Consider the following 72,089-nt stretch of genomic DNA (forward strand, 5'->3'; position numbering starts at 1 on the left):
AATTTTGAAATAATTTAATTTGTTTAAGTGATTCACAATTTATCATTACATTGTCAATGTTTCACATAATTTTTAATCTTTTGTACTTATTATGCATTATACAGTGATTTTTATTGTATTTTATTAAGATAAAATGAATATGTCAAAAATATATATACATTAGCCTGTAGATCACGAGCTTAACACTAGTTAATAAATAAAGTAAAGGGTAAATTACAAACATACCCTCTGAGATTTACTTAAATTACAAATTACTCTCTACAGTTCTACAAATTACATTAGGGCCCCTAAGGTTTCTAATTTCATAGCAAATAGGTCCTTTTATTAATAAATCATCAACTTAATTAACAGTTTTTAATAATGTTAAAATTTTATTTCAATTAATAATTCAGATAATTTTATTATTATATAGGTTAATAATTAGAAATTTTACTTTTTCAATTAATTTTCCAAACCACAGGGGGTAATTCGTATTTTAAGCAAACCTCAAAAGGTGTATTTGTAATTTACCCTAAACTAAACAAAAAAAAAATTATTTTGAAAGGGTACAGCCTACATGGTGAAATTTGTCTATTGTGAGCTTATTTCGATAATTCGAACTGTTCATCTTGTAAGACCTTTCGAGTAGATCATCTATACCAAAAATCAAGTTAATCGGATATCAATATCCACACGATTGAATCACATTTTAAAAAAAATAAATAAAAATAAACTATCAATTCTTGAATGATGCATGCCATACATTTTTTTAATTTTTTTTTTGTTCCAATCATGTGCCAAATAATATTCGATTAACTTAATTTTTTGTATAAATTATCTACTCAACAGGCCTCGTAAGATAAATAATTCAAATTATTAAGATAGATCCACAACAGGCAAACTACAAGATACATTATAAAAAAAATATCATTTTGCCCCCCAAACTATTACATGTTTTTCAATTTGACCCCCATACTTCTATTTATTTCAATCTAGTACTTGAACTTTCAACAAATTGATCAATTTAACCCTGCCGTACATTCCATCTACAATTGGACAGAATGTGCTGACGTAACACCAAAGTTCATTTGGAATTTCATTTACCCCCCAAACTATACCTTAAAAATCAATTTGCTCCCCACATATAAAAAAATTAAATTTAAATATTTAATAAATAATTTTTTATCCCAATAATAAAAAAATTAAATTTTAAATAATATATACTTTGCAAAAAAATAATAAAAAATATAAAAATTTGCATTTTGAATTATTTTGAGACTATAAAGCATAGATAATTTGACAAACATGTCATACCCGTACTGGATACTTACAAATAGAATTTAATTATATGATTAGCCATGTTTTTTTTATTTAAAAAAAAAAAATGATACTCTGAGGTGTCATCACTGCATTGGTAGACTCAAGTCCCGGAATAACTAGTTGCCAGCCTGATTTAATCCAACTTAAAGGAATAACTAGTTATAGCGATCCTGGTTGTTCCTCTCTTTATTTATTGTATTCCGGACTCGGTTCCGTAGATGTGTTGTTGTCTCATTCTTATTTCCATCCTTTACTCTTTGTATTTGAGTCTTGGGTTGTGTTGGGCAGGCTTGAAATAGGTTGGTTGTGCTTTGAAACCAAAAGTTGATGCCCAGAATTTGGCCTTCACGCTCGAGCGGGGCTTTTGACGCTCGAGTGGGCCCTTTGTTATTGCTTCTCCGCTCGAGCGGGCATTTTGACGCTCGAGCGTAAATATCCATCTCCCAGTATTTTCTCTGCAGGTCATCGGACACTCGAGCGGGAGTTTTAATGCTCAAGCGGGGACCGTCTCTGCAAAACTTCTACAGGTGTGCAATCGATGCTCGAGCGACGCTTTTCATGCTCGAGCGTGAGTCTGTGTCTGACGCTCGAGCGGGGGTTTCTACGCTCGAGCAGGGCGACTTTTATATCAGTCCGAGTTTCACCTTTTTGGATCACTTTTTGATTTCCTTTGTCTCTCTTGCTTTTCGAAAACCACCATTGGAGACCACTTCACTCTAAAACCTTGACTTCTCTCTAGGATTTGATCTAGTTAGAGTGATTTCCTACCCTTGAGCCTTTACAAAAAGTGTAGAGCTTGGTGTGAGCTTCCTATCAATCCGAAAATCTTGTAATTTGGAGCACTTCGAGTTTTCATCATCTTCTTCCTTTGAGCTCCGAATTTAAGGTAGGGATTCCTACTCATTTTTATGAGCTTTAACCTAAATGTTGAGCTTGTTGTATAAATGGTTTGATTTGGGGAGTTAAGGTTTGTAATATGTTATTTTGGAAAGAGGGGTTTTGTTATTTGATTCAAACATATGTATTTTGGGTAAAAAATGGGAGGCTATTGATGTTATTGAAGTTGTTTTGGACCTTTGGGTCAATATTGAGAAAAGGGAAAAAATACCATGTTTGGGTATATTTGGGTCATTAGTGTAATTAATGACAACTATTATGGAAATATGAAATTGAGTTGGAAATAATGAAATTGGCTCATTATGAGATAGAATGGTGGAGTTGGATTCATTAATCGCTCACGTTGAAAATGTTGAGATTATATTTCTGTTGAGGCATTTATTATCTGTTTAGAAATAACTGCTTTGGGCTATCGGTGGAGGATAGTCTTGATTGTTGTAGACAATGCATGATGATTAGGCAAACTAAAACTAATCAATTGAATATATCATCGAATATGACGGTTGGAATAATACATCAAATTTATGCATTGATTGATTATGTATATGATATGTGTTTATATGCATTGTGTTGAGTGGGAGGAGATAGGGGATGTACTCCACGGTTTAGGGGAAGATAAGGGATGGACTCCTAAACTGGATATTATTTGGGAGGAGATAGGGGATGGACTCCACTGATACAGCAAATATGTGTATCCCTTGAATTATTGATACAACAAATCCGTGTATCATTTGTGAAATATGGAAGTGTTTTGTATGTTATTGATATAGCAAATAAGTGTGTCTATTGAGGCTTATGGAAGTGTTTTGATATGAGTTGTTATCTCATTTGAATTGTTAAAATGGAAGTATTATTGATATGAGATATAATCTCATTTAAAGTAATGGCCAGGTTCTGAGCCAGGGTTATGAATTGGGAAATTGGTTAAGAAATGGAAAATAGAATGAAACATGGACACATTTATCATGTAATTGAAATGGGTTATGAATTGACTTATGTGAGTTAGACATTTATTAAATGCTAATGTTTTAGTTATTGCTCATATTATGTTTAGCATATCTCTACTGGGCGCTGGCTCACCCTATATGGGACATCATTTTCAGGTACAGGTATTATGCCGCCTCCGAGATCTTAGCTTGGATGGCAGTGGGAGTTGAAGACTCCTTTTGTTTATTTTGTTGTATTACATTTATATCAAGCCAAGGGCTTATTTTGTGTAGAGTTAGTACTCTTCTTTTTTTAACCAAGTGTTGACTTGAAAAGTTGTAAGCCTAAAGGGCATTTACTTTTGTTGTCAACATGTAATACATTTTGTAATGAATACTCTGATGAAATGTAATTATGCTTTATTCTCTTTTGTCTAAGCATGTCAAGAATGTATGATAAATGGGTTTATTCTGAGGGAGTTACATGACTCACCACCTAACACCAGTGAAATTCAACCATATGCCACAAACAAGCTTAAAATTCGATCGAAAGATTTCCGCATAGCGTCACTAGAATTACTCAGCGTTAACCATGTCCTCTAGATTAATTTTAACATGAATAATTGGCTTCAAATCTTAAAAGTTAGCTGGAGTGGACCCCATGAAAAGGCCATGTTGAACCCTAATGGACTTGTGATACAGCGTTGAGTTTTGAAAGAGCATATTTGAGTTCATTAGTATAATACCAAAAAATTACAGTGAACATCAGGAATTTTTGTGTTAGTGAAGAGGCATTTTGTGAGGTGGAAGTGATTGGCTTTTATCATGGTTTGAGATCTAATTAATTACTTTTTTTATATTGATAAATTAAACTATTTCTTTTGGGATTTTAAAAATAAAGGAAAATTTACTCACAAATCTCATACTGGGGAATGTTGACCCATTTAGTTCTAAGAGTTTTCTTATGAACCAATTAGTCATTTTTGTTTTGAAAAATTGTATTCATTTAATTTGATACCATTTGAGTCTAAGTAGTTGTCTTTTTATGATTTATTTTTCTAATTTTCCGATTCATTTTTGGAATGAGAATGGAAATGTGAGGTGTAAAAGATTCTTTTTGAAGGAATTGGTGGCTGAAGTGTTGGTGTTGAACATGGAAATCTACATTTCTGTTAGTGTGATTTTTCAGTGTTATATTGGAGTGTTATATTAGAGTGTTACGTTTGAAAAAATACACGAAGGAGTTTTTATGTGTTACATTGATTAGAGTATTACATTTGGGGAAAAAAAATACACTAAAGAGTTTTTTTGAAATGTTACATTGCTATGTTTGAGAAAAAGTATACTACGAAGTTTTTTAGTGTGTTACATTAGAGTGTTATGTTTGAAAAAGTACACAAGTACATTGATTGGAATGTTATGTTTGAAAAAATACACTAAGAATTTTTTTTATAATGTTATGTTGTTGCGTTTGAGAAAAGTATACTAAAAAGTGTTTTTAATGTATTATATTGATTGGAGTGTTACGTTTGAGAAAAATATATTAAGGAGTTTTTACGTTTGGAAAAAGTACACTAAGAAGTTTTTTAATATGTTACATTGGAGTGTTATGTTTGGAAAAAGCATATTAAGAAGTTTCTGTGTGTTATATTGCTTGGAGTGTTACATTTGGAAAAGGTATGCCAATTTTTTTTTTAATGTGTTACATTGGAGTGTTAGATTGGAGTGTTATGTTTGGAAAAATTACACTAGAGAGTTTTTTTTTTTTTGAAGTATTATGTTTAATAATTTCAACATTATGAGAAAATTCACATTTTGGCTCTTTCACACTAGAATCGGACCTTTAGGTTTATAAGAAAAAAAAATGAGGATCAAACAGTCCATAAGATTACTATTTGGAATTTATTGGTATTTCACCCCAAAAGAAAAAACTAAAATAAGTTTTCCATGTTTTGCATAATTACATTGAGTTCCCATAAAGTTTTAATTTATATAATATTTAACCTTTTTTTCATTATAAATTTATTAGTCATATGACTGAAAAAAATTATATTGTTATCTCTTTTACACTTAAATGCATATTCCACTTTGTTTATTTTTGTGTCTACACACCGTTTACATTAATTTTGATTGGTAGATGCCACTTCAGGGCATGGGAGGATGAGCTTCCTGGACGCTTACAGGAGGTACCATCAGATAGCCATGTACCCCCCGATGAGAAGAAAACTGCATTTATCACCCTAAAAGGGTTGTATTACTACAGAGTAATGCCTTTCGGGTTGAAAAATGCAGGAGCAACTTACCAGAGATTAGTGACTAAGATGTTCAGACATTCGATAGGCAAAACAGTGAAGGTATACATTGATGACATGGCCGTGAAGACCAAAGAGCCTGAGGATCATTTGGCCGACCTGAAAACAATTTTTGATATCCTGAGGACATTTCGACTCTGACTCAATGCGTCGAAGTGCGCATTTGGAGTTGGGTCAGGAAAGTTTCTGGGATACTTGGTTACCATAAGGGGTATTGAGGTGAGCCCAGATCAGATCAAGGCCATCTTGGACTTGAAGAGCCCGACATCGGCAAAACAAGTGCTGATGTTGACTGGAAGAGCTGCAGCCCTAAATAGGTTCATAAGCAGAAGTTCTGACAAATGCAAACCTTTTTTTAGTTTAGTGAAGAAGGCCACAAATTTCTTGTGGACAGAAGAGTGCGAAGTTGCCTTGGCCGACTTGAAGAAATATCTAACTACAGCTCCAATACTCTCAAATCCAGTACCTGGAGAGGAACTGTTATTGTACTTTTCGGTCTCAGAGCATGCAATAAATGCAGTGGTAATCAGAGAAGAAAAGTGCGAACAGAGGGCAGTTTACTATGTGAGTAAAACCCTAGTAGGCACAAAGACCAAATACTTACCCTTGCAGAAACTGACGCTGGCCTTAGTAATAGCTTCTAGGAAGCTGAACCATTACTTTCAAGCCAACAAAATTGTGGTATTAACTGAGCATCCATTGAAGTCCCTGTTGCAGCAAGGAGATCTGACTAGCAGGATAGCCAGATGGGTAGTGGTGTTGGGCCAATATGACCCAGAACAACGATCAAAGGCCAGGTTTTGGCCGATTTCGTGGCCAAGTTCACACCAGGCGCCATCCCACATCGGGTTCCGTTGAGTCGTGGTTTAGGATGTCCAGGTGAACGAGAAGAAACCCGGCTGGGGATAGCAGAACAGAAGAAAGAAGAGAAACTTAAGCCCTGCGATATTTACATCGGCGACTCCTTCCGCCTGTTTGTTGATGGGAGTTCAAATCGTCAGGGAGCAGGGACAGGAGTAGTACTAGTATCGCCAGATGGGCAGATGCTGGAACAATCTATTCGTTTGGGGTTTAAGGCCTTAAACAACGAAGCATAATATGAAGCACTGATTACAGGATTGACGTTGGCAGCAGCAATGAAAGCCGATGAGGTGGTGGTCTTTTGTGACTCCCAGCTTATCGTCAACCAAGCAACAGGTGAATACGCAGCCTGATATGAAAGAATGATGGCCTATGTAAAGGAGGTTGTCAGACTAATAGCCTTATTCCAAGATTGCCGACTATAATAAGTTAGCCGAGATGACAACAACCATGTTGATGCCTTGGCTAACCTGGCTAGTGCAATAAAATCAAGAGAGATAAGGACAATAATGGTTGACTATTTGTCAGGCCCAAGTGTAGAACCACTAAACACAGAGTATGAGGCAATGAGTGTAGAGATGGTATCAAGTTGGATAGATGCGATAGTAATGTTCCTTAGAGATGGGAAGTTGCCAGATGATCACAAAGAAGCACACAAGACCAGACTGAAGTTGGCGAGGTTCAGTCTGACAGCAGAAAGACATCTCTACAGAAGGTCTTTTTCTGGTCCCCTTTTGAGATGTGTGCATCCTTCACAGGTTGAAGACTTCCTGTATGAAATACATGAAGGAGTATGTGAAAGCCACGTTGGGGGCAGGTCACTTGCTCATAGAACCATTACTCAGGGGTACTGGTGGCCCTATATGCAGAAAGATGCTGAAGCTTATGTCAGAAAGTGTGAGAAGTGTTAGAGATTTGCCCCTTTGATATATCAACCAGCGGCAGATTTAAACCCAGTGTCCAGTCCTTGGCCATTTGCCCAGTGGGGCATGGATCTTGTTAAACAACTACCTCAAACGACTGGACAGAGAAAATTCCTGCTGGTAGTAACAGATTACTTCACCGAGTGGGTAGAAGCAAAACCCCTTGCAAAAATTTGAGATATTGATGTAAAGAATCACCAGGTTTGGGGACCCAAGGGCAATAATAGTTGATAATGGTACACAGTTTGATAGTAAGCTAATTAAGAGCATCTGTGCAAAGCACAAAATCAAGAACTATTATTCCACTTCAAGTTTCCCCCAAGGCAATGGTCAGGCAGAAACATCCAACAAAACTATCTTGAATGACATCAAGAAGAGGCTGGAAGCAGCAAAGGGAAAATGGGTGGATGAGTTGCCCAATGTGCTCTGGGCATATCAGACTACGCCGAGAAGATCGACTGGGGAATCTCCATTTGCCATGGCCTATGGCACTGAAGTAGTTATCCCACTAGAAGTCGGCATCCCAGGGATCAAAACCCAGAGAGTAAAGAATGGGACTAATGAGGCATTCCTAGCCCGAGATCTGGACTTGTTGGAAAAAATAAGGGAGAAATAAGCAATTCGGCTGGGGGCATACCAACAACAACTTGCTAAGGCTTACAATAAGAAGATTAACCCAAGAGAGTTTCAAATTGGGGTCCTCGTCCTGAGAAAGGTCGTCGGCAACAAGAAGGATCCTAGAGAGGGCAAGCTTGGCCCAAATTGGGAGGGACCTTATAGAATCATATCGGTAGCTAGCAATGGTGCATATCGGCTTGAGGACAGTGATGGCAAAGAGTTGCCAAGACCCTGGAACACTTGCAATTTGAAGTTTTTCTATCATTAGATTTTTTTTTATGTTACAATTTTATTAGCCGAGGTATTAATAAAGTTTTAGTTTGGTGAATTTGAAAATTTGTGTGCTTGGACTAAACAGTCCTTTGGCAATGTTTCTGATTGAAACATGACGAATAACTTAGACTTATTATATGGTAGAGTTGAATTATACTTGCATATAATAGAGTTGAACTAAGTTGGCGATGTTTCTGATTGAAACATGACGAATAACTTAGACTTATTATATGGCAGAGTTGAATTATAATTGCATGTAATAGAGTTGAACTAAGTTGGCGATGTTTCTGATTGAAACATGATGAATAACTTAGACTTATTATATGGTAGAGTTAAATTATACTTACATATAATAGAGTTAAACTAAGTTGGCGATGTTTTTGATTGAAACATGACGAATAACTTAGACTTATTATATGGCAGAGTTAAATTATACTTACATATAATAGAGTTGAACTAAGTTGGCGATGTTTCTAATTGAAACATAACGAATAACTTAGACTCATTATATGGCAGAGGTAAAATTATACTTGCATATAATGGAGTTGAACTAAGTTGGATTAACCTAGATCTGCCATATCAAACTCAGATTGGAACTAAGCATATTTGAGTAAGATTAACAGAGGAACCAAGGTTGAGAACCTCGACTATTCTTTGTTTGAATCTAACTTCGGCACAAGATCATAGGCACAAGCTTAAATGTGAACATAAGTGAAACTTAAGTTCACATTAGGAGGCAGAGAACTGGAGAATAAGGTTCAGAGTACCTTGGACTTGTTGAAACTTTTTTAAATTTAAGCCGAGGTAAATTTTGAAAGGCATACCCGATATACGTTCTACAGAGGTGATCGTGTTGCCAAAGTTAGGAAATATAAAAAATAGAAGTCTTGACAAGTGAGGGTGAAGTGGCAAGTTTAAACCAACGCTGGTGAAAATATTTTTACAATGTTTTTAAGTGTTAAGCCAAGGTCGAGATAAACAATTATGAAGTTATGTCCAAGGTCTTATACTCTGAAGAGGTTATACAGATAAAGGTATATTTTGAAGACACGCAAAATTATTCTAAGTATGGAATGGTAAACATACATAGAAAAAAGAAGGCATACATTCAAACATTTGGAGGAAAATATAGAGACATGCATTCAAAAAAGAAAGTTGATCAGATACAAAAAAAGGCGCATCGGCCTGTAGAAGGATTACTTGTTCACAGTTACAAAAGGAGGCGTATCTGCCAAATATGGAACTGAAATATTGTTTAGGCAAAACAAAATACAAAGACAGAAAGAGAAAGAATACAAGGAAAAGCATAAATATTCTAAATGCTTAGATTGGCTTCATTGGCTGGTGGTGTTACACTCTTGTTGGCCTCTACTTTAGCATCAATCTCACGCAGTGTGTCATCTAGGCTCTTACTAGCAGTCTCGACCTTGGCTTCAGAAGTGGTTTTTTGGACCTCGTCCTCCTCATCTTGAATCAAGTCCAGGACTTGCTCATTCAAAGTTGGGGACTTGGCCATAGCAGAACCTTCAACATCAGCTTCCACTTCGGCCTCTTCGTCTTCTTCTTCTGCTTCGTCTTCTTCTTCTCCTTCTTTCCCCCCAGTCTTAGCCTCAGATTGGCTTGAAGCAAGGGGGAATGGCAAAGCAAGTCGGCCTTCATCTCTGAGAGGAAAGTCCTCGGGGACAACCAATTCCTTCAAAGCAGCCATCTAACTAAGGGTGTAACCCTTGTTGCATGCCTGTCTGACTTGTTTCTTGTACTCCTCGCGGACATCGAATGCCCTCTCGGTGTAGGCCTTCTCGTCCACTACTTTGATTTCGACGTCTTTTGCGGCCAAGGCACTTCAGAGGTCTGCTTGGGCTTCGGCAGTTTTTGTTTCGGCCTATTTTATTTTAGCTTAGAGGACCTTAGCAACAGCCTCTGCAGCACCAGCCTTTTCCTCGGCTTGGTCTTGGGCTTGTTTAGCTTCCTTGGCCTGATCTATCAGGACTTTCATTTTGGCCTCGGCGTTGTTTAAGGACTTAAGCAAGCCAGTAGCCTCCTTGGTCTTGTAGACCAACTCCTTCTTCGTGTCCTCAGCCTGCATCGCAAAGGAGTGATCGCCTAGAAAAAACGGAATGAACAAAGTAAGTAAACTTTTTTAGTATAGAAACAAAGAATGGAGAGTACCAAGTGTTAGGAATTTACTAGTACAGAGTGCTGCACCATTAAAGCAAAATTTTCATATTCGCTGACCTCGGCCATACAGTTGAGGTCATTAGGAAAGAGCAACACGGTGGAGAGGGCAATGCCGACCTTAATATCAAAAGCGCTATCGCTAGCTCTGACTGGCTTGTCCTCAATCATGACAGAGGGGGCCCAGGGGTCATCAGGTTTAAGAGAACCCGAGGTGGTTGCAGAGTCCGACCTCGACTTCTTTAACTTAGTGGATTCGAAGGGATCAGCCTTGGCGGGCCTCTTCTCGGCGGCGGAGGGGCTTTTCTCAACCTCGACCAACTTGGATATAGGCAAAAGTGTCCTCAAAGCCGATCTGAGTCACTGTTGCCTTGGCTTTGGCTTTCTTCTCCCTTTTTGGCTTCACCTTTGGTTGGGATTACGATGGTGAAGATTGGACTGTGACAACATTGAGAATGTTGGCTAGAAGGTCTTCGGCGACGGCCTTGGTGCGCCCCATCTCATCGGTGGTGACAACAACAATGCCTTTTGTGCCAAAGTGGATTGCTGGAAGAGCAGTAGGGGAGTTGGCCGAATCGAAAGCCGACGCCTCAGTACTTCGACGTTTTCGGCTACAAGTTCTGCCTGCGGGGGCGAGCAGTGGAGCTCAACGACGACGTTGACGCTGGGCTGGAGAAATTAGTTGGGGAGCAGATGTCGATGGCTGCTCTGCTAGGTCAGAGGTTGAGGCCTGATCAGGCCTTGGAGATGAAGTGGTAGAGGGAGTTATTATTGAAGGTGGAGACTTGCTTTTATTGGGGATGTCGGGCAGGGCGGATTTGTAGGTTGGAATGTAGTTAAGCAGTGGAGGGGCCTTGCACTGATTAATAGGCAAGCCCAGTAGCTTCTTGAAGTCTTTACTAGGGAAGAATGTCTTGCGAAAGTCTTTGGGTGGCTGAGGAAGAGCTGCAAGTGCAAAAAACCGATATTAGAACATAAAAGGAACAAAGTAATAAAGACTTGAAAACCAGTAAAGTAACACTTGGTTCTTACCATTACCCTCATTAAAGACTAATCGGCTCAAGGGGTAGAGGTGGAGGTCATCATCTGGTGAGAACTTCTAGTTACCCAAGACGATGAAATAATCGTCTCCAACACCTTTGTTGGAGTCTGGGAGGTTGGCAATAAGTTTGTACTCGGTCAACCTTGGCTTGGTGTAATAGATGTAGCCTTTTTCTGATTTAAGGCCACATACGGTATAGTAGTACTGGATGTTGGCTAGTGTTATCCTAGCGTTTTCTCGGCTAGCTAGGGAAATTATATTGTTAATGACTCTGTAGGAGTTAATGGCTAGCTGCATTGGGTTAAGTTTGTAATAGTGAAGGACTTGGCAAAAAAGGATATCGAGAGGGAATCTAAGTCCGCACTCGATGAAAGCAACTCCTGGGAAGGGCATGAGGTTGTTATTGGGCATAATGGAGTCCTCCTCCCCAGCCAACCTAAGTTGGACATCGGCATGAATGGAGAACTCCCTCCTAAAATACTCAAGCTTCTCTGGGATGTCCACCCTCCACCTAAACATACCCATGATGTCGGCAAGAGGGGTAAGGTGAGAGAATTCAACAGAAAGAGGTTTGAGTGGATTTTAAGAACCTCGGCTAAACCCAAAACAAAAACTAGGGCAAGGGTTTTTCAAGATCAATGGGAGTTTGTTTCAAGTTTCCTAAAAAAGTGATTTCTATACCAAGACCCAAGCCTAAATCTATGTAGAATCAGAAAATTGAAGGCAAGAATCTAGAAAATGCAACAAGGAAATAGAACAAAGAGTGTGATTCAGACTCACGAAAAAGACAAAAATTCACGAACATTGTACGAAGTGTGTGCAGATGTACAAAGCCAAGTACAGTGGCAAAATAAACAAGTGTGTGAGTGGTGTGTGTATATGTATACCCAGAAAGAGATTGGGCAGAAGCAAAATCATGAAACAAACATGCTCGATACGCGAATAATGGAATTCAACACATAAGCAAATATTCAAGAACAGGTTCGCAATGGCCACAATTGAATACAATAAAATTTTGAAATAAATTGAAGACTGAAAAAGGGAAATAACAGAGACTCATCGAAGAAGATGGCGCTAATATGAAACTCACCGAAGTCAGACGGCTCGAGTAGTCAAAGCCAGATGATGAAATGCTCGCGGTTGGAGCAAGTTACAGAAGCTTCAAAGTACGAAAATGGAGGATTTGAGAGAGAGGTTTTTTAGAAAGAGGAAGCTTGAGAGAAATCAGAAAACGCGAAGTGAAAAGACGAAGAGAGAGGGAAGTGTTTTTGTAAAAACATGAAAAGACGGCAAAATTACATTGAATACGTTTTGGATGACCTGTCTGTCAGGCGGCGCGCACAGAAGTGACGCAACTTGATGGCGTGTGTCAGGTACAGTTCAATAAGAAATAGACGCGTGGCAGAAACGGTTGAGAAATCGTGCGTGACATCTCATGCACAGATAGAACTCTTGGAGTTCTTAATTTAATGAAGCAAGAGCCTCGGGTAGAGGGACAATCCCGGTTAAAGAACATTAAAAACTTGGTTCTTGGTTTTTGGGCATTGGTAAAACAGACTACAAGTCTTATGGAGCCGACGTATTATGACCTCGATAATGAAGATAGCGTTAAGTCTTAGCCGACATGCTATATGGACAAACGATTTAGGTTCCATCACCTGAGGATGCCGAGGTAATAGAACCTAGAGGGCAGTTGTAGGGACATATTTTTGTCGATGACAACACGTGGCCAAGGTGGCACTGAAGTGCTAGCTGTGGTGCCACGTGTCTAGGTCATGGCACCGAGGTGATCTTTGCTAGGCCAAGGTTATCTGCGAAGATACCAAAATCTGAGATGAATGGATAAACTAAAAGATTCCTATAATGGGGGAGGACCTCAGCCTGGATAAACATAAAGCTCTTAGGGAGTTTATCTTTATCCAATGGAGAGTCTAGGATGAGCATTAAGTTAGAGTTCAAGAGAAGCTAGGCTTCTACAAAGATCAGGTTAATGTTGGCTATAAAAGTAGGGCACCCTCGTGGGTCTAAGGTACGCTTTTTGAATCCTGGTTAATGAGTTAAGCACTGTTTGCTATCTTTGAGAGATAATTGAGTACTAACTTGATCATCGGGTGGCCCCCGAGTTGCCCCCGGGTGGATGAACCACCGCCGAAGTCTTATCTTTCTGTGACAGGTTGTTTGGGCGTAATCTATTCTGCCGGTGTTCTCCAGCTGAGTACTTGTTTGGCAGTGTGATCAGAAATCAACACCCACAATTTGGTGCAGTCTGTGGGAAAGAAAGGAGGATAGATGGCCATCAAAAGGAAGCTATCTGCAATGAACATGCGCAAAGCTAATACATAAAAAAATAAAAGCAGGACAATTGGTCATCCTAAAAGAGTGAAGCTGACCTCAATAACTCAGGCCTGCATAGGATATTTAACATGACCTTTAAGCATTGAATCAACTATGTTATTCTACAATGTAGCCTCATTAGACAGAGACCTTTATTATGTACAAGTTTTTCAAAAACCAGGCAGCACTGCAACAATAATGTCCTACAAAACAAAGCTATAATAACAAAATTGCTACTCAAATGGACAATTTTATGGGATAATACATGAGCAATAATCTGAGTGGAGGAATGAGACCTATGTTAACAAAAATCTTCATATTCATCAAGTTACGGACACGTGGGTCATGGAAAACTAGAATTCCCTCCAAGATAATTACATCAAATGCATTTACCTGACAAAGAACGTTGAATTGTAATTCAACGAAGTTGAAGGAAAATTCATAAATCATCAAAACAACATTGTCAATATCAAAAACACAACATTCTCTCTCCCTCTCCCTCTTTGAGACACTCGGGGCAGATCAAATATTCTTGATGCAAACAATAATTACACTGTTCCTCTTGTAGATGATAGAGATGACTCCTATTTCAGACCAAGAGCTTCTCCTAACATGGAAACAATTTTCAAACTCAGGCCTTTGAAAGTGATCTGAAGTTTTGGCTGTTGATAACATGCATTTTTCTTTAAGTGGTGTGATATTGAATAGGCATTAACCAAATTCTGACATTGAAAGAGTTTGTTTTATTTCTCTTTTACTGTCATGAAATAGCTTTCACTTGGAGACAACGAGATTAGATTCAAAAGTGGACTCAACGTGCTCCACTCACATAAAGACAAGAATTACCAATTTAATCTTTTTCTGTAAAATAAATAATGACGCAAGCATTAACAGTTTCTTCGTCTCCCAAAATGCAATGAAATGCAAAATCAGCATCAGAAGTTGTCCATAAATAGGTGAAACCTGTGGCTAGTTGCTTTGCTTAGGATGCCCACATAGTGGCCATGCTAGCTGACTGCAATGAAATGCAAAATCAGTCTCAGAAGTTGGCCATGCTAGTTGTCCACTGTAAATTGAGGTATGCCATCTATTCTTAGGCTAGGACTTGTTTCCTTTTTTAATAGGTAAGGAAAAACTATGAGTCTGTAAGTTGTCAGTAAAATAAATAAAAAAAGCAATCCCAATTATGGGTGGAAAAAGATTAATTTACTAGCAAACAGGTGTGTGGAGCCAACTAACATTGTTGATGCAAGGCATGGGCATGGCCATGTCTGGTCAAATCTTAGTTAAAGCAGAATACAAATGGATAGAAACAAAGAGGAGAAGCCTGGAGCCTAACCAATAATTTTTTCACAACTTATTTCTACTTCATTCAGCCTAAGGAGTTTGTTATTTAAAGAAAACTCTGTATTTCGCAAGCCCTCTCGTGGGCATTGAAAGTATCTGCCGCAAATGTTGAGAACTGTGAGAAAATTTGATCCACTCCTCTCCTAAGGACATTTATAAGCTAAATTTAGAAATAGATTCTTGCCCACACCCCTTAACAAACGTAATTAATAATACCCAGCCCAACCCAACCCAGCCCAGCCTAACGCCCTCTTTTCCCACATCAGAATTGTTAAGAAGCTTGGTGTTTCACCTGTGAAGTTAATGTGGTAAGATAATATTAATGCAGGTGAAATTTATTCGAGAAAGGTCAAAACAATTATTGAATTTGCAATGACTTAATAAGTCTTCATGGCTCAGAGACATTCTATGGACCTTGACCATAGCATGTAATAAGAAAGGACATGCATAGCTAAAATTAGGATATTAAAATGAATGATTAGCAATAACATAAAACATAGAAGTTGATTCATTCTTGACAAGTTCAAGGTCACAGCAATTCTTAACAAAATTATATAAAGGAGCTGAGAAGCTTTTATCAAGTGTGATACATACCGACTACCACATTAATAGTACATACAAAATGCTTCATAGAATATTACCTGCCTGCGATGGTTTTTAAAATCATATATTGGGACCTGGACAGATTCGCCACTTTTGAGTTTCTCAATGCACTCTACAAGCTGTTCGGAGTCAAAAACATCTACACACAAGCAAACATATATTTGAGATTTTCACAAAAGCTCCTGTGCATTCTACTAAATTCTAGTTGTACCATATAGTCAGCAAAGCAGAGAAAAAAACACCAACAAAGTTTACGTACAAATTAAAAACCTATAGCAATACTTAATTATAAATTTTATTACCAGGATGATCAAAGTTATATTCATGTAGTCGTTGTGCTTCTTCAGTTGTCAAGCTACAATAAAATGAATCCTACATATAAGCCACACCAAACATATATCAGAAAATTTGAAAGAGAAATTTGCTTTCATAAAAGAGTGAGTAATCCAAACTAATCAACCAGGTGTTTTTCAAAATTCTTACTGCATTCCATATTGTAGCCATAGAATCCTTAACAACAAAAGTTGAAAAATATACATACCACACATGACATTTAACTCTTTGGTAAAAAAATCCCAACCATATACTGCCAGGTATTACTCACACTTACGATCATGACCATAATACCAGAAGGCCGTAGTAAAACACTCAATAAAGTGAGCTGGGTTTTTACTAGGGTCAAATATCATTCAATGAAATAATAAACTAAAAGAAAGAAAATTACAGGAAAAATGAAATTTAGATAAGAAACCAAGAGAAATAAAGTGTGCCGAACACAATAATTGGTCAAAATTATCAAAAAGTTCATTACATTCACCACCGCAGTAGTACATTACATTGAGCATCAAATTTTAAGTAAGAATTACGTATATCAACTTACAAGAACCTATCAATGAGAGCATCACAGAAAATATAATCATAACTAACTAACTTGACATTCCAACATAACAAAAAAATCATTACAGATCAAAGTATTTCAAAAAAAAAATTGTATTACCACACTTAAGAGAGGTAGAGAAAGAGGGAAACTCTACCCATGTGAAATGAGACTATTAGCTACAAAGTAGGGATATAATTTTTAATACAATGTGTTTGTTAATTTTATAATATTTATACAATTAGACAATTTTCTCCCATGATTCTTTTTTTTTTATTTTATATTATGAACCAACATGTATTTTCTCTGTACAATCACTCAAGAAACTCTGAAATTGTGTTTGGATAGAATTTGTAAAAATAAAAATAATAATAATAATAAAAAGAATGGAAAAGTGAACAAAACAGGCTTTTATTTCATGCACAAATCTATTTAATTTTTTTATATATATAAATTCAAAATTCTATGAAAATTGTTTTTGTACAAATCTAAAATTCAATAGTCAAACTGATTTTATTCGAATAGTTTCTTTGGCTCCAAGCAATTTGGGTGGATATAGAATGCTCATTTGTGCATAATCAACATCAATGAGTATAATATGAATTCTAAAGTATCAAAATATTTTGATGGAGATATGAAGTTGTTTGGTAATTTTTAATTTTTAAAGGAATTTCTAACAAGATAGGATTGTAAAGTAGTTAATAGATATTTTTAAGCTAATAATTTTAATATTATTTTAAATTTTGGCCAAAAGTCATGATTAAATTTTAACAAATAATTCAATTAGATTTTTTGAATTACTTAAAAAAGCCCAAGTGTATTAGATTTCTAGTAATAGTATAAATCCGGTATTAGATCTATTTTTAGTGTGTAATGTGACTTCAAACCAATAGATGTATTTTTTAAATTATTTGGGGCATATAGATAAAGGAGCAAATGAACTAAATAATAGATTTTTTAATTAATTACAAATTAAGAAAATTAACAAATTAATTTGAATTTTTGATATTATGTGATTTTTTCTCATTATTTTACTTTTATTTTTTTATATAGGGAGAGGGAGTGAGAAGACTTGAAAAGTGAAAAGGGAGCTAGAGGGGGGTGCCATGTATTTTTTTTTTTTAAATTATGAGAATTTAGGAATGAATTTTTGAAATTTTTTGAGATAATACTACATTTGCTTATATATATAGTATAGATTGCGTTTGTGGTACTAAGTGCCCATTTGAGAACCAAGATTAAAAGCTACGTTTTGTAGCTTGGGGGGTAAAAGGCTAGATTGGCTTTTTTAACAATAAGTCATTTGGGAAGTCCAAAAAAGTTGCATGTGAAATTACAATTATACACTTCATGTTGTCTAGGGTTGTACATGGGTGAAAATGTAAATTTACTAAATTGGGTAGGGATATTTTGGTCATTTGATTGTGATGTGACAATATAAACAAATACTAACCGAAAAAGCCAAAAGCAGTTTTTTACGAACTTCCTAAATCACTTTCTAAAAAAGCCAAAAACTTGGTAAAAAATCAAGAGCCAGCTTTTTATCATCTTCCCAAAACACTCCTAAATTGGTAGTTTTCTATTTTATTGTTAAAAGATTTTTGCTTTAGTTGATTGGCAAGAGTATGTTATTTGAATTTGACTTTTTTCAATTTTTGTTAGGCCCACATTAGAGAGCTTGAAGAAGAAGTGAACCTTTTTGAGAATCTTTCACATCCAAACATTGTTGTAAGTATTTGATTTGCATTCTTCCTGAAGCAATGGTTGTTCATTTTTATTGTCTTGTCTGTCTATTTTTATATTTTTGGTTGGTTTTCTAACTTTACTCGGCTCTTCTTTTTCTTGAAGAGATACTTGGGAACAACTAGAGAGGACGCATCGTTGAATATTTTGTTAGAAATTGTCCCTGTTGGATCTATCTCTTCACTTCTGGGAAAATTTGGTTCATTTCCCGAGTTTGTAAGTTGATTACCACTTTTCAAATTATATATTTTTTGTTTTCGAGTATTGAAGTTTATATCAAATAACACTCTGTCGAGAGGCAAGGCCTACTTATTGACTTAAAAATTTTCATTTTAGGATTTTTTTTTAATCAACAAAATAAGAAAACTTTATTGATAAAATCAAAACATTACATATGAAGACCATCAATAAAGAAAAGACAAGAGCTCGATAGCATCATAGCACCTCAACCTAATCCCAACTAGGTTGGCACCAAGAAGGATGCCCAATCTTGTGCTAGCTCAAGCCAAAATGTTGGTAAGAAACCAACAACAAACAGAAAAATCACCCCAAAACAAAAGAGTAACAAACAATCAAACAGACCCCACCTGTTAAAACTACCAAACAGCAGCCATCTATCCTACAGACAACAATCTCCACAGCCAAAAATTAGCCCAGAATTCTGATTCTGTTCCATTGCCTTGAGCAAGATCTTACTTGCTGAAGGTTGAACACCACATCATTAATAGAAAAATATATCCCATATGTGTTATATTTCAACCATAAAGCAATTCTAACCTTCAGTAACTCCTCAAAATCCGTAAAATCTGGTTGAATTGCATTGAACACACATTCATTTATGAGCTTCCACACAGACCACATGATAGCAAAAGGAATAGAATGTCATATCCTCCTTTCAAACTTGTTATAGCTTCTACCTAACCACCATTCCAGAAGATCTCCAATAGACCCAGGAATTACCCAAGACAAGTTCCACCAATCCAATAATTTAGACCACATTCTCCATACCAAAAGGCAATGTAGTAGGATTGTAATAACCCTCACGCTATCCTAACCATACTCGTATGCATTCATGTGATTCTTTCTTGTAAAGTTGCATTTCGAGTCTTGTCCTTGTTCGTTTAAGTGTTATAGCATGTTTTGTACCTTGCTTGGTGTGAGTTTAGCCGAGGTCGTCTTCATGTCTAGAATTATCTTGGAACCACTTTGTTCGACCTCCACCTTTGCCCTAACATATTGGCCGAGATGTCATTATCTAGGCCGAGGTGTTCATCACCAAGGCCGAGGTGTGAATCATCTAGGCCGAGATGTTACCTTTGCACCCAAGTGATCTTGTCCCGGAGTGGTATGACCTAGACCGAGGTGTGGCACATCTAGGCCAAGGTGTGGCACAGCTTAGTCAAGTGTTGTCCTTCCTAGCCGAGGTCATTGTTCCCTACTTGCCGATGTCTTGTTCTTAGCCGAGATCGTTACTCGCCAGAGTGCCCATGCCGTCTTGCTTGTTGAACACACTTTGTCATAGTTTTGTCTTGTCACTCAGCCACTTTTCTGTGTAGCACCAACCAGCCGCTGCCACGTGCCTCTGTAGAGGGTTAAGTCAGCCAGCAGACTTAGAAATGTATCATTTTCTATATGTCTTTGTTTGTGAGAAGAGAGAAGCTCTAGAAGAAGAAGAAGAAGTTTAGAGTGAGAGAGTGGGTTTCGAGCTTGATTCCTAGAGATCAAACCATTAGATTCGCATATTGAGGTTAGATACTTGATCTACTCTTGTCAATCTTATTGATCATCTAGTTACATTGCATAATCGAACCCGTTTTGCATGTCATGCATCGATTTAAAGTTGGTTTTAGAAAGAGAAAATGGTGTTCATGTGTTCTTGAAAGAAAGGTCTTGTTTTATCTGAAAGTTTGCATTAAGTTTCGTGTTTTTGTTTTTGTTCTCACTAGATCCTTGAATATGGGTACCCAAGTCCATGTTTTTGAACTCATAGCATGAAATCTCAGATTTTGTAATAGCAAATCACGATCCTTGCATTCATCTCCCTCATGTTCATGTTCTTCATGTTCATCATGTTCTTCAAGAAAGGGGAAACCCAGATTTTTCCCGACTTCATTCCGTTGAATATGGCCATCGAGGCAACACCTCGGCAAGGAGGTGTGGGACCTCGGCCTAGACCTGGCAGTTGCCCAGCATGATTTCCCCGAAATAAAGAACTGTGTTTGTTTTGATTTGGCTTAGTCTTGAGGAATGCCGAGATCATCTGCATGCATATGAAACTTGTTTGAAAGTGCATTCAACAGACTTTGCCATGTGTTTGTAGGGTTTGGACTTGCCTTGACCCCGACGTTTGAAGAATTAAGTGAGTGGTATTTTTAATAAAGCTATGTTATAATGCTTTGATAAAGTCTTGTTTTGCTTCGTTTTGGAAAGTATTTGTAAGCATGAATGGTTATTCCTAATCGGAAAATATATATATATCTTGTTTTGATGACATTCTTGGAAAGTCCGTACGTGCTAAGGGACTAGAAGCACTTGTAGCACAAAGTTTGGAAGTCCGTACGTGCTAAGGGACTATAAGCACTTGTAACACAAAGTTTGGAAGTCCTTACGTGCTAAGGGACTATAAGCACTTGTAGCACAAAGTTTGGAAGTCCGTACGTGCTAAGGGACTATAGGCACTTGTAGCACAAAGTTTGGAAGTCCGTACGTGCTAAGGGACTCTAAGCATTAGTAGCACAAGTCCTTAGTGTCCGGGGACTATAATGCAACGACACCATTGAATTGAGATATCTCTCTTGTCTTGCCTTGTCTTGTCTTGTCTTGTTTGCCACAGACGGTTTACCGCGTGGGTTTTGTTTGCCGAGATGTCATCACTTGTATTATAATGATGTTAGTAAGCATCCTTTGAAACTTGACAGATTTGGAAGATGGACTTGGTTCATCCCTTGACTTGTACCAACTATGTTATGTATTGTTTGATAAAGATCTTGAATACCAGTCATGCAAACCCCTTTATTTCTTATACCATTCACTGAGTATCCAAGCTCACCCTCTCCATATATATATATGTAGGTGATGAGCAGGAAGGCGGTGACGCCTAGGTGTGACTCACAAGCTTGTTTTGGGGTTTTTTTGTTATGTCGGCCTAACTTGTATTCATGTCGACAGTCTTGAAAATTATGCTTCTCGGCTTATAATGCTTGTAATTTACACATGTCGGCTGGAGAAGCCTTTTGATCAAGATGTAAAATGTATTTTGTACTTTATTATATTTGTATCCAAGTTGTAATATTATGTAAAGTTGTATGCCATTCCATGTAACTTACGCACTGCTCTTATGGACCACTTGTATTTTTTTTTTAAATTATTGCTTCCGCACTTGTGAGCCCCATATATATTTATACTCTGTCTGTGTGTGAATTTTGAAAGATGGCCTTCGGTAATCTCGGATTACTGGCCATCACGGCACCAAACTACTAGGGGCTGTTTGGGATCGTGACAGATTGGTATCAGAGCACGCATTCCTTATAGTACGTTATTCACACACTTTGAGTCCTAAAGAGCATAGGATGTCCCTTAGAATGATCTTAGGATTACATCATATTGCTTGATACTTGACAAGGTGTGCATCATCTCGGCATAACCATTTGTTATTTGCATACATGGTTCTTGGTTCAGTTTGTTTTAAGGTTGCATTTTTTCTACTCATAGCATCATGAGGAGAGGTAGACCATCAGTTGGCCGAGATCAATCAGAGGATAGATTGGACAGACTAGAAAGACTAGTTGAAGGTTTAACCCGTGAATTGAGGCAGATAAGGCAACAGAATGCAAGTGCTACATCTACCCCGGCCGAATAGACGAATGGCCGACATGCAGCTCCACCTCTTCTAGTGCCCTAAGTGCCTCCACAGCCAGCCTTGTATGGGGAAGGGATGATGACTTTGATTAAAGAGTTCAAGAAGATGAACCCACCGAGATTCGCAGGGGGCATAGAGCCGATGAAGGCCGAGGCGTGGGTTTTGGAAATGGAAAAGCTGTTCGAGATCTTTCCCAGCACCGACACTCAGAAGGTGACATTAGCAGCATTCACATTAGACGACGACGCTCGAAGGTGGTAGATGATGATCCGGAAGGCTAATCCTGGTTTAACTTGGGCCAAATTTTTGGAACTGTTTTACAACAAGCATTTTTCGCTTAGCGTTCGAGATCGCAAGACCATAGAGTTCCAGACTCTGACACAAGGCAACAGAACAGTGGCAGAGTACGACCGTGCCTTTACCGAATCGGCGAGGTATGCGCCTCATATGGTCAGTGATGAGTATAGGAAAGCCAGGAAGTTTGAAAGTGGACTACGTGGACCAATTCAGGATTGGGTCAACATGCTCAATATGCCGACTTACGTCGAGGTGTTAGACAAGGCCATCTTGGCGGAAGCTAACTTAAATCGATATCAAAGTGCAGGAGAGAATCAGAGGAAGAGACAGAACAATGAAGGTCGTCGGATACCGTTTAATGCCAAGAAGAAGGCGAATGTGGGCAGTTCCAGCAACTCAGATCGGGATGGTAATGCTAAGCCGACGTGTGCGAGTTGTGGGAAGCCGCATCTCGGGGTTTGTCGCTGGGCGACAGGAGCCTGCTTTGAATGTGGCGAGATAGGTCACCGCGTGAAGGACTGTCCAAAGGCAAGAGCTGGTGATGGTAAGAAAAATGGGAGCACCTCGGGCTCTGCACAGGGAAGCAACGTCGGAAGGACACAGATGAGACAGAGCAGAGTTTTTGCTCTAGTGCCAGGAGACACCCAGAATGCTGAAATGGTAGTGTCAGGTACACTCTCAATTTGCTCTCAAGTTACATACGTCTTGATTGATTCGGGCTCTACACATTCTTCTGTATCTGTTAAATTTGCCGAGAAGTTGAACAGACCGTTAGAACCCCTTGATTATGTGCTATCTGTATCTACTCCATCTGGGGGAACTATAATTATTGCATCCATATATAGGGCGTGTGTTGTGGTGATTGAGGATGTAGAATTATTAGCTGATTTGATGCCATTAAGCATGACTCACTTCGATGTCATATTGGGAATGGATTAGTTAGTAGCGCATCATGCATCCATTAATTGTGTTACTAAGAGCGTTACATTGAAGACCCCAAACAAAGCCGAGGTCTTTTTCCAGGGTAAGGGAGTAGTACCCCCACCCTACTTAATCTCATCCATGAAAGCCTATAAGTTGATCCAAAAAGGGTGTCAAGGTTATTTGTGCAGTATACTAAGTGATTTGAATGGAAGTGTTGAGTTAGCCGGTATACCAGTTGTTAAGGAATTTCCCCACGTCTTTCCAAATGAGCTGCCTGGCCACTTAGTCGATAGAGAAATAGAGTTTATGATGGACCTCGTGTCGGGAACGCAACCTATCTCCAAAACACCCTATAGGATGGCCCCTGCTGAACTTAGAGAACTGAAACTACAGTTACAAGAATTGTTGGATAAGGGATTCATTAGGCCGAGCACTTCACCGTGGGGAGCACCCGTTTTATTTGTTAAGAAAAAGGATGGCACACTTCGCATTTGCATTGATTACAGAGAACTTAATAAGGTAACCATCAAGAACAAGTACCCATTGCCTAGGATTGACGATTTGCTTGATCAATTACAAGGGGCACGAGTCTTTTCCAAGATTGACCTTAGGTCGGGCTACCACTAGCTGAAGGTTAAAGCCGAAGACATTGAGAAGACTGTTTTTTGGACAAGGTATAGCCACTACGAATTTTTGGTAATGCCTTTCGGAGTGACCAATGCTCCTGCAGCGTTCATGGATTTGATGAACAGAGTCTTTAAGCCGTATCTAGATGAGTTCGTAGTTGTTTTTATTGACGACATACTGATCTATTCCAAGAGTACAATTGAGCACGAGAATCATCTGAGGCTTACCCTGCAAATCTTGAGAGACAAGAAGTTGTATGCCAAGTTGAGTAAGTGTGAATTTTGGCTTTCCAGCATCTCATTTTTAGGGCATGTGATTAATGAAGAAGGTATATCAGTTGATCCGAGTAAGATTGAAGCCATTGTGAATTGGCCGACGCCGACAAACGTGTCCGAGGTTCGTAGTTTTCTGGGCTTGGCAGGTTATTACAGAAAGTTTGTGAAGGACTTCTCAAGGATAGCAGTACCATTGACACAACTAACTAAGAAGGGAACAGCATATGAATGGACCGATGATAGAGAATCGGCTTTCCAAGAGTTGAAGACGAGTTTAGTTACGGCACCAGTTCTTGTACTTCCGTCGGGTAATGAAGAATTTCAGATCTTCAGTGATGCTTCACATAAGGGTTTGGGTTGTGTATTAATGCAAAGGGGCAGAGTCATAGCATATGCATCTCGTCAGTTGAAGCTTCATGAAAAGAACTATCCAACCCATGATCTAGAGCTAGCAGCCGTGGTGTTTGCTTTGAAGATTTGGTGCCACTACTTATATGGAGCCTCTTGCCAAGTTTTTACAGATCATAAGAGTTTGAAGTATTTGTTCACCCAGAAGGAACTGAATTCGAGGCAGAGAAGATGGCTTGAATTATTGAAAGATTACGACATGCAGATTCAGTATCACCCAGGTAAAGCAAACTCGGTAGCTGACGCGTTGAGTAGGAAGTCAGTGGGAAGTTTGGCATGCCTAGCCATGATCTCAGTGGAGCCGACTACCATCGGGGAAGTAAAGGCAAGGCAAATAGAGGATGGATTCCTAAAGAAGGTAGCCGACGAGATCACCACCAGGCCGAGGTCGGGTTACACCTTTGAGAATGGAGTGCTTAAGTTCGAAGGAAGATTGTGCGTGGCCGACGTCCCAGAATTGAAAATAAGGATTTTGCAAGACTCTCATGGATCCAGATTTGCAGTTCATCCAGGGAACACCAAGATGTATCAAGATGTAAAACAAACCTTTTGGTGGCCGAATATGAAAAGAGAGATAGCCGAGTTCGTGTCTCAGTGTTTGTATTGTCAACAAGTGAAAGCGGAATATCAGAGGCCGGCAGGACTTCTCCAACCTTTGCCGATTCCTGAGTGGAAATGGGAGGACATCTCCATGGACTTTGTGATTGGTTTGCCGAAGACACAGAAAGGAATGGATTCGATCTGGGTTATAATCGACAGGTTAACTAAGTCAGCGCATTTCTTGCCGGTTAGGACTTTGTTCAGTGCTGATCGACTTGCTGTGTTGTATATGAATGAGATCGTTAGACTTCATGGTGTACCGATGTCCATTCTGTCGGACCGAGATCCAAAATTTGTTTCTAGATTTTGGCAGAGTTTACAAAGGGCTTTGGGGACCGAATTGAGGTTTAGTACAACTTTTAATCCGCAGACCGATGGCCAAACAGAGAGAACAATTCAAACACTTGAAGATATGCTTAGACTGTGTGTATTGGACTTCAAGGGAAGCTGGGAAGTGCATTTTCCATTAGTAGAGTTCGCTTACAACAACAGCTACCAAGCTAGCATTGGCATGGCGCCGTATAAAGCCTTGTATGGGAGAAAGTGCAGATCGCCGATATGTTGGACCGAAGTAGGAGATAAAGCTTTGATCGGCCCGGATTTAGTTCAAAGGACAACCGACAAGATTAAGCTTATCCAACAGAGAATCAGAACCGCTCAGAGCCGACAAAGGAGTTATGTCGACCAGAGAAGGAAGGAGTTAGAATTCAAAATAGGGGATCATGTGTTCTTGAAAACCTCGCCGATGAAAGGAGTTTCAAGATTTGGAAAGAAGGGTAAATTGGCACCCCGTTACATTGGACCATTTGAAATCCTTGAGAAAGTTAACCCGGTTGCCTACAGACTTGCTTTACCACCGAGATTAAGTCAAGTTCATAATGTGTTTGATGAGAAAGTATATATGAGATCCATTACACGCGATCGATCATTTCGGGATTGTGGTTGATGAAGGCCTAAGCTATGAAGAAGAGCCGATATGCATCATCGATAGACAAGTGAGACGATTGAGAAATAAGGCAATACCGATGGTGAAGATTGAATAGAAAGAGCATTACGGCAAGGATGCTACGTGGGAAATGGAAGAGGAAATGAAAGTCCGATACCCGGAGTTATTCTCGAACCAAGGTAACTCAAGTTTGGGGACCAAACTTCTTTAAGGGGGGTAGGATGTAATAACCCTCACGCTATCCTAACCATACTCGTATGCATTCATGTGATTCTGTCTTGTAAACTTGCATTTCGAGTCTTGTCCTTGTTCATTTAAGTGTTACAGCATGTTTTGTACCTTGCTTGGTGTGAGTTTAGCCGAGGTCGTCTTCATGTCTAGAATTATCTTGGAACCACTTTGTTCGACCTCCACCTTTGCCCTGACATATTGGCCGAGATGTCATTATCTAGGCCGAGGTGTTCATCACCAAGGCCGAGGTGTGAATCATCTAGGCCGAGATGTTACCTTTGCACCCAAGTGATCTTGTCCCGGAGTGGTATGACCTAGACCGAGGTGTGGCACATCTAGGCCAAGGTGTGGCACAGCTTAGTCAAGTGTTGTCCTTCCTAGCCGAGGTCATTGTTCCCTACTTGCCGATGTCTTGTTCTTAGCCGAGATCATTACTCGCAAGAGTTACCATGCCGTCTTGCTTGTTGAACACACTTTGTCATAGTTTTGTCTTGTCACTCAGCCACCTTTCTGTGTAGCACCAACCAGCCGCTGCCACATGCCTCTGTAGAGGGTTAAGTCAGCCAGCAGACTTAGAAATGTATCATTTGCTATATGTCTTTGTCTGTGAGGAGAGAGAAGCTCTAGAAGAAGAAGAAGAAGTTTAGAGTGAGAGAGTGGGTTTCGAGCTTGATTCCTAGAGATCAAACCATTAGATTCGCGTATTGAGGTTAGATACTTGATCTACTCTTGTCATTCTTATTGATCATCTAGCTGCATTGCATGATCGAACCCGTTTTGCATGTCATGCATCGATTTAAAGTTGGTTTTAGAAAGAGAAAATGGTGTTCATGTGTTCTTGAAAGAAAGGTCTTGTTTGATTTGAAAGTTTGCATTAAGTTTCATGTTTTTGTGTTTGTTCTCACTAGATCCTTGAATATGGGTACCCAGGTCCATGTTTTTGAACTCATGGCATGAAATCTCAGATTTTGTAATAGCAAATCACGATCCTTGCATTCATCTCCCTCATGTTCATGTTCTTCATGTTCATCATGTTCTTCAAGAAAGGGGAAACCCAGATTTTTCCCGACTTCATTCCGTTGAATGTGGCCATCGAGGCAACACCTCGGCAAGGAGGTGTGGGACCTTGGCCTAGACCTGGCAGTTGCCCAGCATGATTTCCCCGAAATAAAGAACTGTGTTTGTTTTGATTTGGCTTAGTCTTGAGGAATGCCGAGATCATCTGCATGCATATGAAACTTGTTTGAGAGTGCATTCAACAGACTTTGCCATGTGTTTGTAGGGTTTGGACTTGCCTTGACCCCGACGTTTGAAGAATTAAGTGAGTGGTATTTTTAATAAAGCTATGTTATAATGCTTTGATAAAGTCTTGTTTTGCTTCGTTTTGGAAAGTATTTGTAAGCATGAATGGTTATTCCTAATCGGAAAATATATATATATATATATATCTTGTTTTGATGACATTCTTGGAAAGTCCGTACGTGCTAAGGGACTAGAAGCACTTGTAGCACAAAGTTTGGAAGTCCGTACGTGCTAAGGGACTATAAGCACTTGTAGCACAAAGTTTGGAAGTCCGTACGTGCTAAGGGACTATAAGCACTTGTAGCACAAAGTTTGGAAGCCCGTACGTGCTAAGGGACTATAGGCACTTGTAGCACAAAGTTTGGAAGTCCGTACGTGCTAAGGGACTCTAAGCATTAGTAGCTCAAGTCCTTAGTGTCCGGGGACTATAATGCAACGACACCATTGAATTGAGATATCTCCCTTGTCTTGCCTTGTCTTGTCTTGTTTGCCACTGACGGTTTACCGCGTGGGTTTTGTTTGCCGAGATGTCATCACTTGTATTATAATGATGTTAGTAAGCATCCTTTGAAACTTGACAGATTTGGACGATGGACTTGGTTCATCCCTTGACTTGTACCAACTATGTTATGTATTGTTTGATAAAGATCTTGAATACCAGTCATGCAAACCCCTTTATTTCTTATACCATTCACTGAGTATCCAAGCTCACCCTCTCTATATATATATGTAGGTGATGAGCAGGAAGGCGGTGATGCCTAGGTGTGACTCACAAACTTGTTTTGGGGTTTTTTTGTTATGTCGGCCTAACTTGTATTCATGTCGGCAGTCTTGAAAATTATGCTTCTCGGCTTATAATGCTTGTAATTTACACATGTCGGCTGGAGAAGCCTTTTGATCAAGATGTAAAATGTATTTTATACTTTATTGTATTTGTATCCAAGTTGTAATATTATGTAAAGTTGTATGCCATTCCATGTAACTTACACACTGCTCTTATGGACCACTTGTATTTTTTTTTAAATTATTACTTCAACACTTGTGAGCCCCATATATATTTATACTCTGTCTGTGTGTGAATTTTGAAAGATGGCCTTCGGTAATCTCCGATTACTGGCCATCACGGCACCAAACTACTAGGGGCTGTTTGGGGTCGTGACAAGGATGTGATTGACAGTTTCCACATTCTCCCTGCAAAACAGACAATAATTGTTCACATTGGGATCCAAAACTCCAATTCTTTGAAGATAGAAAGCCGTTTTCACTCTACCTTTTTAGGCCAACCAACCAACCAAAAAATTTCACTCTTGGTGGTGCACCGTTACCCAACAGCAGTTTAGTAATCCTAAGAGATGGACCTTGAGCAGACTCACACCATCTTCTGGCAGAGGAAATAGAAAAAGAGCTCGATGGTTCTGCATTCCACCAAGCTTGATCATCAATATTGATCCTTAGATTGGGAACATCCTCTAATACCTCAATAAGCCTTTTAACCTCCTCCTCTTCCCAGGCTCTTAAAGGTCTTTTGAATGAGAACTGCCACCCTCCAGCTGCATCTCTGGTTTGAACAAAAGACTTCAAGGAGCCATCGTTAGCCTGTAATAAGTTAAAAAGCCTAGGGAAGACATCCTCCAACTTTCCAATCACCAATCATTTGTCTCTCCAAAAGTGTGTCGTTTCACCATTACCAATCACAATTTTAAAATTTTCAACAAAAAATAAGTGCAGATCAACATTTGACAGAATAGAAGATAATATATCTTGCCAAACTAAGGACATAGATCTAGTAATCGCTACATTTGAAATTTCTCCTAGAACCTGTTTGCCAAGTAGGTTATGAGAATGTACATGAGATGAAAAGCTACACTCAAAACTTGAAAACCTTGCTTCTATACTATGTAATTTGCGTGTTTTTTTTTTTTTTTTTATATTCTTGCTGAATCTGTATGCTGAGCAGGTTATTAGAATGTACACAAAACAATTGTTATTGGGAGTGGAATACCCTTACAGGAATGGAATAATGCACAGGGACATTAAGGTATCTTCACCTTCCTGCAAATGATTCTTAACAAGGATAAAACTTCTCTCTCTCTCTCTCTCTATATATATATATATATGTCTATATGTCTATATCTATGTATGATAAAGGGCTTGCTTTTGTCAGGGAGCTAATATCCTTGTTGATAATTGTAGAGAAGTGGTTTGAAAATACTCTTCAGATCCTAGAAGACGCTAGTGATCCTCAGCTAGTCACCTGAAAAGATACAAACACTCCGGTCGGGGGTGCCGGAATTAGCACTCCGACGGACAAGTCAGTTCTTATACTCAAAATAGCTTGTCTTCTAAGTTAAGCAAAAAGTGATTGTTACATACCTTTCTAAATCAGTGGTTCTTGTATTTATACTTGCTTCTTAGGCCTCGGGGCCTGAGCCTACTTTTATCCCATTCCCCTTTTATTTATTCGGAGCTACTGATCTCCTGCTATTCGGCCTTCCTAACGTATTCGACATCCTCGTCACGCAATATGGAGCCGAATAATATCTGATTTCTGGAGTACGCACCTTCCGACTCTTTCATTTATCCGGCTCCCACAATTGCCCCCAAGCACTTCACCAACGACAGTTGGCTGGAGTGCTTGGTTCTGAATTTCGAAAAGTCAGAGCTAAAATTCGGCGGTTGGTCTCATCCTCATACGGATATCTAAGTACACCCCTTTCGGTTGTCGTGTTGACTTCCCACTCTATTTTTTGCGATTTAAAATTTTGACGTCCTTTCGAGTATGTATTTTATGACACTCGTCGCTGGATTGCCTTTTAAATCGTCCCTGCAACTCTCTTCTCCGATATCCTCTTCGTCCTTTGTAATTTCTCTCCTTCCTTGCTTCGAAGACTCATTCTGGTTTATTCCTTACTTGGCATATTCTTATAAACTGTAGGGTATGGCGAAACATTTAAAAGACCTTCTCTCGTCAGATCGAATTGCTGGCTTTAGATGCCATTTCTCCATTCCTGATGATGTCCGTCTGTCGTTTATGGCAGACGACACTCTTGATATGGAGAGGGTGGACAAAACCATGATTGTCTTTCCTCTTTTGTCAATCGCAGAGGGTGGAGTCCGTTTTCCCCTTCACCCGTTTCTTAGGGCTGTGCTTCGCCATTGGGGTTTAATCCCTTCCCAATTCAATGTGAATTTCTTTAGAATTATAATGGGGGTTATAGCGCTCAGCCGTCGCCTTAGAATTAACCTTGGCATTCCAGCCATCCGGCATTGCTATGCCTTGGCTAAATCTTCTGGTCGGCACGGGCGTTTCTTCCTTAGGGCCAAGGATATTGACCATCAGCTAATTACTATGCTTTCCAGTTCTGGGAAACGAGTTGATGATGTAATGGTCGTTGTCCAGAGTAACTAGGAATTTGGCGAATGGGAGGATCACGTTAACCCTATTCCTAGACGGAGGGGCAAGCCAGGTGGCCGATTGCCTTCTCGCTTTTATTATTTGTTCATTTTTGTTGCAAAAGCCTCTTCTTTGAAATGTTACGGCTTGGCTTGTACAGGGAACGATTTGAAAAAAGTCCTGTCTTTGACTGATGACGCCGTTCTTTCGGATATCAAAGTCGCGCTCAAGTATTTCGACCGTCAAAGTCTTCAGAAACAAGGCAGGGCGGCCCACGTTCTGCTTCATTACGAGCCGACATATATGACTTTCTCGGCGGCGGAAAATATCCCAGTTCCGGAGGGTGAAGATTCTCTTATTGCTCTTATTTTATCCGACTTCAAAAACTTGAGGCAGGTTGGTTTTGAAGGGTCTGATTCGGAGTGGAATGTAGCTAATGTTACCGAATCAGATCAGTATGAAACCGAGTCTGACGAGGTATTGAATTCGGCCGATCCTCCATCCACTTCGGGCCGAGGGGATCTTTCACTTGACGATGTTTTTCACGGCTTAAAGGATCTTCCCGCTGCAGGCCCCGAAGACATGGCTGGGTTAAGCCTGACGAAACTTGCCAGGAAGGCATATGCGAAAAGGTTGGCCGCACAGCGAAGAGCGAAGGCCCTTCCGTTGAAGTACCACCCGTCACCGAATCTCAACTCTCCCTGCCTGTTAGCGAATTAGAGTCCTTGCGCGTTATTGAGGTGGAGACGGCAAAAAATTGGAATGCCAAATCTACTTTGATCTCGCAGGCCGGCCAAGAAGTTAAGGAAGAGGCAGAGAAACGCCCTGCCAAGTTTGAGGCCGGCTCAGAAGAACAAGGCGGCAAACGTCCTCGATTAGAGGGATCGAATGTGATCGTTCGTTTTGTCATTCAGCCGATGATAAAAAATATGCCGGTTTCTTTGATGCTTCGGCACTTAAAGATCCAAAAGTCACATTCAGCTTGGCTACGTCCGTGTCGTTGCCGTCTGATAGGGAGGCTTTTCGGGTGGAACCAGATCTAAATACGACAGCACTAGCCACCCAATCAGCACTTTTGGTACATATTCGGACTTTGCTTCACTTAATCCAAATACTGTTGAAGTTATGGTTTTAAATTCTTGTTTTGCAGACCATCGGAAGGATAGCCGATATGGGCCGTCGCCATCGCGACGCCGTCAAACAAATTGGTCATTTACGAAAGGAAGTTGAGGGCCAAAGGAGAAGGGCCGAAGTCGAAGCTTTGAGGGCGAACAAGGAAGCTTCAAGGGCCGAGGCCGAGGTGGAGAGGGCTCATAGCGCGGATCAATTGAGATCGGATGCCGAGAAGGAGGCGGGCGCGAGCGAAGATGCTCTTAAATTGGCCCAGAAGGCGGTCTCCAAACTGGAGGCTGAGTTGGCTAAAATGAAGGCGGCGAAGGAAACAGCCGACTCGGAGGCTTCCAAAGTGTTTAAGGCCGGGAAAAATGTTGGACTCGCCGAGTATTTGGACCAATCCCCAAGTTTGAAAATCGGGGATTCAAACATGGCTGGCACAAAGCCCTTGTTGCTGCTAAAGTTTCATTGATTATGCCAATACCATATGAGCAAGTGGATGTTGAGCCATTGGAGTCTGATTCCGATGAATGATCTGGGCGACTAACATAGTTTTTAGGATGTCGAATGTATTTTTACAGTTTTTAATTTGGTATTTTTCATGTGTTGCTACAGTCATAGTTTTTTGCTAGGCATTTTCATGCGAGCTTGTAGCTTTTTGTTTAGTAATTTGCATATATAAAATTTTATGAGTTATGCTCAACTTGCTAAGGAAAATGTTGTTGATGAATGATATTGCTTTCGGTTATGGTTAGATTGGCTGCTTAGCTTAGGTATTTGGCTGACCAGATTAGTAAATCTGCCCTTGCCTTAGCCAGGGCACGAGCTTGCGAAGCCAAATGGGCCTAACTCGTGGGCTGGCTTAGGCACAGATTGATCGGCGCTTGCGTTTGAAAACATGGTCGACCATATTAGTACATCTGCCCTTGACCAGATTAGAAAATCTGCCCTTGCCTTAGCCAGGGCACGAGCTTGGGAAGCCGGATGGGCCTAACTCGTGGGCTGGCTGAGGCACAGATTAATCGGCGTTTGCACTTGAAAACATGGCTGACCAGATTAGTAAAGCTGCCCTTGACCAGATTAGTAAATCTGCCCTTGCCTTAGCCAGGGCGCGAGCTTGGGAAGCCGGATGGGCCTAACTCGTGGGCTGGCTGAGGCACAGATTGATCGGCGTTTGCGCTTGAAAACATGGCCGACCAGATTAGTAAATCTGCCCTTGCCTTAGTCAGGGCGCGAGCTTGGGAAGCCGAATGGGCCTAACTCGTGGGCTGGCTGAGGCACAAATTGATCGGCGCTTGCGCTTGAAAACATAGCCGACCAGATTAGTAAATCTGTCCTTGCCTTAGCCAGGGCGCGAGCTTGGGAAGCCGAATGGGCCTAACTCGTGGGCTAGCTGAGGCACAGATTAATCGGCGCTTGCGCTTGAAAACATAGCCAACCAGATTAGTAAATCTACCCTTGACCAGATTAGTAAATCTGCCCTTGCCTTAGCCAGGGCGCCAGCTTGGGAAGCCAAATGGGCCTAACTCGTGGGCTGGACAATTGTCATCCGTCTCTTAACGTTTGGGATTACTGACGTTGCCTCGGGAGAGCTGTATATATTGAAGGATAAATGGGGCGGATGCACGCCAGAGGCCCTGCATATTTCCATTCAGGCAACTTGGGAGGGACGAAGATTGGCTGAATTAGACACCGCAATGAGTCGCAGTAGAGAGCCTATGCGTACGGGAAGAAGAACGTTCAAGGATCGGGAAACACAATAGCCCCTTAGTCGTCGAAGCAGATCGCCCCGAAAGGACAGGCAACAACGGAGAAATTCTCTGCGCCCGCGACCGAGAATCGAGCCCGATGCGACGCCACGACCTTTGAGTTTTGCGATTTTTGTGAGGAATAGACCAATGACGGAGACGGATTCTATCATTAAAGACCCAGGTGTGGCAGTCGAGTTCGCTCGACAGATCTTCCCGCCGGAAGTCCAACAATGGATGGTCGGACGTCAAGATTTTGAAGTATTTCGAGACGGCATACATGGGGCCGTGAAAGGACTATATACTGCTTACGAAGTCGGCATGCGTCTGTGGGAAGTGCGACGTGAGAGTGAGAAAAAAGATGAAAAGAATCGTAGTCTGGAGATTCGCGCGGAAAAGGCTAAGTATGAGCTTCGGGAGCTAAAGAATGTTCAAACGAGCGCGTCGGTGGCGGCCGGTCAATCTAAATTGGTCGTTGAAGAGAGAGTGACCCAATGGACCTCAGGTTATGAAAAGGGATTTCAGGACGGCCTGAAGGTCGGGATAGAGAAGACCAAATGAGACCTTGCCGAGGAGGTCTGCCAATGTGAAAATCGTTGATTCAAGCACGGCTGGATCAAGGGCCTTCAAACCGAGAAAGCTCTCGAAGCCGTGGGCATTGATTCGGCTTCACCCTTGCATCATCGTCATTACTTACCCTATTTCGATTTCGAAATTGAGAAGAGCGACGATGAGGGTGCTGAATAAATAGACTTTGGAACGCGAAAACAGACTTTGCGCCGAACAAATAGATTTTTTTTTTATTTTCAACGTTCGTATTTGGTCTTGAAATGTTATGTGCGTAATTAAACGTATTATTTCAACTTACTGGCAAGTTTTGTGTTGCGTGGTGCAAATGTTTAAACATGTATTGACCGGCTCGAATTAAGAACAATTCTCAATGAATATTTATTCGGCCAATAAAGTGGTCCGAATGCATCTCTCACAAAGGCTTCGAATCCAGAGACTATTTTGGCCAATCGTTATATCCACGAAGGGCGCTTCGAATTCGGAGTCTTAATCGGCCTTAAGAGGCTTAATCGGCCCTTAGATGTCATGCGCCAAAAGGGGCTCCAAATCCGGAGACTTTAATTTGGCCAATCGTGATATCCACGAAAAGCGCTCCGAATCCGGAGACTTAATCGGCCCTAAGGTGTCATGCACCAAAAGGGGCTCTGAATCCGGAGTCTTAATCGGCCCTAAGGTGTTATGCACTAAAAGGGGCTCCGAATCTGGAGACTTTAATTTGGCCAATCGTGATATCCACGAAGGGCGCTTCGAATCCGGAGTCTTAATTGGTCCTAAGGTGTCATGCACCAAAAGGGGGCTTCGAATCCAGAGACTTTAATTTGGCCAATCGTGATATCCACGAAGGGCGCTCTGAATCCGGAGACTTAATCGGCCCTAAGGTGTCATGTACCAAAAGGGGCTCCGAATCCAGAGACTTTAATTTGGCCAATCGTGATGTCCACGAAGGGCGCTCCGAATCCAGAGTCTTAATCGGCCCTAAGGTGTCATGCACCAAAAGGGGCTCCGAATCCGAAGACTTTAATTTGGCCAATCGTGATATCCACGAAGGGCGCTCCGAATCCGGAGACTTAATCGGCCCTAAGGTGTCATGCACCAAAAGGGGCTCCGAATCCGGAGACTTTATTTTGGCCTTAGAAGGCTTAATCAGCCCTTGAAGGCTTGGAAGCGAGCTTGAGAAAAATGAGAAGCTTTGTATTGCAACGGTGGAATATGTACAAGTATCAAGCCCACAAGTCAGGTCAATGATAGAATTTACGTAAATGTGTTGAATTCTAAGGCCGTGGCAGGCTTCTTTCTGACATGTCTGAGAGCTGGTATGCCCCTGTTCCTGCGATAGATTCTATCTGATAGGGGCCGTCCCAGTTTGGACCCAATTTTCCATCGGCCGGTCTCCGATCGGCTGGAAGTACCTCCTTTAGGGCCAACTCTCCTGGCATGTATCGGCGCAACTGAACTCGCTGATTATACGACTTGGCGAGCTGCTGCTGATACCGTGCCATGGACGCCAGGGCGTGGTCTCTTCGTTCTTCGATTAGAATCAGATCCAGGGCAAGCATTATGTCGTTTCGGCCGGTATCAAAAACTTGTGATTTCAGAGTTGGGAGGCCGATTTCCAGGGGTAAGATTGCCTGGGTTCCAAAGCATAGAGCAAACGGCGTTTCTCCAGTGGATCTCCTCGGCGTAGTACGATGAGCCCACAATACACTCGGCAATTCTTTGACCCATTTGCCTTTAGCTTTTTCCAGCCTCTTTTTGATGCCGTCTAAGATGGATTTGTTAGAGGCTTCGACTTGACCATTGCTTTGGGAGTAGGCCGGTGTAGAGAAGTAAGGCCGAATGCCATATATGCTACATAACTCTCGATATACGCCACAATCGAACTGGGTGCCATTGTCTGAGATGAGAGCTCTCGGAATGCCGAATCGTGTTATGATGTTTCTCCATAAAAAGCGTTTAATGTCGGCATCTTGTATATGTGTTAAAGCCTCTGCTTCAACCCATTTTGTGAAGTAATCTATCACGACGATTAAGAATCGCTTCTTCCCTGGGGCCCTCGGCAATGGCCCTATGATATCAAGTCCCCACTAGGCAAACGGCCAGGGGCTGGTGATAGAGTTTAACCCTTCGGCAGGCAGATGGGTTAATGGGGAGAACTTTTGGCACTGTTCGCATTTTTTTACATAACTCTCCACGTCAGCTCTCATTGTCGGCCAATAATACCCCTGTGTTATAGCTCGATGGGCCAAGAAGCGTCTGCCAGAATGGGCACCACAACTGCCCTCATGTATCTCTGTCAGAAGCTCTTCCACTTTATCGGGGTGCACGTATTCCAAATATGGACCAGAGAGGGACTTTTTATAAAGCCCTCCTTGCGGATCCAGATAGTATCGCAGGGCTTTATTTCGCAGCTTGTGTGCTTCTTTTTTGTCCTCTGAGAGTTGTTCAGAAGAGAGGAATGTAGCAATGGGGTCCATCCAGCTTGGTGCGGATTCTATAAAGTTGACATGGATTTCCTCCGAAGAGCAAATACTTGGCTCTGGGATGAAACCTACTTCGATGGTCCGTTGGATCTCAGAATTGATGGCGGAGGCTAGGCATGCTAAGGCATCCGCGTGTGTGTTCTGGTCGCGTGTTATTTGGTTCAATTCGTGATGGTCAAATTTTTTCAGCAAGGAATTGGCCGTTTTCATGTAGACCGCCATACGGTCGTTTCTTGCCGCGTACTCCCCCTTTAGCTGACTAATTACCAATTTTGAATCACAAAACACAAGCAAATGCCGAGCGCCGAGAAGGTGCACATTCCGCAGACCGGCTAGAAGGGCTTCGTATTCGGCTTCGTTATCTGATGCTTCGAAGCCAAGCTTGACGACCTGCTCAATTACTGTGTTTTCTGGAGACATGATTACAACTCCAGCGCCGCTACCCCTTTGGTTAGACGATCCATCACAATATAATTGCCAAATATCCCCGACATAAATTCTCCAGTTCGGCTTTGGTCGAACTTCAGCCTTTGGTCGAACTTCGTCAGGTTTGAGGTTGGCAAGCTCTCCAGTGAATTCGACAACAAAGTCGGCCAACACCTGCCCCTTGATTACAGTTTTAGGTAAAAACTGAATGTCGTATTGGCCGAGTTCAAGAGCCCATTTTGAAACATGTCCTGATGCTTCTACACTCCGTAGTACTGATCGGAGGAGATAATCTGTTTGCACCCTAATGCTATGTCCCTGGAAGTAATGCATCAGTTTTCTTGCCGCCATGACTAGGGCTAAGATGAGTTTTTCCAGCGGAAGGTAGCGTGTTTCAGTGTCAACCATTGCCTTGCTTACATAATACACTGGCCGTTGCTCCCCCTCCTCCTCTTTTAATAGTACGGCACTGGGGGCCCTTTTGGAAACTGCCAAATATAGAATGAGCGGGTCACCAGCGGCGGGTGTTGTCAAGAGAGGTACTGAGTGAAGGTAGGTCTTGAGTCCGTTGAAAGCTGTTTCGCATTCGGCGAACCATTCAAAAGCCTTACCCTGCTGTAGTATCTGAAAGAATTATCGACAGCGATCTGTAGACCGGCTGATGAACCTGTTGAGTGCAGCGGCCATCCCCATCAACTTTTGGACTTCTTTTACTGAACGGGGGGAACCAAGTTCCAAGATTGCTGTGACTTGCCTCGGGTTGGCTTTGATTCCTCGGTGATTGACGATGTAACCCAGGAATTTGCCAAAGCCGATTTCGAATGCACACTTGGAAGCGTTCAATTTCATTATGTATTTGCGTAAGATGCTGAATGTCTTTTCTAGATCGGCTATATGATTCTGTTCTTCTTTGGACTTGACCACCATATCATCGATGTATACTTCCATAGTGTGGTCGAGTTTCTCTTTAAACATGGCAGTGACCAGTCTTTGGTAGGTTGCCCCTGCATTCTTCAGCCCGAAAGGCATAACTTTGTAGCAGTAGGCTCCTCTTGGGGTGAGGAATGCAGTTTTGTCCTGGTCATCTGGATGCATGGTGATTTGATGGTAGCCTCTGTAAGCATCAAGGAAGCTCATGCGTTGATGGCGAGCCGTCGCATCGACAAGCTGGTCGATTCTGGGTAGAGGAAAACAGTCTTTGGGGCAAGCTTTGTTCAGATCTGTGAAATCGACGCACACTCGCCAAGTCTCATTTTTCTTCTTCACCACCAATGTATTGGAGAGCCATGTAGGGTAAGTGACTTCTCTAATTGCCCCGGCGTCAAGCAGTCTGTCTACCTCCTCAACAACGGCGGCAGTGTGCTCCGCGATTGACCACCGGCCTTTCTGAATGATCGGCTTTACATTTGGGATCAACATTCAGATGGTGCTATGAAACTGGCGGTTCTATTCCCAGCATTTCGTACAGAGTCCACGCAAAGACGTTGAGGTTGTTGAGTAAGAAAGAGATCAGCTGCTACCTGTCGGCCTGATTCAGAGAAGCGCCGATCATGAAGAACTTTTCTGGGCTTCCATCGATGTCAACTCAGTCTAAACTTTCCGTGGCCTTCTCATTTGGATGCCGCCCAACGTCATCAAGGATCTCCCGATTCGGCACCTCAATGGAGTTTACTTGCAGTTCATTTGGCGTTTTGGCGGCAAGGAGATAACATGCTTGTGCCGATTTCTAGGAGCCGCGGATTTGCTCAATGCCGTGTTCTGTTGGGAAACGTAGCAGTTGGTGATAGGTTCTTGGGACGGCCTGCAAGGTATGCAACCACGACCGCTCCATGATGAGATTGTACGATGATGACAGCCTGACGACCAAGAATTCCACATCCACCATTCTGGAACCTGCTCGAACGGGTAAGCAGATATTTCCCAATGGGTACTCTAGATTGGCATTGAAGCCGAATAGTGGATAAGGAGCCAGAGTCAGGTCTGACTCATTGAATCTGAGTTTGATGAAGGTTTTATAATACATAACCTCCGAAGTACTGCCCTGGTCGATAAGAACGCGTTCGACGGTGAACCGGTTTACGCGTAGCTCAACAACCAATGGGTCGATGTGAGGGAGTGTTAAGCCGATCAAATCAGAGTTGTCAAAGGTAATACTTGGCGTTTCTCAGAGCCGCTTTGCTGGCGTGAGTTACTATTGGGGGCCTGGATATGATTGGATCGCATGCACGGTCGGGGCTGCTGGCAGGCTGTATATCATGTGGATGGTGCCAAGCAGAAATGCATCCTTCGGAAGGGTAGGTGTTTTGATCGCACTCCTCTGAACGCATTGTTGGAGACGTTCTTCCTTTGCCAACTCCTCAAGATGATCTGTTGAGGCATAGCGGCCATCAGTTTCTTGTTGTCGGGCTCGAGATCGTCGATCAGCTGCCCTCGGGGGTCGCTCATAAGCCTGGCACACTGTTTGTTTGGATTTTGCTATTTTCGAGGCCAGATCGCGACGAAGGCGTTCGTTCTCAGCGAAGATGTTGTCCAACCTCTATTTGGTTTGCCTAGCTTGTGCTATGGTCGCTTGTATTGTCTTTTGCGTTGGGTTTGAAGATGAGCATAGGTCCAAGGCAAGTCTTGCTGCGATGGTTTTTGGTCCAAGCGAGTGTGCTGGAGTGAGGTCATCTCTCTGTGTGGTCTCGTCAGTGGCTATCAGAGGATCTTCAGTCACGCTTGCCATGGATGTATTTGAGTATTTCCATAGACGACGCCAGTTGTGGAAAAGTGGTTTGGAAATACTCTTCAGATCCTGAGAGATACTAGTGATCCTCAGCTAGTCACCTGAAAAGATACAAACACTCCGGTCGGGGGTGCTGGAATTAGCACTCCGATGGACAAGTCAGTTCTTATACTCAAAATAGCTTGTCTTCTAAGTTAAGCAAAAAGTGATTGTTACATACCTTTCTAAATCTGTGGTTCTTGTATTTATACTTGCTTCTTGGTCCTCGGGGCTTGAGCCGACTTTTATCCCATTCTCCTTTTATTTATTCGGAGCTACTGATCTCTGGCTATTCGGCCTTCCTAACGTATTCGGCATCCTAGTCACACAATATGGAGCGGAATAATATCTGATTTCTGGGGTGCGCACCTTCCGACTCTTCCATTTATCCGACTCCCACAATAATAAGGGGTGCATAAAACTTACAGACTTTGGTGCATCAAAGAAAGTTGTTGAGCTAGTGTGAACAATGTTTCCTCTATTTCATTTTTTATTTAATTTTTCTAGTTATTTATTTTGTTTTCTTTCCAAGGTAATATTATGTCAAATTATTTTATACCCGAGTTATGTATGTTGCTAGTACAGGCTACCATGACTAGTGCAAAGTCCATGAAGGGTACTCCATATTGGATGGCTCCAGAAGTTATCCTTCAAACCGGTCATAGTTTGTGAGTACAATCACACATTTCCATGCTTATAGCTGATCTATGATATGGATAAGACAAATGTGACCATGTGTTTTCTTACTAGCTCAACCCAATGTTTTAAAAACCGGACCGGTGAGTGAACCGGAAAAGACATTGGGTGGACGGGTCACCGGTTCAACCGTCGGGTTGAACCGGAATCAAACCGTGACGTAATAAATATATTAAAATTATATTTAATTAAAAATATAAGTAATAAAATTATAAATTAAAAATATTAAAAATATTACATTATCTTAAATATTTTTCTTAATATTCTTTTACTGAAAAATATAATAATACATTCTAAAATATTATTAATTTCAATTTTGGAAGATGAAATCAAATATTTAATATTCCCTCCATATGATTTTAATTCAAATAATTTGATTGAAAGGAGAGCAAAAATTTTGGAGGGATATCAAATTTTCAATATTCCCTCCAATACATTTGATTGAATCCCACATGGATTTCTTGAATTTTTTTGAAAGAGTTTTTTTCTTATAAATAGGTGAAGACTTTCATATTAATTTCATCAAGCTCTTAATGGGATTCCTCACAAGAGAAGACCCTTGAAAAAGAGTTTTAAATTAAAATTTTCTTATATTCTTATATTTTATATATATATATATATATATATAATAAGAAAGAAAGAAAGAAAGAAAAAAAAAAAAATTTCCGATCCGGATCAACCCGGCGAATCGGCTCCGGTTTGCCGGTCCAACCGCCGGTTTTTCTGGTTCTCCTTAAAAACGCCGATTTTCATTTCTAGCCAGTTTAGAGGGTCCATCTGGACCGGAACCTCGACCGGTTGACGGTTCAACCGGTCGAACCGGCCGGTCCGGTCCGGTCCGGCTCAACCCATGTCACCTTAGTTACATCTTCAATGTGGATAAAGTTACTCTTACGCATTGGTGTAGTAAATGCTTGCAATATTTTCACTTAAGCACGTACATATACACCATGCTTGTTGCACTCCTTATTTTGTGCTTGTTTTAGCTCATTAGTTTAATATCAAACATTCCAGCTCTGCTGATATATGGAGTGTTGGATGTACGGTTATTGAGATGGCTACAGGAAAGCCTCCTTGGAGCCAGCAATATCAGGAGGTATTTTGAAACCATCATCTTCCATTGTTTTCCTACTGAAGTATTTATTTGTTCTGTTGACTACAACTTTGGGACTCGATAAGATGTTAGTTCATTGTTTGTGAACTAACTAATTGGTGTTTCTTTTAGGTTGCTGCTCTCCTCCATATCGGGACAACTAAATCTCATCCACCCATCCCTGAGCATCTCTCTGCTGAAGCAACAGATTTTTTGTTAAAATGTTTGCAGAAGTATGTTTCACATACCTATTATTTTTGTTTCTTGCTTCTCTTGCCCTTTGTATCCATTGCCAATTATTTTTTTTAAGCTGATATACAAATTTATAAGAAGATAATTTATGCTTTATTTTTAAGTTTGTTTCATTCTCTTATCCTTCTATGGCAGGGAACCAAACTTAAGGCCTGCTGCATCAGATCTACTGCAGGTACTATTACACTGCAGGCTAATTTAACTTATCAATTCCTTATAAATTAAGCTCTTTAACTCATATATATATATATATATATATGTAAGGTTATCTTGTAGCAGAACATTCCTTGGTTCTGATGGAAAACACATTGTTAGATAATAAAAGTTGTCACTTCTTTTAATAATTGTTCTAAAAAATGTTTTTGGCTTATCATATGCAGCATCCATTTATTACTAGGGAGTATCAGGAAACCTATCCTGTGTTACGCGTTTCAGTTATGGTCAGTATAACTGCATGAAGCCTTCTTTGTTTGCATTATGCAGCTTTTCTTTTTCCATTCTTATTTATTTTACAATCATTAGGAAAATTTTGGAAAAAAGATGGCAACACCTGAGATGGAGCTTAAGAACTGGTAAGGGTTATTGTTAAATAACCTTGGGTGCTTTCAAGATATATTATTGTCTGTTATTTCTAATTAGAACTCTTTGAGGTTGCATTTTTGTTTTAGCATGGGCCTTATTATCAGGACAACCTACACGCAATTGAAGGATGGTCATAATAGTGTGAGGTGCTCAACTATATATCATGAGAAGTTCCTAGGAAATGTCCCACATTGGGGATCAGGAAATTGTGATGATGACATGTGTCAGATAGATGATGAAGATGATCTTGTGATTGGAGCATCAGCAAAGTTTGATTTTGCTTTACTTTTTGATGATTTTAATAAGGTAACATATTGCTTTTATGCCTTCTAACAAATATGATATTTGTTAACATAGTAACCCTAACAACCAATGGTTTGTTTTTTTTTTTTTTGTTAATCTAGAGTTTTAATCCTATGTCTGAGCCGGACGATAATTGGCCATGCAAGTCTGATGACACTCTAGAGAAGTTCCCAGGAAATGTCCCACATTGGGGATCAGGCAATTGTGATGATGACATGTGTCAAATAGATGATGAAGATGATTTTCTAATTGGAGCATCAGCAAAGTTTGATTCTGCTTTACTTTCTGATGATTTTAATAAGGTAACATATGACTTTTATGTCCTGTAACAAATATAATATTTGTCAGCATAGTAACCCCTAACAACTAATGGTTTGTTGTTTTTGTTAATCTAGAGTTTTAATCCTATATCTGAGCCCGACAATAATTGGCCATGCAAGTCTGATGACACTCTAGAGTTGGAAAGTAGAGTGAACTTATTGTCTAGTCAAACAGTTAACAAGGCTACTGACATCCCTCGAGCATCTGGTAAAGGGAACAATGATTTTACATTTCCATGTGGGCCCTTAGTAGTTGAGGATGATGATGATGATAATGAAGTTATTGAGTCAAAAATTAGAGCAATCCTTGATGAGAAGGTATTATCGCTTCCACTTAAGTTTTCATTTTTGGTTGTGGAGGCTTTGGGTCGTTTGTTGTCCAGGGCGGTTCATGGTGGTTTATTGCAGGGACTTGAGGTGGATTATTTGGGATCAGGCAATTGTGATGACGACATGTGTCAGATAGATGATGAAGATAATCTTGTGATTGGAGCATCAACAAAGTTTGATTCTGCTTTACTTTATGATGATTTTAATAAGGTAACATATTTCTTCTATGCCCTCTAACAAATATAATATTTGTCAGCATAGTAATCCCTAACAACCAATGGTTTGTTGTTTTTGTTAATCTAGAGTTTTAATCGTATGTCTGAGCCCGACGATAATTGGCCATGCAAGTCTGATGACACTCCAGAGTTAGAAAGTAGAGTGAACTTATTTTCTGGTCAAACAGTTAACAAGTTTGCTGACATCCCTAGAGCATCAGGTAAGGGGAACAATGATTTTACATTTTCATGTGGGCCCTTAGTAGCTGAGGATGATGATGATGATGAAGTGGTTGTGGCGAAGTATGGTTTGGGTAGTGGGGGGTGGTGTTCGGGAAGGGTGGGGCTGACACATGGTCGGGGTGTTTGGAAAGGCATTTGGTTGGGTTGGGAGGCATTTTGGCATCGGGTTCAGTTGAAGGTTGGAGTGGGGTGATTCTGCAGCTGTTAACATTGCCTATACTGCTAGCTGTGGAACTTATTCCCAATGTGTGTCAAATATTGGCACTGAAAGTGTTCAAACTCTGTCGCAAGTACAGCCACCTAAGCCTAGTGAATGGAAAGAGGTTGTTTGTGATGATCAGGAGCTGATTAATCCAAGGTTTGTGAGTAGATGTTTGATGCTTGCTTTAGTTTGTGTTTTCTTTTGGTGGACCATGTTTTCTTTTTGTAAATTGAGAATGAAAAATGTTTTACTGGTAGCGCAAGCTTCTATAAGAGAAAAAGAATATGGGAAGAAGAGCATGAAAGGAAACGAGGCAAGTGAAAATTTACCTTATATTCAAAAGATTATAAAAGCAAGCTGTTGTGTTTATTATGATCTGCTTGCTAGTCTTCAGGATCAGCGATAGTCTACTCTAGGTCTAGCTTGTTGCATTCTAGGTCCTGTGAGATCAAATCATTGAAAAGCTCAAATTAAGTTTTGTTGTGAAACTGCACATAGGACAATCTTGCATCATGCCATTGTATACCTTAACAAGACATGTAGAACAATGTTTCAAAGGTTTTGGACCTCTTTTGATTAAGTGGAATAATTGTGTGTAAGGTTGTTGGAACTCCTGTTACAAATTGCTGAACACAAGCAACTAGAAGTCTGTGGCCTAGAGAACTCTATTTCAACTGCATATGGTTCCTGGGAAGAGGTATTGCGTTTGCTCGTTGAACATGGGGCTCTGATTGTAGCTGATATATATAGTACCACAATCATATATGTTTACATGTTTTATAAAATGTTTTATTCTGTTTATTTACTTGTTTATGTTTTGTGGGAACAAATTTTTAATCTGAAATGGGACAATTAGTGAGTTGATTTCAGCTCAGGTTCATTGAACTTGGGGCTTTTGACTGGAGTTGCAAGTTCCAATTTGGTTCATTTGGGTTGGTGATGCACAGCTAGAGGTTGAACGTTAAGAGTGCATAGGCTCCACTCATTTTGTTAATATATTTGGACCCTTAATCGAACCTTATTTGTTGATCTATGGTTTAGTTTCATCTACGAGGAATATTGCTTGGTCAGATGATTAGTCGTGTATGGATTGATTTTTATTTTTTTCCAAAATCATGAACTTCAATTTTTACTTAAGAAGTTAAGCTGGACCTCTGGCTTCAATTTGTGCTTGTTGCAACAACAAGCTTGGTTCTACAGTGTTTGCCAGGCTTGTTGAGCCAATGCTGAGTTGGTGAACAGCTTTAGATGAGCACTGTAGTAATTATTTTCTTTATGGTTTTTATTTTAAGCTGTACATCTTGCCTATATTTTTATTTTCATTTGTGAGCCTAATTTTGTCGTGCTTGTTTATTTGATATCAATACTAGTTTCTAGCAAAGAGGAGGTGGATGCTCCCGACAGCTTTTGTATTCAGCCAGTTGACTTGAACCACTTTTTAAAAGATGGAAAAATTTACGGTAACCAAGGGTTGAAGGTAATACACCTTTTTGTTAAATTGGAAAATTTGGTTAAGACTCCACTATTGATAATTTGATGCTCTTGAAACTTTATCTTCCCATTATGGCGTCTGTGCCCAAATTTTATTTGGTGATTATCGAACTTCTGTTTTTGTTTTTATCTCCTTTTCAGTAGTTGCTTGCTCTTGTTTTGGCATTGTGCATTCATGTCCTCGGTGTGGAGGCTATGAAAGTTGCATTCATGGATATGCATGCTTTTTATCAAGCTAAAAAAAGCTCTTTTTGTTCATAACATATAATAATATACTTTCCTCCTGCACAACCTAGATCATGCACAATCTCTTGCATGAAAATACATTAAACATTAAGGCCATATTTGGGATTGCTTTCATTCTTGATGTTTTTGGTTTTGGTGAAAATAGAAATAATGAAAAACATTGAAAGCACCTATGATTTTTATATGGTTTCCATTTTTGTCTGAATTTATTTTCAAAGATTTACAAAGCAATGTAAAAGTAATTCCTAAAAAAGGGGTGTGTGCAAAATTTTTTTCAAAAATAGTCTGCCAAACAAGTTTTTTTGTGTCAATTTCCGTTTTTTCTATTTTCTAGAATATAAAATGAAAACAATACCAAATGTGCCCTAATTGTTTATTTGGAACCGTTCTTTTCTAGCTTGCAAGTGTTAATTTATTTATTTGTAATTTATATTTTATCACAAATCATGCAGATCACCATCTGGGTCAGCAGCATATCTTTTCATGCATATGCTGAGATTACATTTCAGAGCACATCTGATGTAAGTATTTACACTTATCTTTAGCCCGATTCTAGCTTTGTCTTCTGATGGTTTGCTAATGATTTCTATCCCTTAACTGTTATAAGGGAGGCAAGGGGGATTACAGATCTGAAATCTGCTCTCCAGGTAATCATGGACCATCCATCTTAACCTATTCCCTTGACATCCAATATCCATTTACTCATTGAATTCTGATCTTTAAGTCATTCCTTACAGAATATTTTTGCTGAGAATATTGTTGAGAAAAGGAGGATTTCCTTCAAACATTTTCAATCGAGTGTGATTATGTTAAGTATGTTTCGTCAATTACTTACCTTTACATTTGATGCTTTCTCATTTTGTCTTCTGAAATTGTGTTATCTTGGTTGTTACATTATTGTTAAATTTGATATTGTGATTTTTGTTCTTTGTCACAGATCTATTGTCTCGAAAGGGGAGATATTGCAGCAAAACAACACCAATGTGCACAACAGTGATTCTAATAGTTATTTTTGTAGAGAGATTGTTCTGATTTGGAGGTGCTATTTAACGCCTTTGCTATATTATTGTTAGTGAATAGACTGCTTTCTTTGTTTTGCATTTCATGGATTTGCTATAAAGACTTGCTATGATTAATGATACTGAATGTTGGGTAGTTAATAAAAGAAATGTTTGTAAAACGACTAACTGAAATGAGATAAATGGTCTTTCATACAATGGTTAAGCTTTCTTGGCATGCTATCTACTAAAGATAGGATCAAGGATTGGGGTGTGGTAGATGATATATCTTCTGTGCTTTGTAATGTGGAGATGGAATCACATAATCATTTGTTTTTTGAATGTTGCTTCTCCCACTATGTTTTGTTGAGTAAGCATGTGAGTAGAAAGAAACCATATGTCCTTTGTAGCTGAGATTGATTGGGTAGTTCACAATATAGGTGGACAGTCTTTTGGCCATTCAATACACAAATTGGCAACGGCTACTACTATCTATCCTGTGTAGATGGAGAGGAACTACAGAACTTTTTCTCACAGAAGGATAGATGCAAATTCAGTTCTAAATAAAGTGATCAATGACATTAGAGCATGATTATATTCATGGGAGAATATAAAATATGTAACGCCCTCAAAATAAACCCATTTATCATACATTCTTGGCATGCTTAGACAAAAGAGAATAAAGCATAATTACATTTCATCAGAGTATTCATTACAAAATGTATTACATGTTGACAACAAAAGTAAGTGCCCTATAGGCTTACAACTTTCCAAGTCAACACTTGGTTACAAAAGGAGAGTACTAACTCTACACAAAATAAGCCCTTGGCTTGATATACATGTAATACAAAAAGTAATCACAAAAGATGTCCCAGCCACTAAGCCTCTCAAGCTACGTCCTTGGAGGTGGCATGCTATCTGTACCTGAAAATGATGTCCCATATAGGGTGAGCCAACGCCCAGTAGAGATATGCTAAACATAATATGAGCAATAACTAAAACATTAGCATTTTATAAATGTTTAACTCACATAAATCAATTCATAACCCATTTCAATTACATGACAAATGTGTCTATGTTTCATTCCATTTTCCATTTCTTGACCCTGGCTCAGAACCTGGCCATATACTTTAAATGAGATTATATCTCATATCAATAATATTTCCATTTTAACAATTGAGATAACCGCTCAAATTAAACAATTCATACTTCACATTAGATACACATAATTGTTATATCAATCTCAAATAAAAACACTTGCGTACTTCATATATGATACACAGATTTGCTGTATCAATACTTCAACAGATACACATAATTGCTGTATCAATACTTCAATGGATACACATAATTGTTGTATCACTGGAGTACATCCCCTATCTCCTCTCAAACAATATCCGGTTTAGGAGTTCATCCTCTATCTTCCCCTAAACTATGGAGTACATCCCCCATCTCCTCCCACTCAACACAATGTATATAAACACGTATCATATACATAAGCAATCAATACACAAATTTGATGTATTATTCCAACCGTCATATTCGATGACATTATTTAATTGATTAGTTTTAATTGACCTAATCATCATGCATTGTCTACAACAATCAAGACTATCCTCCACCGATAGCCCAAAGCAGTTATTTCTAAACAGATAATAAATGCCTCAACAAATAAATAATCTCAACATTTACAAAGTGAGCGATTAATAAATCCAACTCCACCATTTTATCTCATAATGAGTCAATTCCATTATTTCCAACTCAATTTCATATTTCCATAATAGTTGTCATTAATTACACTAATGACCCAAATATGCCCAAACATGGCATTTTCCCCCTTTTCTCAATATTGACCCAAAGGCCCCAAATAACTCCAATGACATCAATACTATCATTTTAAGACCCAAAATATACATTTATGAGTCAAAATAACATAACCCTTCTTTGCACATTTAGAAACCCTAACACCCAAAATCACCCAACTTCAACATTAAATCAAAATGACTAAATATTTAGGTCAAAGATCATAAAAATGAGTAGGAATCCCTACCTCAAATTTCGGAGCTCAGCGAAGAAGATGATGAAAACTCAAAGTGCTCCAAATCCCAAGATTTTCAGATCAAAAGATAGCTCACGCCAAGATCAATACTTTTTGTAAAGGCTCAAGGGTAGGAGATCACTCTAACTAGATCAAACCCTAGAGAAAAGGTAGATTCTAGAGAGAGGAGCTCTCAAAAATGGCTTTTTGAAAAGTAAAAGAGAGAAGGAAAGTGTAAAAGTGATCTAAAATCACCCAGCTGCCATCTGATATATGATTAGTCCGCTCGAGCGCAAAAAGGCCCGCTCGAGCGCCAAGACACAACTGCAAAACACACCCGCTCGAGCGCAAAAGAAAAGCCACTCGAGCGTAGATTACACTCCTCCAGTACTTTTACAGACATCGAACACCCGCTCGAGCGCCAAGAGGCCCGCTCGAGTGTAAGGAAATCCGCTCGAGCGTAAAAAACGCACCTGTAGAAGTTTTGCAGAGGCACAAAATGCTGAAAGTGTGAAAACTCCGCTTGAGTGCAAAGGGACCCGCTCAAGCGGACCACCAAAAATCTGGGCAACAAGGAATGGGATTAAAGCTCAACCAACCTGTTCGAAACACGCCCAATACATCCTAGAACTCAAACATATGGAATTAAAGGATGACAACAAGACCTATACAACAACCAACTCCACGAAACCTAAGTCTGAAATACAATAAATAAAGAGAGGATAAACCAGGATCACTATAAAATAGTTATACAAATAACAAGTTATGTTCTTCTTGGGGATTTCCCCAACACAGATCAATATTGGATGAGATGAAGGAATGGCTAAATACTCGATAGCTAGTTGATAGTTCTTTTATGTCTGTAGTTTGTGAAAATATCTATTCTGTTGAAAACTACTAGGCTGTTGATCTTTGTTATAACTGGTTTGACTGGAGGATGCCCCTGTAAGGGTTGTATCTATTTGTTTTATGTAATGAAATTTAACTTACGAAAAAGAAAATTAATAATAATAAATGAATTCAATATAAAGAAGTTAAAAGCGGCACTAATTGAAGATAAAATGAGGTAAATCATTGGAGATTTTATGATCTTATGCATCATAGACCAATTAATGCTCTTGTAAGGAGTATTGATTTGATGCACATAGAGGGTGATAAAAGAAATGTTGGAAGACACGGGAGAACTTGGGTTGAAGTGATAAGAAATGACATGACCATCGTAAACTTGACTAATAATCTGATTGTGAATGGAGCCAATGGCAAGAAATTGATCCATGTAGCTGGCCCCACGTAAGTAGGACAAAGGCTTGTTGAGTTGTAGACTTTTGAAAATGTCTTGCCTTTCAAAGACTCCTTGCTAGTAGACCTGTTCCCTCATTCGTTCTTGGGAAGATTAAGGATGAGAACATACTCAATAAATCCATTTGCATCTTCTCACCCCCACCCGCAAAAATAATAAATAAGTAAACAAAAGAAAAACAAATTCCCTCCGTCATAGTTGCATTTTAGAACATAGTGTAGCCATTACGCTTGAATTTTTTTTTGTTGATAATGACAGTTCTTATTTCTTTTGATTGTCATAATTATGGTTCTTTCCAATTGGACCAGGTTATTCGGGTTGTGGTGGGAACCATGCCTGTTGGGCACCTCTACAGTAGATTGGTACCTCTTGTTCTTATCCTTGTAGATGGTAATTTTTCACCTCTGTGCTTTCTTATCACATTCCTTGTAATAAAACTGGAGCTGCAATTTTTAACCATTCATATCATTGAATCAGGTAGCAATCCTATTGACATTATTGATCCAAGATGCGAGATTCTTCTCATAGTTTAGAAGAAAATTGATCTGCAAGGCGGCAATCAACTTAGATTGCTTGGTTTTGCAGTGATTTATCGTTTTTACCATTATCCCGACAGTTTGCACTTGCGGCTTAGTCAGGTTTACACTTTTTTACATTAATAACTTGTTAGCTTGAATTAAATAGAACCTGGATTTGGTGGTTCTAAGATGCGTGTTTGATATCTTTGATTTTGTATGTCAGTGGAGTTTGAGAATTGCTTTTTTAGAAACTTTTTTGTTGGCTTTTTTTCGTCTTTAGTGAATTTTTTAGTAAAACGTTTCAAGAAGCCTTACACATTAGGTTCTACTGAATTAGACAGATTTGAAAAGTAAAAAATTAAAAATAAAAATTTATTTGAAAGAAGTTGACTTTTTTTTTTTACTTTAGTTAACCTTTTTTTTTTCTTGTTTTTTTGACCTTTTAAATCATTCTAGACTAGACAGATTTGAAAAGTAAAAAAAATTGAGAAATTTTTTTAAAAAGTATCAAAAAAATTGTAGTTTTTTTTAGCTCATTCCAAAAAAAAGATGCGGTTATTTCTAGCATTTGATGAGATTTCTATTTCTATTGTGGGCAAATACTTGTATTGCCTCCTTACTAGCACAAAGGTTACGGTCATCATCTTCTAGAGGTGCTTAATAATGTTGCAATTTGTGAAAATGTTTATGACTTGACAATTGAAGAGCCTTTGGATTCCTTACAACACGTGCGAACGTGTATTGATGTGGGACGCCTACTTGTTTTTAACCCAATCTAGAAAGCCCTCAATTCCACAATTTTACGTGTGAATCAAGAAAATCTCTCAAAGACAAGCCAAACTTAAGCAAATCGACAATTTCATGACTGTCATTTCAGATTGTGTTAGAGCTGAGGTCATAAGGAAGGACTCGAGGGCTGCAGAGAAGTGGGTGATTGAATTTCCAATAGATTATGATCAAGAAATGTCGTTTGCACTACTAGAAAAATAACTTTTTGCGTCTAATTATTTGACCGTTGCAAAAAAAATTATTTGTAACGGCAGATTAGCCGATGCTAAAACTTATGAACCCCAGCCTAAGCAGAAACTTGTGAACCCACTATGCCCAATTTATATTTTCCTTTTTTTTTAAACTCTCATTTCCCCCAAATCTGATTTCGCTCGATCGTGTCTGAGTAAGAGAATCTGATTTCCCTCTCTCGATTTCGCTCTATAGATCACCATGGTCGTCTGAAAAAGAGATCTCCAACGGTATAAACTCTCTCTCTCTCTCTCTCTCTCTCTCTCTCTCTCAATGAGTCTCTTCGAATCATTCATTCGTATTTCAACTTATTCATCTCTCTACTTCGATCACTTGAACTCATTGAACTCACTGTAATTCGTATTCAACTTCTTCATCTAAACTCACTGTAATTCAATCACTTTTTCATCAATCTATTGATTTTTCCACCAGGTAGCCTGATTCTGGAAACAAGCTTTGGTTTGAATCAATCCTTCCTCATCTGCTACAAGTACAAGTTGAACTATTCAATTATTAATTGTTATCGCTTCACCTTCCAATTCTCACCTCTCTTTCTCTCTCTATATATATATAGCATTGCTCTCACATGCTTGCTTGTTTTCACCTCCTTGGTTGTAACTGATTGTGATCATATGTCATATAAGAATTGAGCATTTTTTTGTTTGATTTGCTGATATCTTGCTAGTTGTGTGTTGTTATTTTATCGAGACAGTAGAATTGTATTTCCATATGTATGTATTCTATGGAGCTACAACTAAATAGAAATAGACACTTGATTGTTTAATTTATTCTGTATAGTTGAATTGTGCCAATCCAATAAGGTTAGATGTTACTTTAGTCCCGGTTCCAATGTCAGAGAGCTTGCATCCCTGAGGGCTAGCTTGAAAGGGTAAGTCCTCAGGTAAAATATCAGAGCTCTTAAATTTGAATTCCTACCTCTCTATATATAAGGTTAATGGATGGTTATATTTGGAGTTTTATCCTAGGTCTCACCAAATGTGGGATCAAGGGTTCCTCGTTATCTATACTATTATTAATATTATTATTATATACATACAACTCTGTTAGTGTGAACTATTACACTTATTTCCAAATTATCCCAGTATAACTATCTCATATTTTGATTTTGAGTTTTAAATTTTGATTGCCTTTTCAATTTATTTATTTATTTTATTTTACATTCAACTGGTTGATTTCATAACACACCTATATCTATGGTAACACATTCACAACTCTACTTTCATCTGTAATGTCTATTGGTTATGAGCAGAGCACCCTTGCATTTCTTGATTCCTGGTATCTTGATGATAGAAACATGCAATTTTGCTCTATGTTGGGCAGCAACTAAAGAGATTGTTTAGACAATCCTTCTTTTTTTTTTTTTGGGGTGTCCTTTTCTTCCCTTTCTCAATCCTCTTGCTAAAAAAAGAAGATCATTTTGCAGTTTTTATAGATCTTTCACTTTCACTGACAAGGACCAACCAAAAAAGAAAGAAAAAGAAAAAAACTTAATAAAAAAAGGGGCATTCCGAGAATTGAACTTGGGACCTCTTGCACCCTAAGCAAGAATCATGCCACTAGACCAAATGCCCTTCTACATTAAGTACTTTATCTATTTTATATATCATGTATTAATTAGGTTTGAATAAACAATGTTGTGCATCTATAACAGATTTGCTGGTTCAAATAATGATGACAATTCCAGAATGCAGTAAATAGCATCAAGGAGTGTTTTTAAGCAAACTTCTTCAATCCCAAGAATGACTTCAAAAATCATAAAATATCAACGATGATAAACTATGCATATTTAAATGTATTGTTCATCTGTTAACATTATTGATCTAACAACTATAAGCAGTGATCTCTAATTCTAGAAAAATATTCATGTTAAACATTAGGTTGGGCATTACATTTTATCTCTCATCTGTTTTTCATTTTGAGAAATCTTTATGTGCAATTAATTGATTTTGTTAATTTGTTAAATATTGATGTTGGGCACTGCCATATGTGTCCTTGTTACAATATCTATAAGAGAACACATTGTTTACATACACCATAACAGATCACCAAAATCTATTTCACTAATGTTTCTAAATACTTTTTAGTGTTCTATAGAAATGTAAACACTGATATTTATGATTTTGTTTTCCTCACAATGTTTCTGAAATATGCACTAATGTAGGGGATCACTACCTAAAACCATTTGTAATATGAAACCGGCTACATGATAACAATTGAAAGAGTGTTTCTCCTAATTAGTTAGGATTAAATTGCGTTTGAAAGTTTTTGTTTTTGAATTTGAGTTGAAGATGCTTTTATTGGAAGAAGGTGGTTTATTTTAGTTCTGTGCTAGTGTATGGGCAGCATTGGAGTGGTTTTTCTAACAGATTTACTGGTTTTTCTAAGTGGTTTTTCTAGGTGGTTTTTCCAGATTAGAACCCCTCAATGCTCTTGAAAATGATGTACATGTGCCTAAAACCAAGGGTAAGGAGCATCAACACAAATCAAAAGTTCAAGATGACAAGAATGGAACAATCTCACTTCCAGTGTCAGTCAAATGAAGAAGGTTGCGTGTAGTTGATAAAAAATGTAGTTGGGAGGTTGTGTGCCTCGGCACAGGCTCTGCTTGAAATGCTTGGAGCCAAACAGCACAGAAGAAAATGTCCAATTTGGTTCTCATTGGTTGCCTCAGAATACCAGTAAGAATATCCTGTAGTGGTGAAAATAACGTAATTTTTTTTTTTTTTTATTTTGGGATATTTCAAGTTTTGATCGGTAATCATTTTATCTATGTTAAATGGTTTCAGGGGAGGAGATGTTCCCTTGCCATAGATATCTACATGTTACTTGAGGATAAAGTAAGTTTCTGGTCCCATCACTAATCTGTAGCTTTGTCAATGATATTTTTCCCAATTGGATACTATCAGGCCATTTACACGTTTGTCGGGTCATTTTTGTATGTTCTTCTATGCATACTTATGCTTGAGTAGTGTTTGAGAAGAGAAGTTTCTTGTGGCAAAAAAAAAAAAAAAGGAAGAAAACGGCCATGGAAAAGCAATGAAAAAAAAGTTTTTGAAATGTACTTATATTCAATAAGATTTCGTATATCTATTTTGTAGATAAATTACAAGTGTGGAACACTTTATGGAGCATCAAGTGGCTTGGGTTTCATACCCAAAGTACTTGCTTTTTCACTTCCAGAACTCCATTAAAAAAATTAGGAGCCACTTGATTTTTTATTTTTGATACCAAAAATAGTAAAGAATTATCTATCTTATCAGATACTTTGTAAAATTAATTTATTGACAAATTGTGCCAAAAATATATTCTTGTCACTGACTTAAGTTATCTAATTAAAAGAGGAATATATTGAGGAAGGGCCTAAGGAGGTACACGTGGTGGCTGAGATTAGGTTGAGCCTTTGATTTTGAAACCTAAGTAGGATACAACTCTTGGGGAGAGTAAGAGAGGGGATTATACGAATTGGCATCTATATTTTTGTAATTTACTCCAAGCAAAAGAATTTAGAGAAATGAACCTTTTTTTTTTCTCTTGACATTTTCTTTTGAAATAGTTTTATTTTTATTATTTCAAGTTAAACTGCATTAAATTTTCAAGTCACGTGTATATGTTTTTGCAGGTTTTGTTGAGGGAGTAGTTGATATAATCGAACGGGTGATGTTTGGGAGCCAAACTGAGATTATGTTGCTTTTTTTTTTTTTTTTTTTTTTTGAAGGACTTGAATCTTTTAGTACAATATATTTTAAGGATGATTGATGGATATTTGTTTTGCATGTATGAAAGTTTATATTTTGTTTGCACACTTACATGTGAATTGGTTAATATTTCTATTATGAGTTTAAATGAATTTGTTAATTTTGTTATTTTTTATTAAAAAAACTTGTTAGGTGCTTGCAATTGATTTTTTTGTTGTAGCAAACGTATATGTGATTTTATTATAAAAATAATGATTTGTGACGGTAAAAAAATAGTTGCTAAACGTGTTTTTGATTTTTTTTTTTTTTTTTTTTTGCGACAGCAAAATAGTTGTCGCAAAAAGTAGGTTAGACAGTCGCAAATTGCGACTGTTATTTTGAGGTCACAAAAAGTATTTGCTACCCCACATTAGCGTCCCCAATTTGCAGTCGCATGGACCGTCACAAAAGGTCTTTTGCGACTGTATTTTCATTATTTGCGACGGCTTGTGGCGATTGCAAAAAAACACTTTTTTTAGTAGTGTTGTCATGTTCAAGTGCACGAATGGTGAAGCTAGTAGGATTGAGATGGATGAAAATCAAACCAATCAAGAGCAGCAGCTGAAGGGACTAGTCGATGAAAGGATGAAAGAGATCAAGTCGATTGCACAGAAGGTATGTCCTCGAAGTTCACGAAGACTTGCAAGGCCATTCCATTGTTGTTTGGTTTGTTTGGTGTCCATGAATCTACCAAGAAAGTGAAAGCTTTGGAAGAGGTTGGAATGCATTGAGGGCTTGCCTGTAAATGAATGAGCTGTTTTCCTTAGTTCTAGGATGAACTTTAATTTGCAGTCATGTTATTTGGATTATTAGCTAGAACTCCTTCATGATTTATGAAGTGAAACTTGAAATCATGCTATTATTCTATATTTTGAGCAAGCTGTAGGTAGGCGCTATTATTAACACACATGGAAAACAACCAACTTTTATGTTCAATTTGTTTTGGCATATTTTATTATGCTCAATTTGTTTTGGCATATTTTATGGCATTTAGTACGATGACATGAGACAAATGTTGACAGAAAATGTGTTTTTGTGATCAACGAACAAGTTTATTTGGGTGTGGAAAATATTTTCTACTTTTGAATTGGGAAAAGCATTTTCAAATTGAAGTTTGACCAATGTCACCATACTATCACCGCCATCATCTCTCCACCACCACTGCTGACACCGCACTACCACCTCTGCATCCCAATACTACTAATACAATCTCTAGTATATTAGTTTCAAAGTTGAACATAACTTGAAGCTCAAAGCCTTGCTCGGATCAAAGGTACTTGTACTAGTTATATCCCTGGAATCCTAGTAGCACTTGACAATTCCGTGAACTTTCACAGATAACTAGCTCAATCATAAATGCACATAGTAAAACCCCTAGATCTGCTTCCTGGCACAAATAGTAATTTTCTATGGAATCACTTCATTACAATACCATAAATTGTAGCCAAAAAAAGTGTTCTTTGAATATCTAAACTCTACAACTCGTTAATTCCAAGCCCACATCCTTGCACAACCATCTCAAAATTGCATACATTTTGGACTACTCTTTAGACTGTACTACACCTATCTTTGGTTTGTTCAGGCATACAAAATAAGACATCGGTAAGATTGTAAGATCTTATAACTCATAAGGCAACGGTAATCATTGATGAGAAGGTATGGAATGATCCGGAAAGAAGAAGCATGATGCTGACATTCTCGTGATGTTCACTCAAGTTGCCTTAAATCTTGTGGACGCTATAACCTGCATCCTCCGCCTTCAAGTCCTCCCTCTAGTTCTTGAATTCATATCCACCAAACACCACTTGCTTAATTCCAATGTAGCTGTCAAATGAAAAGGTAATTGGGTGAGTTTCCTTTGGCAACAGCCATTTTTTTTTAAATTATGCCAAAATCTACTCTCTTTTTTTAGTTCATCTAGACTAGATGACTCTGAAAATTAAAAAGAAAAAATAAAAAATTCAGAAAAAAAAAGCTTATTAAAAACGGAATAAGTCAAATTTTATCAAAAAAGCCTATAAAAATTGGCCCCCTTTTCCCCTTCTAATTCTTTAAATAAATAAAAAATTAAAAAAAAAAAAAAGAACAGAACATAAAACAAAAAATTTAGGATTGTCTAGTCTAGATGAACCTAAAAAGTGTCATATTTTGACTCAAAAGTTGAAAAAAGTTCACTAAAGCCAAAATAAGCCTAAAACATTTGTCAACTTATCTGAAACAAGAGGCTTAACCGCAAATTCAATTGGAGATGAGGGTGTGAAAACAACAAAAGTTGAAACAAAAATAACAAAAGGTGATCGACCAACAAATGAGCAAAGAGCAGCATCACAGAAGGAAGCATAGCCTAGCAATTCATATCACATTCGTATACACAAGTTTACAGGAATCATGTTGCAGGAAAAATTGTGCAATCATGCTCCAGAAAACCATAAAAGTTCATCATGAACTGTTTTCTTCGTTTTTTTTTTTAATCTTTTTTCTTTTCTTGTCTTTGGTCTCCTTTTTAGGATTATTATTTATTTATATTTAAACAGAATTACGGACTTTTAGTATTCTTTTCTTATATCTAATTATATTATATATATACAAATATATATCATTTATTTATATATTATTAATTATATCGGGTCAGGCTTGGATCGGGGAAGGTGATATCTGCCCCCCTCCCACTCTCATTGCAGGTGATCAAAATATAATTCACCCCTGCCCCACATAAGTGTCAAGTTGGGTAAAATTCGTCCCATTCGTGCGGGTATAGATGGATCGCCACGGATCGGACTAAAATAGTTATCCCTACATGCTTCCTTACCTTGGGGAAATGTCATGCCTATGTATTACTTCTATAGCAACAAATGCTTTACATCTAATAGACTTGCCCCTCTCTTGCTTCACATGTGTCATTTGGTTTGAATTGATATTCATTAAGGCTACTTTCACATTAAAAAAATGTGTATAAGAAATTAAAAATGTGATAAGTAAAGCTTTTAATTTAATGATTGTATATCATTATTTTTGTAAGATTACGAGTGACACTTATTGCAGTGTTGAGTTCTCTCCCATCATGGGATTATATCACGTAATTGTTTATTTTTTTTGAAGTTAATGTTATTTTTTCTGATAGTTGTTGGGCTTGGTGACTTTCTAGTTATATAATGCTTTTTATATTTATAATTAATCTTTTATAAATTTACAAAAATAAATAATTAATTAAAATGTGATTTCGACTCAATCTATATGTTATGAGGACCACATTAAAATAAATTTAGATAACACATTTTACTATAGAGTCAATTGTGAAAGTTTTTTGGCATTTTAGAATTTAAAATGACGTTGAATTCTAGTTTGATAAATGTACAAAAAAACAATTAATTTATGACTCATTTTTTTATTATTCAATTTATGACTCTTGTTAAGATTGAATATATGACTTTTTATTTATTATACGTTAAGGGTTGTTTTGGCAACAACTTAAAATAGTTAAAAAATCAAATAGTCACTATAGAAAAATAAACTCTTCTCTTCTTTTGTGTAAATCTTTTCGTAAAGTCAAAAAATTAACTAAAATAGTTATTTTCTAAAACAACAATAGTACTAAAGAAATATTGGTTTATATATATATATATATATATTAATTTATTACTCATTATTCAATTGAAATATGTATAAGAATTGTTAAAATGAAAATTATTCATGACTCGGCCCCTAAGATAAAATTCTGGTCCCGTCCCAGATGAAAACAAATGATGTTGGTAGTTTAATTTTTTTAATATTTTCTTATAAGCTCAAGGTTAAGTACTCAAATGTTTTAACTAATTTATTGGTAAGTATTTTTTTATCTCTAGCAACAAAATTAAATAATATAAAATATAAATATATGAAATGAGTGGATTGAGTCAGGCTTTAAGTAGTCATTCCAAACCTGCCATCAAATTTAAACGGGTCTAAAAACGTTCTGTAGCTTGAACGTGTAGATAGTTGTAATAAAATTAAAAAGTAAATGTAAATATTGGTTATAAAAAAAAATATATTTTTCTTGACAAATCTAAAATTCAACATAGCCTATAATGTATTTGTTCAGAATTTTAACATTGCATTCACATAAATTTATCACCTTATTACCTAATTATCAACTAACAATTAATCACTAAATGCTCAATTTTAAAATACTAGGCATGCAGGCCGATGGGGCCTGCCTCTCATGGACTAAGAAGAGTCAAATCTGATCAGCAGGTTTATAGTCTAATGGGTTGAGATTAAGTGGTTGCTTGGCATGTGCTAAAATAGCATATATTATTTTAGTACATTATTTTATTTAGGTCACAATTATCTTATTTAAGTCACATCACCTCTTTAGTACATCACTTCAAATCCAACTCATATCTCATGTTTTTTCGTAAAAAATCAAAAAGTATATTAATTTAGCACTTCTCAAACAAAGTCTTATATTTTTTAGTTTTAGTAATTTTATATGTTTTGTTTTATTTTGTTTGTTTTCATATTTTCTACAGGACTAGTCGCCAACAGATGGGTCAAGCTTTAAACTCCAACCTCAACCAAGTCTCATTTGGGTTGTGGTACAATCTTGGGCCAAATAAAAATCCACATATTGACAAGATTTTTAGATTAAGAATTGTTTTAGAAAGATAGTTAAAAGTTGGTTTTTTTTATATTTTTTGACTTTTTTTTAAAAAAAGTGTAAAAAATACGAGAGATGATGTGATCCAAAATGAGTTAAAAACTGGAAGGTGACTTTTAAATATCTTTCCAAAATAGACCTAAATGATGACGCTTAATCCTAATTAGTCATAGATTATGACTCTTTTATATAAAGTCATGGGTTCAAATTTCAAGTGGTAATCAATTATCTAATATTTCATTTTCCACTCTTCAAGAGACTCTCTACCTCATTACTTTCGTCTGGTGTGTGGAACGACGGACTACATATGTCAAGGAGATTAGTCTCAACAAATTTATGAGCAAATTAAATATATATACATATATTTAGTAGATAAAAAACTCTCCTATAAACATAATATGTCTAGATTCAAATTTTACTGCTGTAACTATAGCGATCCCGGGTTTACCCTTGTTATACCGTGATACGGACATGTGTCCTTGGATGTTAGTAGTTGTTTATTATTTTGTTTACATCCTTTTTACTACGTATTTGAGTTATAGGATGTGTTGGGCGGATTTGTTTCAGGTTGGTTGAGTTTAGAAACCAAAACTAGTTGCCCAGATTTTTGGCCTGTACGCTCGAGCGGAGGTGTTGGCGCTCGAGCGGGTAATACACCCATCCAGTATTTGTTGTGCAGTGTTGTACGCTCGAGCGTGGAGTTGGCCGCTCGAGCGGATCTGTGTGAGTGGACGCTCGAGCGTAGGGTTGGGAGCTCGAGCGGAGGTCTGGTTCTGCAAAAGTGCTGGGCGAGTGCATTCTGCGCTCGAGCGGGAGGTTGGCCGCTCGAGCGGAAGTCTGTGAGTGGCCGCTCGAGCGGGGTGTTTTACGCTCGAGCGGAGACCTGGGTTAAAGTCCCGAATTTGTGACTCTTCAAATCACTTTTTCACTTTCTCTTCTCTCTCTTACTTTTCCAAAATCACCATTGTTGAGCCTCTCACTCTAGACTCTACCTTCTCTCTTGGTTTTGATCTAGTAGGAGTGATTTACTCACCTTTGGCCTTTACAAAAAGGTTGTTGATCGTCGGGGCTTCATTTTAATCTGAAAATCTCGGGTTTTGGAGCACGTTGAGTTTTGTCGTCTTCTCCTTTGGGACTCCGAATTTGAGGTAGGGATATCCTACTCCTCTCTATGGGTTTTGTCTTTAAATTTTGGTATTTTGAGATGTTAGGCTTGGTTTGGTAATTTTGTGAAAGTTTGGGGCTTTTGTGTAATTTTACAAAAGTTGGGGTTTTATTCATAATAAACCTAGATGCATGTTTGGCATGGAGAAATGGAATTGATGTTGAATCATTGATGAAAATGGGACCTAAGGGTTGAAATGGTAATTATGGAAAATGGCCTAATTACATTGTTTAATTAATTGGGATAATTAATTGTGAGAAATGAGGAAATGAAATGTTGATTGAATATCCATTTGTGCATTTATTTTCTGTTTAGAAGTAACTGCTTTGGGCTATCGGTGGAGGATAGTCGTGATTGTTGTAGACAATGCATGATGATTAGGTAAACTGAAACTAATCAATGAAATTTGTCATGGAACTTGACGGTTGATAGAATACATTAACTGTATGTATTGGGTGATTGTATATAGAACCAATGTGTTTACATACGTTAAGTGTAGAAGAGGAGATAGGGGATGTACTCCGCGGTTTAGGGGAAGATAGGGGATGTACCTCTAAACCGGATAAGTATTGGGAGAAGATAGGGGATGAACTCCGTAGACACAGCTCATATGCTTGTCTAGAGAAGTGAAGATAGAGCTCATATGCTTATCTTTGTGAAGTGTGGATACAGCTTTTATGCTTATCTGTGGATATTGTTGTTATACATATCTGTTGTAGAATGTGGATATAGCTTATTTGCTTATCTGAGAATGTGGATATTGTTGTTATACATATCTGTTGAGCATGTGGGTAGTGCTTATATGCCTATCTGTTGAAAAATGGACAAAAAGAAAGGTAACTTAGACTCATAAGTTGTATGACATAAATATGTGATTTATGTGGATGTATCAGTGTTGACCATCTATCAATTGCTAATATTTTAGTCATTGTCCATGGTTGGTTTAGTGTATTTCTACTGGGCTGTGGCTCACCCTATATGGGAATATCATTTTCAGGTACAGGAAGCATGCCACCTCCAAGAACATAGCTGGGAGGCTAGTGGCGGACATACTTTTGTCGCTTAACTTTTGATGTATTACATGTAACTTCAAGCCCAGGGCTTAATGTGTAAACGAGTTAGTACACTTTTGTTGTAACCAAGTGTTAACTTGGAAAGCTGTAAGCCTGTAGGGCATTTTGTTATGATGTTAACATGTAATACTTATGTAATGGAGCTCTAATGAATAAAAGAATGTGGTTAGTTTATATGAAAATGCTTGCCTTATTTGATGGATTTAATGTTATATATTTGAGGGCGTTACAACTTGGTATCAGAGCGTACCGGGTTCGAATACTTTGGGTACGTGGGAAGTGATTAGTATCACAATGGGTTTGTCTCGCTTGATAGAGACTTAGATGTAGTATCATATGCTATGTGCTTAATTGATAACATGCTTATGTGACTACGTGGGTATGGGATTTAATTTCTGGGATGTTGATTGGATCCTTGAGTTTCTGGGAGTCTTGTTGGAAAAGCACTTGATCAATGCTATTTCTAACCGGAACTCTAGTAACGCCTCGGGACTATCATTATCCGGAAATGAAATTCGTAAGTGCTTATGTGTTTATGTGCTTATGTGGAGTGAATTACAGTTGTCCATGCATTAGGACGTGAGTGTTTAGTTTCGGCACATTTATGAATGTGCTAATGTTCTGTGTTGCCTTTATTAGGATGTCAGGACGAGGAAGAGGAGCTAGGCGTGGTAGACCTGCGAGGCAGGAAGTACCATTACCGGGTGAGATTCCGGCAATGCAGGAGGGAGTTGGGCAAGCCACTGTGGCCGAGCCAGTAGGTCAGCAGGCTATGGGTGCCTTGGCCAGAGAGATAGCAGGAGCTTTGGGTATTCTTAGAGCTGGGAATCAGGCAGCTGAGACAGGGCCTTCTTTCTTGAAGAGGGAGTTTTTTCGGTCTAATCCGGATGAGTTTATCGGGGATCCGAAGGAGCCACTGAAGGCTGATGAGTGGCTAGAGCAGATGAGTAAGACGTTCGAGATGCTTGGCATTGAGGACGGAGCACTGAAAGTGACCTTGGCATCCTTCCAGCTGAAGGGAGATGCGGGTCAATGGTGGAAGTACGAGAAGGCTCGTGTGGGCGGTACTTGGGAGGCGTTTATAAATGCTTTTCAGGAGAGGTTTTTGTCTGCAGCAGCTAGGGAGAAGCTGAGGGATCAGTTTAGCCGGCTTAAACAGCAGGGCTTGTCAGTGGCCGGGTTTGAGGCTACTTTTACTAGTTTGTCCAGGTTTGCACCTGAACTGGTGGCGTCTGAGGAACGCCGTTGCTATGAGTTTGAGCGGAAGTTGAGGCGGGGCCTCAAGTTGAGAGTTGGTGGGTCTTACATTCGAGAGTATAGGCACCTAGTTGATGCTGCTGCTCATATGGAGATTATGATGCAGGAGGAGGAGGAAGAACAGAGGGGCTCCAAGAGGAGCCAGGATAGTCAGGGTGATGGCAGGAGACAGAAGGGTTATAACCCTCAGCAGTCTCAGGGTGCAGTCTCTAGATCGACCTTTCCAGTGCCGAGTGTAGGCTCGGGGAGAGGCAGTCAGGGGGAATTCACTTGTTACAAGTGTGGCCAGCTGGGTCACAAGGTTTCAGTTTGCCCGCAGAAGGGTGGGGGTCAGAAAGCTGCTTCTTCTTCAGCTAGACCGCAGAGTCAGAGTTTGGGCAGGGGGCAGCCCTTGACTTGTTATCAGTGTGGACAACCTGGGCACATGAAGAGGTTTTGCCCACAGTTGAGTGCCACTTCGGGAGCGTCTGGTTCTAGGCAGACGCAGGGTTTTCAGCCAGCTCAGTCTGTGCAGGCCTCGAGGGCCAATCCGGGAGTTTCGTCATCCCAGTCTGTGCAGCAGTCTTTTGCTCCGAGAGGTGAGCAGGTAGACCAGGGGCCTACGGGGCGCGTGTATGCTGTTACCGCACAGGATTTAGTGCCGGCTCCATCAGTAGTGAGAGGTACTTTTCTGTTTTGCAACTCAGTTGCTAATGTGTTGATAGACACGGGTGCATCTCATTCTTTTGTATCTGCTGCATTTGCATCTGTTTTGGAATTGGAGTTAGCACGGTTAGCATCTCCTATTTGTGTGGTATCGCCTTTGGGTGGTGAGTTGATCCTGAAACACGGTGTTAGAGGATGTGATATAGAGGTCGCCGACTATAGGCTTCCTTTTCCGTTTGTTGTCATGCCCATGAAGGGTTTTGATGTTATTTTGGGTATGGACTGGCTATCGTCATACCGGGCTGTTATTGATTGCTACCGCCAGAGGGTTACGTTATGTACCTTGAGCGGGGAGTGGTTCCATTTCTTGGGAGACCGGGTTGGTAGTGTTTTGCCACCGGGGTATGATTCGCGAGGGCGAAGTGAAATTAGTAGTCTACTTGCTAGCTTTGAGAGTGGTGAGAGTGGTGAGACCCAGCATGTATTGCCGAGGGTGGTTTGTGAGTATTCGGATGTCTTTCCCGAAGATCTTATTAGTTTGCCACCTCACCGAGAGATAGAGTTCTCTATTGATTTAGTGCCCGGCACGGCGCCGATTTCTATGGCACCTTACCGTTTTGCTCCAGCAGAGTTGGTTGAGTTGAAAGTTCAGCTCCAGGAATTGCTCGATAAGGGCTTTGTTCGCCCTAGTGTTTCACCGTGGGGAGCACCGGCCCTCTTTGTTAAAAAGAAAGATGGTGCCTTGAGATTGTGTATTGACTATCGGAAGTTGAATCGGGCTACGGTTAAGAATAAGTACCCTATGCCCCGTATAGATGATTTGTTTGACCAGTTGAAGGGTTCCCGTTGTTTCCTAAGGTAGACTTGAGATCGGGTTACCACCAGTTGAGGGTCAGGGATGAGGATATTCCGAAAACAGCATTCCGTACGCGGTATGGCCATTATGAGTTTCTGGTGATGCCATTTGGGCTTACCAATGCACCGGCAGTCTTTATGGACTTGATGAACCGGATTTTCCGGGAGTTCTTAGACCGATTTGTGGTCGTCTTCGTGGACGACATCCTTATCTATTCGCCTTCAGAGGAGGAGCACGAGGAACACTTGAGAGTGGTGCTTGAGTTGCTTAGAGCCCATAGGCTGTATGCCAAGTTTGGGAAGTGTGAGTTCTGGCTGAGGGAAGTTAAATTCTTAGGATCCAAAATCAAATCAATGGACTTGAGTAATAGATTATTAATATTTAATTTGAAATTTTACCGAGGTTAAACATTTATTTAAACTTGACTTATTTATATTTTTAAATTAGATTTGAATTGTAGTCCAAGTGATTTTGAGAGGGCACTTACGTGCTAGTGTCATCACCAGAATTGAGTTTATGAAAAAGTATTGAGGTGTGTCATATTATAACTATTAAATCTTTATTTAAAATATAATTAAAAAATATATATTAACCAAAAAATCCCATTTGTTTGCTGACAAAATACAATGCAATCAACCAACAAAATTCAATTAAGTTGGTTGGTGAAGTCAAAAGAATCATTAGATTTTCTTATGTATTTGCTTTTTGTTTTGTGTGTGTGATAGTTTTTGTAGGAGAGAGAAAAAGTGAGTGGAGCAATTAGAGGGCATGCATTTGATTCGAATGAAGGATGTGCTTGCAAAACAATAATAAAAGCTAGGCTTTTAGAAAAGTTAATAAGAAAATTATCCAGAATTAATAAGTATGGTTGGGATTCAATGAATGTTTTGTAAGTTCTACATATAAAATAAATTTTAATCACACGTTGATATTTTGAAAAAAAAAATTAAGTACAAATTCTAGATACATAGTAAAACTGTTTGCAAAATTATAAGAAGGGATTAAAGTGCATGAATGAAGAGATGGCGGTTTTTTTCAAATTTTTTTTATTATATGGATGCATGGTTTTGAAAATCAGACCAGACTGCCTGGTTTGATCGGTTGAGCCATCGACCAATCGGGATTTCGGTCCGGATATACCCTTTAAACTGTTAAAAAGAAAAAATCGGCCTATGTAAAGAGAACCAGGAAAATCGGTGGTAAAACAGTCGAACCGGTCGACCTGGGGATGGTTCACCAAATCGATGAAAGCGAAAATTTTGAACTTTTTTTTTATTTTTTCTAATTTTTTTTTTATTCTTTCTTTCTTATTATATATTATATATAAGAAAATTTTAATTAGAAACTCTCTTTCAAGGGTCTTCTCTTGTGAGGAATCTCATTAAGAGAATGAATTTATCGTAAAAGTCTCTACCTATTTATAAAGGGAAAAAAATTCCAAAAAAACTCAAGAAATTCATGTAGGATTTAATCAAATTTATTGGAGAAAGACTTAAAGTTTTGATATACCTCCAAAATTTTTGTTATTCTTTCAATCAAATTATTTGAATTAAAATCATATGAAGGGAATATTGAATATTTGATTTCCTCTTCCAAAATTAAAATTAATAATATTTTAAAATATATTATTATATTTTTTAGTAAAAAAAATATTAGAAGAAATATTTAAGATAATTTAATATTTTTAATCTTTAATTTTATTACTTATATTTTCATTTAAATATATTTTAATATATTTATTAAGTCATGATTCGATTCTGATTTAACTTGACGGTTGAACCGATGACTTTTCCATCCGATCCCTTTTCTAGTTCGCTTACCAGTCTAATTTTTATAACATTGTATGGATGATGAGGTGAGCATATCTTTTTCCCTCTTTTGCAATATTAAAAGGAGAACCTTTTGATGGTAAATACCTGCATTATGGTATATTAATATTGTGATAAAGTGGATTAGATCCTTCCTTATAAATCTCATTTTGATAATTTGATTTTTTTCATTTGAATTTTAAATGTTTATTTATAGACCATCTAAAAAAATTGATCTAATGATTGTATTAGCATGATTACATCATATTTATTTTTGAAAAATAAATGATTTATTTTTTTAAATTATACTTGCCTATTTATATAAAGACAAATATGATAATTAATGTGACTATTATAATCTAATCTATGTGATTTTTTAATGAATAATTTATACAAAAATGCTTTAAAATGCATGAATCAAATCATAAAAATAAATAAAATCCATGGTGAGTCCCGAATCCAAGCTACATCATCTGGTCGAGCTAATGAAATGAAAACAAGCTAAAAAAATTCAATTGATTTATAGAAAGATTGCACAACAATATATCACCCCCTAAAAATCAACTAGAAGAATATTCCATGTTTGGTTCTCATGATTTTAGGAGTATTTTAGGAAGATGATTAAAAGTTATTTTTAATTTTTTATTTATTTTTTTTTTTGTGAGAGAAGAAAGTAGGTTAAAAACTAGAAATACCTTTTAACCCACTTTCCAAAATAAGTCTTAGTCAAATAAATGCGGTTGTTGGCTTCCACTTTTTCTTTTGTGTTCATTTAATTGATATTAGTAGTTGGCAAATGTGATACAAGTACAATTTAAATGATAAAAAAATTAATATCTTAATATGAGTATTGCTCAAATGGTAAGAGGTTTTTTTTTTTTTTTTTTTAATTTTAACATTAAAGTTTCAAACCTTGTATATTTATCTATAGGGTTCGTTTGGAAAGTATGCTGGCTTTTTAGCTTTTTGACTATTTTAGTTCGGGATTAAAAAATCTCATTTGGGATAAATTTTTTTAGTTTTTTTGACTTTTGTGAGAGAAAAATGTGGCAATGATTATGAGTTAGATGGTGATGTTTTGTCTTATTAGATTAAAAAGTCTATTTTATTTTTTTGTGATTATTTTAACTAAAAAGTCTCAAACCTCAACTTCCCAAATGAGTCCATATAAAATTTTTATTTTAAATAAAAAATTAAATGATACGTGACATAAAGATTTTTTTTTAAAGAAATGAGAAAGGACACCTGACATAAGGATATTTTTTTTTCCGAAACTATCCCATGGCAAGGCAATTATTATGAATTTGGACCAATATTGACGAATTTGTTCCAAAATGTTGATGTTCAATTGAAATGACCCAACAAACAAAATTCATTGTCTTGCTTTTATTGTAAATAATTGTTTAAAAACCTTAGGACTCATTGAGGATAAGTTCAGTAACAATTCAAAAACTTAGGGGGAAAAAAAAAATTTAAATTTGTCTTTAGTGGAATTTTTAAAAAATTTATGTCAATTTTTTTTTTTACTTCTAGTTCCTCCTAATTTTGAAGAATCTAAAAGTAAAAATTTTAAAAAAAACCTAATAGACTTTTTAAAAAATATAATAATTTAAGATCTACTAATCTAGTAGGATCTAAAAGTTTAAAAAAAAATTGTTTGTTTTTTAAAAAAGTTCAATAACAACGAAATGATTATAAAAATAATAAAAAAATAAAAAAACAATTAACCAAACTCCACCTCTATAATACAAAATTGGGGTAATTGCACCCCATTGGAATGTTAGAAGAAAAAAAATTACATATTCATAAAAAAAAATATTAATTACATAAAAGTCCTATTTATAAAAGTTATGGTAGTTTAGGTCGTATTTAAGGTTTTTTGAACCAATAAGTCCTATTTAGTAAAATTGAGAATATTATCAGTTTTTTCTAATTTTTAAAACTAAGAATATTATCGATTTTGTATAGTAATGTTCCAGATAATTGTTTTACTAACTGATAAAAAAAAACAAAGCATGATTAATTTGATTCAACTATTCAATAAAACCTAGAAGATTATCAGTTTTTTTTTAGTTTTAAAACTGAGAACATCAGTTTTTTTATTTTTCATTTTTTTTTCTAATTTTACACATCAATGTTCCATCACCATACTCCTTTATAGACACAAAATTTTCAATTTTGCATAAAAAAAAATTAATTTAACTTTTTCAAAACAACATCTCACTTTGCTTGGTTTTGGTTTTCAAAAAGCAATTTTCCGAAAATTTTGCTTTTTTATGTTTTTTTGTTTTCACCATATTTTTTTAATATTTTAAGTAATTTTTTAAATTTTTAGACACATCTAACATAAATATACTTAAAAAGTATAATATTTGTGAAAAAAAATCTTTAAAAAATTCACTAAATACCAAAAATATAAAATAAAATAAAATAAAAACCTAAAATTCAGTATATTTTTCGTATTTTTGTGTATTTATTAATTTTTTAAAATATTGTTTCACAAATATTTTGCTATTTAGATACATATAAGTAAGGTGTATCTACAAGGGTAAAAAAATGCTTAAAACTTCAAAAATATTCACTAAAAACAAAAAAATATATATATAAAAAACGAAAAACTCAATTTCTAGAAAACTGAACTCAGAAAAGTGAAACAAAACACATTGATTAGTGTTTTTTTTTTTTTGACATATTTTTTTTATATAGTTTTTTCAATTTGAAAGTTGATGTTTTAAAGTTTTGAAAATCAAAATAAATCTCAAATCATCATGCTCCTTTATAGATAATCATAAATGATGAACAATCATTATTTGAAGAGTAATTTCGACTATTAAATTTAATACGACTATAAGGTCTAAAAAATCTTAGTTAGGATGGAGTATAAGTTCATAAATTAGGATTTGTGTGGAAATGTTTCTAAAAAAAATTACAATTTTAATTATTAATATTTATTAAAAAATTCACTAATTTATTATTATTTTTACAAAATTACACTGATTTGATATTTCTCCTACAAAATTTCATGGAGAAAGTTTTTCTAACCTTGTTACTGTGGGGACATATTTTTGTGAATGACAACACGTGGCCAAGGTGGCACCGAAGTGCCAGCCGAGGTGCCACGTGTCTAGGTTATAGCGCCGAGGTGATTTCGGCTAGGTCAAGGTTATCTACGAAGATATCGGAATCCGAGATGAACGGATAAGCTAAAAAATTCCTATAATGGAGGAGGACCTCAGCCTGGATAAGGATAAAACTCTTAGAGAGTTTATCTTTATCCATTGTAGAGTCCAAGATAAGCATTGAGCTAGAGTCCAAGAGAAGCTAGGCTTCTACAGAGATCAGGTTAATTCTGGCTATAAAAGTAGGGCACCCTCGTGGGTCTAAGTTATGTTTTTTGTATCCTGGCTAATGAGTTAAGCACTGTTTGTTATCTTTGAGAGATAATTGAGTACTGACTTGATCGTCGGAGTGCCCCCCGGGTGGACGAACCACCACTGGAGTCTTATCTTTTCGTGACAGGTTGTTCAAGCGCAATCTATTCTGCCGGTGTTCTCTAGCTCAGTACCTGTTTGGCAGTGTGGTCAGAAATCAACACCTACAATTTGGTGCCGTCTGTAGGAAAGAAAGGAGAATAGATGGCTAACGACGGACAAAAAAAGAAGATTGGGGACGACATCCCTACTGGAAGTGGTAAACACATTGACCCTAACGTAGAGGAGGATAACTGCAATGAAGAACCTCAGGATAAGAATCTTGGAGAGAAAGACGTCAGCCAGGAGGGAGACGTACCAAAGAAGGTAGACCGAGGCGAGTACTATAACGAGAACGACTTACAGGTATGAAAAGATAGATGCCTAAAGAGCGACGGCGAGATGAAGGGAATGGCGAACAAATTGGCAGACCTATAATCGGTCGTCAGTTTCATGATGCAGAATAACGTCATGCAGCCACTGTTTCCATTACAAGACACGTCGATTTCGGCGGCCAAGAACGATGCCTAGAAAGGGGGACAGAAAACAGTTCTTACAGTCCCTCGGCGTGACAGGACAAAAGAACATTCTCACCGGCCTTCATGGGAGGTCAGGCAGGGAGAGTCGATGAAAGGAGAGTCTCAGTAGACACATCGTACCAAAGACGCCTACACCAAAGAACATCAGCATGTTCAAGGGAAAGAGCTTTGTTTCGACATGACTAATGGGGGGAGGTCCAGAGGACTCATAACGACACCAGAAGTAGCGCACCAAAAAGGCTGCAATCCGTTGATAGTCGAGCTCCTAAGTAGACCAAGGAGGATTTGCGGGATTACCTCCAGAGGAAGCGAAAAGATGCCAAGGTGACCTCTCCGGTCAAGCCGAGAACGCCGTTTTCGGTAGAATTGAACGAATTTAAGGCTCTGAAAAGGTTTCACATGCCGAGATTCTAGATATACGACGGTAAGTCTGACCTTAACTTTCATGTCGGCTTGTACCTAAACTCAATGGCACTATGCATCGGGAACGAGCCATTGCTCTGCAAGGTGTTCCCCTCATCCTTTGAGGAAATCACATCAGACTGGTTTCACAAGTTGTTGAAAGGAACTGTGAAAAGCTGGAAAAGCCTGGCCAAGATGTTCGTGGCCAGGTTTGTGACAAACAAACTACAGCCGTTGAAGGTGGACTCCTTGATGGCTTTGAGAATTGGCGAGGATGAAAGTCTCAGGGCCTATGCCAAGAGGTATTATGAGGTATTTAATCGAATACCAGGGTGCAACCAAGAGGTAGCGGTCGTATCCTTTTAAGAACAGCCTGAATGATGACTGTCTACTTCGAAAATCACTGGCAAAGACACTGCCAAAAAGTATGGAGGAACTCATG

The 72,089-nt window shown here is 38.4% G+C and overlaps 1 protein-coding gene and 1 pseudogene across 1 annotated transcript; both read left to right on the top strand.

Moving 5' to 3' along the window:
* Positions 1-16,224: 16,224 nt before the first annotated feature.
* On the top strand, positions 16,225-44,007 carry LOC114318185 (mitogen-activated protein kinase kinase kinase NPK1-like). The gene is made up of 15 exons (XM_082876844.1): positions 16,225-16,266; positions 18,150-18,215; positions 18,336-18,446; positions 29,657-29,737; positions 29,864-29,896; positions 40,604-40,654; positions 40,780-40,862; positions 41,905-41,986; positions 42,116-42,216; positions 42,371-42,410; positions 42,616-42,675; positions 42,758-42,807; positions 42,904-43,123; positions 43,222-43,422; positions 43,516-44,007. The coding sequence occupies exons 1-15, from the start codon at positions 16,225-16,227 to the stop codon at positions 44,005-44,007; spliced, it is 1,713 nt and encodes a 570-aa protein (XP_082732970.1).
* A 78-nt stretch (positions 44,008-44,085) lies between these two features.
* LOC114318184 (histone acetyltransferase type B catalytic subunit-like) lies at positions 44,086-56,732 on the top strand (annotated as a pseudogene).
* Positions 56,733-72,089: the final 15,357 nt, after the last annotated feature.

This window comes from Camellia sinensis, chromosome 6 (assembly GCF_055761805.1).
Source record: "Camellia sinensis isolate YWXY chromosome 6, ASM5576180v1, whole genome shotgun sequence".
NCBI classification, from domain to species: Eukaryota; Viridiplantae; Streptophyta; class Magnoliopsida; order Ericales; family Theaceae; genus Camellia; species Camellia sinensis.

What these genes read in the sequence shown, in the direction of transcription:
- LOC114318185 (XM_082876844.1), top strand. Translation starts at nt 16,225, where the DNA reads ATGACCATAATACCAGAAGGCCGTAGTAAAACACTCAATAAA. An exon ending in CTGCATCAGATCTACTGCAG is followed by an intron (nt 42,411 to 42,615) that starts GTACTATTACAC and finishes TATCATATGCAG; the next exon opens with CATCCATTTATTACTAGGGA. An exon ending in GAGATGGAGCTTAAGAACTG is followed by an intron (nt 42,808 to 42,903) that starts GTAAGGGTTATT and finishes TTTTTGTTTTAG; the next exon opens with CATGGGCCTTATTATCAGGA.